Source organism: Lactuca serriola, chromosome 9, assembly GCF_051521515.1.
Source record: "Lactuca serriola cultivar US96UC23 chromosome 9, Lser_US96UC23_V15, whole genome shotgun sequence".
Taxonomy (NCBI): Eukaryota; Viridiplantae; Streptophyta; class Magnoliopsida; order Asterales; family Asteraceae; genus Lactuca; species Lactuca serriola.
In genome coordinates, this window is record NC_136416.1 from 216278014 (window position 1) to 216350102 (window position 72089).

General features: G+C 36.2%; 4 protein-coding genes, 1 non-coding gene and 1 pseudogene across 8 annotated transcripts; 4 read left to right on the forward strand and 2 right to left on the reverse strand.

Moving 5' to 3' along the window:
* Positions 1–10032: 10032 nt before the first annotated feature.
* LOC145076562 (uncharacterized) lies at positions 10033–10848 on the reverse strand. The gene has a single exon (XM_079022392.1). The coding sequence runs from the start codon at positions 10846–10848 to the stop codon at positions 10033–10035; it is 816 nt and encodes a 271-aa protein (XP_078878518.1).
* An 863-nt stretch (positions 10849–11711) lies between these two features.
* On the forward strand, positions 11712–11818 carry LOC145077488 (small nucleolar RNA R71). The gene has a single exon (XR_013693230.1). It is a non-coding gene; the product is annotated as a small nucleolar RNA R71 (small nucleolar RNA).
* Positions 11819–28714: 16896 nt separating this feature from the next.
* Positions 28715–30789, forward strand: LOC145072941 (putative protein phosphatase 2C 59). Its single transcript, XM_079019457.1, has 3 exons — positions 28715–28852; positions 28942–28989; positions 29655–30789. The coding sequence occupies exon 3, from the start codon at positions 29677–29679 to the stop codon at positions 30568–30570; it is 894 nt and encodes a 297-aa protein (XP_078875583.1). The 5' UTR covers positions 28715–28852; positions 28942–28989; positions 29655–29676; the 3' UTR covers positions 30571–30789.
* Positions 30790–31236: 447 nt separating this feature from the next.
* Positions 31237–33389, forward strand: LOC145075212 (pentatricopeptide repeat-containing protein At3g62890 pseudogene; annotated as a pseudogene).
* A 13714-nt stretch (positions 33390–47103) lies between these two features.
* Positions 47104–51921, forward strand: LOC145073759 (zinc ion binding / DNA binding protein). The gene is made up of 10 exons (XM_079020256.1): positions 47104–47515; positions 47814–47884; positions 47972–48162; positions 48261–49164; positions 49632–49735; positions 49870–49929; positions 50237–50287; positions 50493–50563; positions 50879–51081; positions 51369–51921. The coding sequence occupies exons 1-10, from the start codon at positions 47415–47417 to the stop codon at positions 51728–51730; spliced, it is 2118 nt and encodes a 705-aa protein (XP_078876382.1). The 5' UTR covers positions 47104–47414; the 3' UTR covers positions 51731–51921.
* A 1964-nt stretch (positions 51922–53885) lies between these two features.
* Positions 53886–56557, reverse strand: LOC145075218 (Cytochrome c oxidase biogenesis protein Cmc1-like protein). 4 transcript variants are annotated; one of them, XM_079021519.1, is made up of 5 exons: positions 56455–56557; positions 56207–56322; positions 54678–54752; positions 54270–54374; positions 53886–54076 (listed from the first exon to the last, which is right to left on the reverse strand). In XM_079021519.1, exons 3-5 carry the CDS (start codon positions 54720–54722, stop codon positions 53975–53977), a joined length of 252 nt encoding a protein of 83 aa, XP_078877645.1. In that variant the 5' UTR covers positions 54723–54752; positions 56207–56322; positions 56455–56557; the 3' UTR covers positions 53886–53974. The 4 variants fall into 4 exon arrangements, with proteins under 4 accessions (XP_078877645.1, XP_078877648.1, XP_078877646.1 ...); XM_079021522.1 differs by lacking the exon at positions 56207–56322 and having other exon boundaries at positions 56455–56502; XM_079021520.1 differs by lacking the exon at positions 56455–56557 and having other exon boundaries at positions 56207–56430.
* Positions 56558–72089: the final 15532 nt, after the last annotated feature.

A 72089-nucleotide genomic window follows, 5' to 3' on the forward strand; every position in this document is an offset into this window, starting at 1 on the left:
CCCAACTCCAAATCATGTGTCGGGTAGTTAGCCTCGTGAGGCTTCAACTGTCTCAAGGCATAAGCTATCGCATGCCCTTGCTGCATCAATATTGCTCCCGTACCTATGATCGAAGCATCACAGTAGACTACCAAGTCATTTACTCCCTTTCGTAGGGTAAGAATCTGTGCCTCGCACAGTCGCTGACTGAGCGTCTCAAAGGCTGCCTGCTGCTCAGGACCCCAACGAAACACCACCGACTTCTTGGTCAGTCGGGTCAGCGGAACTGCTATCTTGGAAAAATCATGGATGAATCTCTTGTAATACCCTGCCAAACCCAGGAAGCTCCGAATCTCGGATGGAGACTTCGAAACTTCCCACTACATCACGGCCTCTATCTTGGCCGGATCCACTAATATACCCTTCTAGTTGACAAGGTGACCCAGAAACTGCAACTCATGCAACCAAAACTCGCACTTGGAGAACTTTGTGAAAATTCTCTCCCTCCTCAAGGTCTCTAGAACCTCTCTCAGGTGCTCCTCATGCTGCTCCTGAGTGTTGGAATAAACCAAGATGTCGTCAATGAATACCATCACAGACCGATCCAGCATCGGTTTGCATACGTGGTTCATGAGGTCCATGAACGCGGCTGGAGCATTGGTGAGCCCAAATGGCATCACCACAAACTCATAATGACCATAGCGGGTCCTGAAAGCAGTCTTCTGCACATCATCATCTCTGACACGCATCTGGTGATATCTGGACCATAAATCAATCTTGGAAAACCAAGATGCTCCTTGAATTTGGTCGAACAAATCATCTATCCTCGGGAGTGGGTAACGGTTCTTCACCGTTACCTTATTTAGCTCCCGGTAATCTATGCACATACGGTGCGACCCGTCCTTCTTCTTCACAAACAGGATCAGGGCTTCCCATGGTGAACTGCTCGGCCTGATAAAACCCTTGTCTAACAGCTCTTGCAGCTGCGTAGACAACTCCTGCATCTCGGGAGGAGCCAACCGATATGGTGCCATGGCGATCGGAGCCGCACCAGGGACCAGGTCAACCCGGAACTCAACCTGTCTCTCCGGAGGTATCCCAGGCAAATCCTCCAGGAATACATCCGGATACTCTTGTACCACCGGTACATCATCGACTGTTGCCTTACCCTTATCCCGGGTATCCATGAGATACCTGACATATCCCGCACAACCCTGCTGAATGTGACGTCTCGCTCTCACTGCAGAATAGAAAACTGGTCCATGTTGTGGCCTCTCACCCTGAATCACTAACTCTCCCCCACTGGGAGTGCGAACTCTAACCAACTGCTGCTCACATTCTATCACTGCCCCATTGGGGCTCAACCAGTCCATACCTACTATAACATTATTCCCTCGCAGGGGAATAGGAACCAAATCTACTGAGAACTGCTCATCAAATAACCACAATGTACATCCTTTATGAACTCTCGTGACCCTGACAGTCCTGTTATCAGCTATCTCAACGTCGAGTGGGCAATCCCTGGAACTCTGCTATATCGTTTGCTAAGTGCAAGCGACACAAATGATCGGGTAGCCCCTGAATCAAACAATACCATAGTTGAAACGTTGTTCACTAAGAACGACTGATGTGTGTGAAACGAACTAGTTTTAAACCTACTTTTAATTATAAAATAAACAGACAAAGGCAGTGAACCTATCAATTGTGGTAAAGATAAGCAAGTAGGGTATCGAACACAGGGAACGGTAAATTAAAACTAAAAACTAATTTTATCTAAACTTAAATAATAAGAGGGGTTTTCTCTAGTTTTTCAAGACTAGAAACTTACTACTATTACTTAGACTAAAAACTAGAAAAGCAAAGATTCAACTAAATTCAATGACGAAGGGAACTTCTATTTAGTTCAACTCAATTGATCCTATGGTTGGTATTATGGTAATAGTGCAATGGATTAATTCTTCTATTGGCTACCGATTCAAGTGATTAGATTCACGTTCGCTGCACTAATCCTTAGAGAACAAACTAAATCAAACAGTGGCCAGTTGTCTAATTTAATTTAATTCACTAGATTATTTATTCGGGTTAATTTAGACTTGTAATAGCTAACTAATTTGGTCCTTTAGTTAACCTCTTGTTGATGGTCATCACACAAGCTCACACATGAATTTACCTATTTTTCTATTAATTCTAGTTTCACAGTCACTAATCCTAGTCATATAATAAAGTGGTCACATAAATTATATGAGGTAGCAATTAAGAGATGTTCATGCAGCTTAATTATCTTCCTATTAACAGAAAATTAGTTATCATTCACACATAAGGTTCTTTAACAAGCTAGAATCAACAAAATCACCAATATTAAATTAATCCTACCATAAATCACACCATAGTATCAATATTGTCTCCCCGAACAGAAGTTTAAAGGTTTTAGCTCATGATTGAGGTAATTAACAGCACAAAAATGAAATCTAAAAGTCTAAACATGATGAAGAGCAATAGATTAAAGTAAGAATGATGTAAATTTTCCTCAAATCTCCTTCGGAATTGGTTTTATGGTTGTATCTTCGTTCTCCAGATCTCTCCTGACTCTGATTCGCAGCTTGCTCCTCCCCAAGGGTTCCAGAATACCTTGTGTCGATCTGGACAACTGTTTTTATAGATTCGAACCGACTCGCCGAGTCCATGACCGACTCGTCGAGTCCATCCCTTAATTCTCGTACACGATAAGTCACGGAGTCTTTATCTTCTCAAATCTTCGATGAGACTCGCCGAGTAGTCGACCCTACTCGCCGAGTACCTTGTATTTTTAGCATTTTTCTTCTTTGTTCAACTCCCGAGCTCCCAACCACTTCTCCTGCTTCCTTTTACTCCCGAGCTTCGCTTTTGGACTGAAAACACAATTCAAACACTTTTAAGTATCTTTTGTCCATGATATGCAACTAAATTAGCTAAAAATGATAAAAATCTATACTTAATATAAGGCTAAATATGCAACTATCAAAATACCCCACACTTGACTTTTGCTTGCCCCCAAGCAAAACTGAATTTAAGCACATTAGAATCACATAGGACAACTCCAATCCAACCCAGCCATTATGCCAAGACCGCAACGCATGCATTTGTGTCTAAAATTTTCCTAAAACCCCCCAATATTCCAAATACTTACAATCCTAATAAACATTCACCCACTTATCCCGAACAATGCTCATTTTATGCATCCCTCCGATTCCATCCGCAGAAAACCTCCTATCCTCAAGGTATTTTTGGTTGAGCAACCCAAGCATACATAATCTAGAATTACAATTTATGATACCACTATGGAGCTCTTTTGAATTCTTCACTTCCTTGATAATTTGATCTTGATTTCTTTGAATTCACCACCTTGTTTGATTTGATCTTCGGTATCTTCAATTTTTGAACTCTTGGAATTTTGATCTTTTGATCTTCACTTTAGTTGCTCCAAAATTCTTACAACTTTTCTTGTAATTCCCTCTTTTTTTTACATGTACCTCACTTTTTCTCACTCAAAACCCTACATGCTTAAGCAGGGGCGCTCAACTTCAACCTTTATTGGCTAAAATAATAATTTTCCTGGATACATTTATGGTACATGATGCTAAACATATTGCATCCTTCGGGCTAAGCGAGGTCGTGTTTTTGTCCCATGATTTCACTGGAATAATGTGACATCCCCATTTTCACGGCCAGAAAAGACCGATTTTGTTTATGCTTTATAAAAGTCAGAGTACTTCTTTTCATAAAAATGTTGCGGAATTTGTTCCCAGAAAAACACGATAAATACGTTATTAAAACATTTTCGAAGAAACGTATTTTATTCATTTTAAAACATTTGGGATGTCATTGTCAATATAGAAACATAAGCATAAACATAACTTACATTTATTTACACTAGTGATCTACATCTCTTTAATCTCTCAGTGTAATGTGACTTCATATCAACACATGTGATATAAATAAACTGAGTGGGTCAGGTTGGGAAACCTGGTGAGTACATAGGGTTTTCAACCCACAATAATATAATTATTATGTTTAAACAATCAAGCAATTAAACCCAATTACGCATCCCCATTATCTTCTTTACTCTTAAGGATCTACCCTAAGAATCAGCTATTTCTCGTTCATTCATTCCCAAGGATTATCCTAAGGAATCGGCACGAAGTCCATCGTTACCAAAGCTTATAGATTACAACTGGTGAACACGTAGTCCAAAACATCTGGTAAACACTTAGTTCAAAAGTAACTAGTGAACACACTTAGTTCAAAATACCTAGTGAACACACTCAGTTCAAATATACGTAGTGAACACACTCAGTTCAAAATACCTAATGAGCACCTAGTTGAAAAACACCTACAGGTTACGAGCTTACTAGCGTTCCACCGGACCGTCTAGTATCGCCCATGGTCATCATCTATACTCCACTAGGTGACTGGATCACTGACAACATTGATGTATCCCATCGTGTTATCACAAAACAACTATTTCATCTACCCATGTTTTACCTAACACATTTTGGAGATATAAAATACATATACAGTTTAAATCATTTAAAACATGTATAAAAATCTTTCACCCAACATAGACAGCAAATATTCAGACAATATGCACACATAACACGTAATTTATATTAAAATACTTCATGTCTATGCGTAAGATGAAAGGGACTATGCACTCACCTAAGAAGGTGGTGACTCGGTACTCGGACAGTGCTTCGTTTACTTTAAAATAATTTCCTTCGACGAAACCTAGTATTATTACCACTAGATTTTAGTCTAATATTTACCGTGACTAATTATTAGTCTTATTATTATTATTATATAAGCGTTTAAACAATACTTTCCAACCACTATGTACAGACAGGGGCCAGACATAAAACACCGGAGGGCAGGACCATTTTGGCATATAGCACTTCTGAAATCCAACAACCCTATGCGACCCTTTAAACCAGATTTCCCGTACCGCGAGTAGTTAAAAAGATATTATAACGACACTTATATAAGTCATAATAATAGCTCAAATATTTATTATAAATTTATAATAACAATACTAATTTTAAATATAAACTATATTTAAAGTAGGGTAAACATAACTTACTTACAAGGGAATTTTAGCTAAGAGTACGGCTCTGTAGAGGCAGAACTTCGTCGCTGAATCTTTCTAAGAAAGATTCGTGCAGCGCTTCAGCGCTCACCTTACTATACTAAAACTACAGAAAGATAAGTCGAATCACGAGGGACCGAAATGCTCGGGGGATAAGGAGAGAAAGACTCTTGAATCAAGAGAATGGTGCAAGAAATATGAGAGCCCAAACCTCTTATTTATAGTAATTGAATTTACAAAAACTACCCTCCATAATTACTTAATGACCTTATAGTTATATAAACAACTAAACACCCCTTTATAATACTATTTTAAATAGATTTAACAATATTTGCACTAAACTAATGTCGAAAGAACTCAACATTAGTCTTATAATGACCGCATCGTCGATACCTTTCTAATGATATATACATATGTATATATGTGTGTACGTATATATGATTTATACTTTATTTTAATACGTAAATATGCTATTATAATTTGTAACTAGTTCATACGAACTCCGTTTTTGACGTTCTTTATATCCACGCGTAGGTGGAGACGTACTCTACAACTTTCGTTTAGACTCTGTTGACTAATTTTGACTTTATTTTTAAAGTTATATTTTTAACAGGCCAGGACAGGATTGGTCCGTTAAATCCTCATAACTTCTTCATCCGACGTCCGTTTTCGCCCATCTTTTTCTCTTTATGCTACTCTTAACGAGATATTCGATTCTTGTTCAGGTCGTGTCGGCTAAAAATCGCTCGATCTAATATTCGAATTTCGGGTTGTACACTGCTAATCCGAAACTTCGAAAAATCATAACTTCTTCATACGAAGTCAGATTTTGGCGTTCTTTTTATTAAAGTTCTTAGTTTAACATATTCTACGAGTTTCATTTAGAGTGCCAAGGCTAAATCTTGCTCTATCGTAAATTCACTATTTACGCCTCCCGGTATCGAGCCGGTTCCGTCGCGAAACTTCGACGGGTCATAACTTCTTCGTTATAACTTGGATTTCGGCGTTCTTTATATGTACGGAAACCTAGTGACATATAATACAAATTGGTTCAAATTATTTATAAGCTTCTGTCGAAAAGTCCTTTTCGACACTTATTGCCTCTAATTTGACTAGCCCGGATCAGCGGACGTTACAAATAAGGAACCCACAAATGCACTAGAACGTATATAGGATCAACTAAACATTTGAGTTTTCATGCAATCATCAACATAATTCTAACATGAACCCTAATTACTTTTTACCAAAATTTTCTAAATTAAGTCCTAAGCAACATTTTTGGTATGCAAAAATTTCAAATTAACTAAAATTTCAAGATTTTCGAAATTTGACTAAAATTTTAACTAATTTACAAACCCCCTACCCCACACTTAATTTATGCAATGTCCCCGTTGCATATATTGCATGAAAAGAAAAACAAAACAAATATAGAGGGAATTGAAACAAACTCCCCTGGGATAGAAGTTGATAGGTTGATCATCTTCTATTAAGCTCTTACTTCAATCGACTTTAGACATGTGAACAGCTCATCCATGTCTTGGGCATCAAATCGCATGTGGGTAGCTCAAAATGTGCAGGAAAAATACTGTAAAATCTTCAGGAATTGATTGCAAAGAATAAGTAGTCAAGTGGTGTAGCTATCAACATCAAATCAGCAGGCCTTGTGGTTGATAAATGAAGGACTCGGCGAGTCATAAAAACGACTCGTCGAGTAATAGCGCGAAATTATTGAAATCGTGAAAATGTATTGCGACTCGCCGAGTAGGTTAACTACACTCGGCAAGTCATCGCTGGGTGAAAAATAATTAACTCTCTCCTGAATCCAGCTTCTAGTGGACTTCAAAACTTCCCATATCTTCAGTAAACGTTCACTCATAAACCCTTTCGGACCGGACTCGACACTTAGACTCAATATGTCGACCTTTCTTGACTCGTTTCCATTAGACTCCTTATGCAAGCATTTCCTAAACCAAATTCTAAAATAAACCAAGGCAAACAGAACATCAAGCACATAAGAGTTTAAGTCCTAATTAATAATTTAAAACACACCAAACAAAATAAAAAAACAAATAAAAATTGTTCAATAAGACATAAAAGAAACTAATCATCATCTTCTTCCTCATCATGGCCATGCACAGCCCCGCTCCCACCAGCTCCACTCTGCCTTGCGTTAATGATCTCATCACAAGAAGGAATGTAGGGGAAGTTACCCCCATCAATGTATGGAATATGAAAATGGTCAAAAAGTCGCACGTGGGATTCCTTGCTAAAATTAATACCCCTCGCCATTTGGTCTTGGAGCCTCCTTATCTCGACATTGTACCAATCCATTGGTACTTCGTCATTGCCCACCGGAATCACCGGCGGTTCCTCCTCCACTTCCCGCTCACGTCTCGATCGAACCCTCCGTCCCGGTGCCTCGGGCCCAATTACCGGATCGTCATGTAGGATAGCATAATGACCTCCTCCATAATCTTCAATAATGCGTGCCCTGTGAAACAAAATAGGATTAAAGGGATATTTCGGGTCTCCGTCAGCAAGTTCCAAGCACCACTAGCCATTAACCCGTAAGAATGGGCTAAACGTGTCACGAACATGCCACCATTAATTTTTGAAGTTTTACGGTCCTTGACCGCTCCCTCCGCCAAGTATGAAGCCATGCACCATGGAATGTTGCAAAAAGTATTGGGTGTAATGATGCTCCAAAGAAATAAAACATCAAGGTTAGAAACCTTGTCATCATCTTTCCTTTGGTTAATGGTGTTTGAAATCGGCTGGTGAATAAGGCGGTGTGTAGGTGATCGTATGCTCCCTTCTTGAGCCGACTTTGGAATGTAAACTTTATTAGCAATGGTGTTCCACCCACTTGAACTTGTGATCCCATCCGGAAATGCTTCATGGCAATGCTCCAAAAATGTACGAAATGCATCTGTGTTGATCACTTGGTGGTCATATATCCCTAATCTCCAAGCTAGTTCGACCATAGAACAATAACGAAGCTCACCCCCAAGACAAAAAGTAATACTTCCAGGGTTATAATAATCATCCACGTCCTGGAAGTGTATTGTGGAAAAGAACTCCAGGCACTGCTCATGATAAATCGGCTCTTGAATACGGAAGACACGACTCCATCCATCACATGTAATGGATACTCCATTGTGCACAAATGTCTTGACTATATAAGGGGCCAACTCTTCTTCATAACGAACTCTCCCCAACCATTCCCAATCAATTGTATTGGGAGCACATATCTCCTTTTTCTGGAGCTCCACAAGCTTCTTCTTCCACTTGGTTCTTGTTGAATTTGAGTTGATTTGTGGAAAATGCAACCAAGGAAAATCTCCTTGACTTCCTCGAGAGATTTGTCCTCTTGAAAACATGGTTCCTGTAAAACAATTAACAAACAATCCAAAAGAAACATAAACACATTAAAACAAAATCTTTCTGGGCTCCCGACTGGACTCGTCGAGTCCATGAACGACTCGGCGAGTCTGATGAACTGTGCAAGTCAGTCGACGGGTCAGTTCCAATTCACCCATAAAAACTCAAAATTTTTCCAAGGGTTTGTCCAGGGATGTCCATAAGGTGTATTAGAGCAAGAATATGCATCCAAATTACCACAATTAATCCAAAATCAAAAACCCTAAAAATTCACTAAACTTCAAAAATGGGTTTTCTATAAAATTGATACTTTATAACTTCTAAAAATCATGACTTTAACAGAATTATTGAAGAAATTAAGTACCTTGGTTGATGGAATTCAAGAATTTTGAAGAAAAAGTGAAGAACTTGATGAGTGATTGAGAGAGAATAAGAGTGGGCGCACGGCGAGTATGAATGGAATATGAGCACATTAGGGTAAAAATCCTAGTTTTACCAGATGTAAAAATATAATTATTAATTTTTTTCTGTAAATAAAATCGACTCGTCGAGTCAGGTTCAGACTCGGCGAGTCTAGTCGCGAATTGAAACTCATCTGGATTCTGAATAGACTCATCGAGTCAGGGTCAGATTCGGCGAGTCACTTGCAAACATTTCAAAAATTATATCATTTTGTCATGTATTCATTAAAAAAATATTCAATCCACCCCACACTCAGACCATGCGTACTCTCAAGCAGTCATGTTTGATGGTTTAGAAGATGAAAACAGAAAAAGAAAATCCTAAAAACGAAAATCAAACAAAAACTAAAACGAGAAAGATAAAAGAAAGCAAACTCTCATAACGGGTTACCTCCCGTCAAGCGCTTCTTTTTAAAAAGTCGTTAGCTGGACTCCTTCCCATCTACGTTTCTTCATTTTCCTGCATCGGAAATGCATGCCTGATCTTTTGCGGTTTATACTTCGTCTTATAGGCATGTATCTTCCTCTTGTTTTCCCGTCTCAATTTTTCTCTCTTTTTCCTTGTGCCATCTTCTTCAATTGCATGCATGTTCTTTTTCCCCACCTTCTTCTTCTTCACCCCATTCTTTTGAACCCTATTTTGTACTTCTCCTTCTTTAAACTTAATTACTTCATAATTGGTAAAAACTCGGGCTCGAGGTTTGGTTATACGTGACTCAATGAATGGGTTATCAACATCATCTCTCCTAACCGTTGCATTCTCCTCTTCTCCAAAACTTGCCTCCTTGTCGAGTCGAATGTCTTCATCTTCTTGCATCATTGTATCGAGGCAAGCTACTTGAACGTGTTGGAAGTCACCATACGCTTTAACAATTCCGCCTTCTGCTGCTCGATCTTCTAAAGAATTAGGAAAAATTTTCATGTCCAAATCAGGCAAGGGACTGGTGACAAGAAGGTCAAGATAATCCAAATTGCTGAAATCTTCGACTGGACTCGTCGAGTCTGTCGACTCGACTCGGCGAGTTGGTGCGAATTCCTCACATTCCATTGTGTTTTCTGAATCAGTTCCTTTCAGGAGCTTCTCTATCTCCTCTAGGTCTTTTTCAACATCATCATTTCCTCCAGAAGATAGTAGAAATTTACTTGGATCTTTTTCTTGTAAGAGTGAAAGTTCTTTTTGGAGTATTTCATCTCAATGAAGGAAACTTCTTCTTTTCTTGTTTCTTCTTTCCTAATCTCTGGTATAGCTTCAAACACGGCTGACTCATCTCCTACCCTCAATGTTAGTGTGGACTCGCATACATCTATCAATACGCATGCGGTATTCAAAAATGGTCTCCCCAAAATAATTGGAATTTCGAGGTCTTCTTCCATGTCAAGCACTACAAAGTCCACGGGGAATACAAATTTGTCCACTTTTATGAGAAGATCTTCACAAACACCTCTTGGACGAATGATTGTCTTGTTCGCCAAATGGATCTTCATATTAATAAACCTCGGCTCCGGTAAATTCAGCTTCTTGAAGAAAGAAAAAGGCATTAAGTTAATACTTGCACTTGAATCGGTCAATGCTTGAGTAGCAAGTATATTTCCAAATTGGCAAGGAATCGAGATGCTTCCCGAATCGCCCTTCTTTTCTGGTAGTTCATTTAATACTAATTCTGCGACTTCTGCCATATCTTTTCTAGCAGCAAAGAGACCCTTAAGCAAATTTAAGTATTTGGGTGTTTGAAGCATCGTTTCAACAAATGGAATGTTGACTTGAAGGGCTTTAACATGTTCCATGAAAGCTCTGTATGCTTTGACCTTTTCATCAGGTATGGCTCGAATTGGAAATGGAAAAGGAGGCCTGTAAGGCTTTAAGGAAACAGCAGATCTGTCATCAGGGCATGGACTCGTCGAGTCCATTAGAGGGACTCAGCGAGTCGGGTCGGGTTTAGCTGACTCTTCTGTCTTTTCTGCTTGCACCTTAGTTGAGACCTTCTGTGCAGGGGTTAGAGGAGTGAAAATTTCCCCATAACTAGATCTTATAGAATTCACATTCTCCATTCTCGGATTATTCTCGGTTTTACTTGGAAGTTCACCCGGTCTTCTCTCGTTCACTTGATGTGCTAGTTGCCCAAGCTGTTTCTCAATGTTGAGTATAGATGCTTGCTGATTCCTGAGTATAGTCCTGGTCTCTTGTATTGCAGCATCATGATCATTGTGCCTCTTCTCGGACGCGGCTATAAATCTTGTGAACATTTCTTCTAAATCGAATCTTTTTTCCATAACTGGTTCTTCCTTTTGATAGAAACCCCTCTCTTTTTGCTTGTATTTCTCTTCCTTTGCCTTTTTGTATTCTTCATACGGGAGCCATTCCTTCTTGGGTTTCTGCCAATTCTCATCGTATCTGTCGCCACTTGAATAGAAAACTTGCGCTTTTTTTTTCCATTCTCATCCAAGTCACACTCTTTAGTTAAGTGAGGTCCCCTACAATTTTCACATCCCACCCGGATAGCATGGATTGTTTGATCCATCTTCGTCATTCTTCTATCTAAACTGTCTAGTTTAGCCATCATCGTCGCCATGCCATCGTTGACCGTGTTCACTACCCGCTACTTACTTCATTTCGTGGGTTGTGGTATTCTCTAGAATGCTTAGAGAACTCTTCAATTAATTCTTTGATCACCGAGGGTGCCTTCTTTGTGAGCAGGCCTTGCGAGTCAAGTAACTGCCTTGTTGTGACATTGACTCCGTCATAGAAGATGGAGACTTCTTGTTGACTATTAAGGTCATGGTGTGGGCAATTCCTTAGCAGACTCTTGTACCTCTCCCAAGCTTCATATAGGGACTCCCCAGCTTGTTGTTCAAAGTTAGCAATGGCCTTCTTCAATTTGGCTATTTTAGAAGGTGGGCAAAAGTGGTCAATAAATTCTTCTTTCATCTTAGCCCATGTGGTGACCGACCCGGGAGGGAGTGACTTGAGCCAATCTTTTGCAGCACCCTTCAATGTAACTGGAAGCATGCGAAGTAGCTTGGTCTCGCGAGGCACATTTGGAACATTAAAGTAATCAGCTACATCATTGACTTCATCCAAGTGCTTGTAAGCATCTTCGTGGTCTTTTCCATAAAAGGGAATCTCTTTTAGTTGAGCGAGTATGTGGCCCTTTAGCTCGAAAGTAGCAGTAGCGGGAATTGTGGGTTGCACAAGTCCCGGGCCGATATCGTCACGCATCCTTTTCTTCCACTCCCCCATGGGGACTTCATCGATGTTAGCCATGATAATGGCTAATTCGTCGTCAAAGTTGGATTCGTGCCCGAAAGTGGGGTCTTCTTCTCCTTCGGTTTCGTACTCGGTGTCCTCTTTGATCGGATCTTCTATTGCTATAGAGGCGCTGGAAGCTCTTGATTTGCTGCTTTTCTTCTTGCTGAAAACGGACTTTAGATTCTTTAGTGGCGAGTTCTTTGAAGAAACGGATTCTCCAATGGATTTTCCTTTGCTCTTCCTTAGGGCGGACTCCGGGTCTTCTAGTGGAGGGATAAAGGTTTCTCAGATCCTCGGGTCATGAAACAACTGCAAATAAAACAAGAGAAAAAACGCATAAAAAGAACAAAAATAAAATAAAAACTAAAACTGTGAACAGCGATGGACTCGCCGAGTTGCTTCGAGTGCACTCGGCGAGTTCAAGGCAAAAACAGATAAGTTTGACAGATTTAAAATGAAAACCAATAAATATTAAAACCTAACTTACTTACTAAATTACCTAAAAATTAACTTTGTGTAAGATAAATCTCACACAAAGGATCGATAAAAATTGAAATTAATGTTAATTTAGAATCTTTCCCCGGCAACGGCGCCAAAAACTTGATGTGTGTGAAATGAACTAGTTTTAAACCTACTTTTAATTATAAAATAAACACACAAAGGCAGTGGACCTATCAATTGTGGTAAAACTAAGCAAGTAGGGTATCGAACACAGGGAACGGTAAATTAAAACTAAAAACTAATTTTATCTAAACTTAAATAATAAAAGGGGTTTTCTCAAGTTTTACAAGACTAGAAACTTACTACTATTACTTAGACTAAAAACTAGAAAAGCAAATATTCAACTAAATTCAATGACGAAGGGAACTTCTATTTAGTTCAACTCAATTGATTCTATGGTTGATATTATGGTAATAGTGCAATGGATTAATTCTTCTATTGGCTACCGATTCAAGTAATTAGATTCACGTTCGCTGCACTAATCCTTAGAGAACAAACTAACTCAAATAGCGGCCAGTTGTCTAATTTAATTTAATTCACTAGATTATTTATTCGGGTTAATTTAGACTTGTAATAGCTAACTAATTTGGTCCTTTAGTTAACCTCTTGTTGATAGTCATCACACAAGCTCACACATGAATTTACCTATTTTTCTATTAATTCTATTTTCACAGTCACTAATCCTAGTCATATAATAAAGTGGTCACATAAATTATATGAGGTAGCAATTAAGAGATGTTCATGCAGCTTAATTATCTTCCTGTTAACAGAAAATTAGTTATCATTCACACATAAGGTTCTTTAACAAGCAAGAATCAACAAAATCACCAATATTAAATTAATCCTACCATAAATCACACCATAGTATCAATATTGTCTCCCCAAACAGAAGTTTAAAGGTTTTAGCTCATGATTGAGGTAATTAACAGCACAAAAACGAAATCTAAAAGTCTAAACATGATGAAGAGCAATAGATTAAAGTAAGAATGATGTAAATTTTCCTCAAATCTCCTTCGGAATTGGTTTTATGGTTGTATATTCGTTCTCCAGATCTCTCCTGACTCTGATTCGCAGCTTGCTCCTCCCCAATGGTTCCAGAATACCTTGTGTCGATCTGGACAGCTGTTTTTATAGATTCGAACCGACTCGTCGAGTCCATCCCATAATTCCCATACACGGTAAGTCACGAAGTCTTTATCTTCTAGAATCTTCGATGAAACTCGCCGAGTAGTAGACCCTACTCGCCGAGTACCTTGTATTTTTAGCATTTTTCTTCTTTCTTTAACTCCTGAGCTCCCAACCGCTTCTCATGCTTCCTCTTACTCTCGAGCTTCGCTTTTGGACTGAAAACACAATTCAAACACTTTTAAGTATCTTTTGTCCATGACATGCAACTAAATTAGCTAAAAATGATAAAAATCTATACTTAATATAAGGCTAAATATGCAACTATCAACGACCCTATACACAAACACATAAACATGAGAAACAAACAATATCAAATACAGAGATAAGAGGAAAATACATACCTATCACCACGTCAGGAGCTGCTTGTGCCTACTTTGCAGTAAGCTGAAAAGCCCTGCTCTATGTCGTAGGCGCATCAGCCCGACCCTGACGGCCATTTGTTCTCCTCAAGGTGACAGGAGAAGGTGCTACCACCTTCCCTGTTGCTGCTAAGCTCGGGCTCTGGGATCGCTTGTGTCCCCCTCTGATTGCACTGAAAGCAAATCAGGTCTGATGCTGGTGTGGCGGTGGTAGTAGCTGTGCAATCTCGGTTCATGTGACCAGTTCGGTCGCACTTGTAGCAGCTTGAATTCCCTGCCTTACACGCTCCCTCGTGCATCCTGCCGCATTTGCCACAACGAATGTGGCTCTGCGGGCTCCGAGATCTGTGATCTGGTACCTTGGGCTTCTTGCCTGAACCTCCTGACTGAACCCCCTCTGGCTTCCTCTTCCTCTCCATCTCTAAATCCAACTCTCTCTCTCTCTCTCTCTCTCTCTCTCGCCCTCGCTATCATATCCTTCAGCGTCTTGCAGCTAGACCGGCTCACAAACTAGCGGATATCACTCCACAACATCTCATGATATCGGTCCTTTTTCATCTCCTCGTCCGGAGCATACTGGGGAACAAAAAGGGCCCTCTCCCTAAACTTGGCGGTAATCTCCGCCACAGTCTTCGTCATCTGCTGGAGGTCCTGAAACTCCCTAGCAAGCTGTTACACCTCAATAACAGGTGCGAACTCGGCTTTGAACCTGGTCGTGAAATCACTCCAAGTCATAGCATCCAACACAGTGTCATCTCCAATGGCTTTCCCGACCTCCTCCCACCAGTCACGTGCCCTGCCCTTCAGAAGATAGGATGCGAGCCTAACCTCATCCCCTTCGGGACACCTGCTGGTACGGAATGCGTTGGCTATGTCTACCAACCATCTAGTACTAGGAATGGGGTCTCGACCCCCTAGTAATCAGGAGCTCCACATGCCCTGAACTCTTTGAACGTGAGCGTGCGCGACCCAATCATGGCCAACACCTCAGTGCGAAATGCACTCAATCTCTCATCCATAAGCTCTAGAATACCCTCCTTGATTGAACCGAAGATCAAAGGAGTCTTCTCAGGTATGGTGCGCGTGATCTTTGAGGATATGAACTCTCTAGTATGCTCATCCAAGTGCTCGACACTAGAGCCTGAACCTGGTCCCTTTCCGACACCTGAACTGCCGACTGCTGGCCTAGGGCGCAAAACCACCATTCTAAAAACACATAATGACAAATGTCAGAATACTAATATAACTCGAGGGATCACATTTGCTACAAGTTCCTGGTCTTGTCTCAGCCTTCCTTGATTCGAGTACGGATCCTCTGCTTTCAGTAGTACGGGCCCATTCTACCTTCCACATCTATCCGTACTTTCCTCAAGAACTGCCTTGACTCCACCAAGTCCCTTCTACTGCTATTTCTCTTTGCTACTCTCATCCTAGGCTTGCCGTAGGCTAATCACTATCCTACTCTCTGCCATCAGTTGTGTAGCACCTGGTTCTTGGTACGTATTCTTTTACTTAATTCTTTGTGCATTTTGCATCTTGGCCTTGGACTCGGCGAGTCAAAGGATCGACTCGCCGAGTAGAAGCGGGAAAGGGCACGGGTTTTAAGTTGTGGACTAGCCGAGACGGGTCCTGGACTCGGCGAGTAAGCTGTTGTATGGACAAAAACCCTAATCCAGGAGTGTGCACCATATTTAAACACTCTAAAGCGGCCTCCCTTGCCCCTAACACTTCCAGAAGAGTTGTAGAGCGAAACCCTAGCCCCCATATTGTTCTTGTGAGTGATTTTGGATTTGTGAAGGAAGTTTGGAGCTTAGAAGAAGAAGGATAAGGTTGAAGGGTGCAAAGAGGGGAAGTAGATCCGAAATCTACTCTGTGAAAGGCTTCCATTCAGGTAGAAAAGTTCCTACCTTGATCTCTAGTTCATTAGATCCCCCTTTTGTCCCTAATTTATGGGTTTTAAGCCCGAAAACCTCAAACTCTATGTGTTTATGCTCTATGTTCTGAAAGGGCTTCAGATCTGGGCCTTATGGACATCTTAGAAGTGTAAAGTTTATGTGGTTGAAGTGATTTAGGTCCCTATTAAGTGTTTGACCTCATAAAGAGCTTGGATTTGCCTTTTTGAGCTCATAGGGCCATGCATGCACGTAAAGTTTGCAACTTTATGTGATAAGCATGCCCTAGGAGCTTAGATCTATGGTTTGTAAATGTTTCATGTCTCAGATTTGGCCTATATGGGAGGAGAGTTGAATGGACTCGGCGAGTGCCAAAGTGCACTCGGCGAGTTCTATGAAGACGGTCTTAGACTCGACGAGTTGGATGAACCACTCGGCGAGTCCTATGAAGATTTCCTGGAACTCGACAAGTTGTTCTTCAGACTCGGCGAGTCATATGAACAGTTACTGAGTTAAGAGGGGTTTAAGTGTAGAAGGTCCAACCCTTCGTCACTGCTTGCGAAATTAGCAATTTATCGATTAGCAATAGCCGCAGAAACCCAAATTCTCAATATGGATGCTCCGGTGAGGATTGGGAAGCGAGTAGGGGATCTACTCGTGGGACTTGGCGAGTTGTTCCCGGACTCGGCGAGTCGGATGAGTTTCCTTGTGGCTTTTGAATGGGAGAAGAACTCGTCGAGTTGTCGGCCCAACTCAACGAGTAGGTCGCAGATGGGGACGAGTAGAGAGTGATGGACTCGGCGAGTTGATGGCCCAACTCGGCGAGTCGGGTCAACTAGATGTTGACTTTGACTTTGACTTGACTTGGTTGAGGGTAAAATGGTCGTTTAACCTAAGTATAGAGATCAGTTTCTAACTAAGTGTTTGTGGGGTTTGTAGCTGGAGGATTTCCGGAGCAACAGCGGACGGAGGTTTCCCACACTGATTATCAGCAGCTACTTGTATGAGGTGAGTTACCTTCCAGTAGGGGTGGGTCCAAGGCCACAATGCCGGCCCACCAATGAGGAGTATCTAGAAGATAATTGTCTTTGTGATAATTTATCTTGGTTTGGTATGTGATTGCTTATGAGTTATATCTGTATGATATGGTACATGATAGGGATAGTTTCCCTGATAGTGGTCCTTAGGACCAAGGGGTAGTTCAGTACCCGGATATGCCTGAATGTGTGCTTATATCTTGCTATTGTATGCTAGTGATAGGGGGTAGAATAGTCCCCAGTTACCGGTTGAAAGATACCAATGACGATTACCGGTTGAAAGATACCGATGGTATTGTATGGTATGTGGTATGATGGGGGAACTCACTAAGCTTTGTGCTTACGGTTTCAGTTTTTGGTTTCAGGTACCTCTTCATCTAAGGGGAAGGAGCCGGCGGCGTAGCATGGCATCACACACACATTTGATTTTCCGCACGGTGTTTTCTAGGATTGTACTCTAATATGTTATTTACTTATGTCGTGGGTTTGAAACATGATACTTGATTTTATGAGATGACGTGTTGATTCAATATTTTCTAGTGAATGTTTTATGAACAATTTAATTAAAAATGAAATTTTTGGACTTGAATTTTGGGACGTTACAAGTTGCATAAGTGTTGGAATAGTGTCCAAGGTCATTAACAATTGGTAATATTTCTAATAATAGCATGGTCCTTTTGGGTTGCCCTCAAGACCCAAATTGAGTAGAATAAATAAAAAAGAAATTAGTTTATTAATTATTATGGTTAATAATTAATCAGAAACTAATTGGAAATATATTGTGGAAATTAATTAACAGTTTAATTAATTAAAGAGATGAATGTTCATTAATCGATATTTGGTTAATCGTGAATGTTCCAAAATCTTATGGAATTAGGGTTGGATGAAAATCACTCCATCCCACATGGGAAAGGAGTGAAATTTCGTGGTTATGCCTCCATCCCACATGGGAAGGAGTACTAAACCTAAGGAGGCATCCAAGACTATAAATAGGGCCTTAGGGATTTCATTCCTCCTTGCACCTTGGCTTGAAGTGTTCGCCAACCCTTCTTCCTCCCCCTCTTAGGGATGATTTCTGTAACATCCGGATTCCCAGGTATATTTTTTTTATTCATTTATTTTGGAATTTGTGGAGGGACTCGACGAGTTGGTGCTTAGACTCGCCGAGTAGGGTCGAGAATTCTCATCCGGATTAATGACCGGACTCGGCGAGTCCGCACTGTTTAATGAAACCCTAATTCCCGAGTTTTGGAGCCTATTTAAGGGCACTCATAGCCTCCTATTTTGACTACCAGTCCCATGAGAGAAACCCTAAGTGAGCTAAATCGTTTGTGAGGAGGAGAGGCCATATTTGATCTTTCTATCATTGGTTTAACAAGAAGAAGGTGATCAAGATCAAGAGGAGGCTGAAGGAGGTGCTATTTGGAGGAATTCTGAGCTCAGGAGTGCTTATTTGAGGTATAATCTCGATCCATCTTCTGTTTTGGTGATTGTTTATAGAGTTAGGGTTTTCTAGACCCTTTGGTAGATGGTTTTGATTGAGTATATGGTTCCTTTTCGTATTATGGTCTGAATCTGGATCCATAGAGGTCCAGAGACCTTACTCCTTTGAGCTTTATGTGGATTGATGGTGAATATGAACTTAGGATGCCATATTAGAGGTCATTTCTTCAAATAGAACCTTGGAGCCTTTGCATGGGCATTAAGCTTCGAACTTTATGTGATTATTGGGACTAGAAAGGATAGATCTATTGAGTAGAGCATCAGATCTGACCTCAGGAAGCCATTGGAAGTGAGCATGGTTTGGACTCGCCGAGTCCATGAACAGACTCGACGAGTCGAGTCGAGTTGTCCCGACACTGTGAATCTAGAGAGTGACCCGCCGAGTTAAGTGAGTGACTCGGTGAGTCAAAAGAGAATCAGAGGAGTAGAGTTCACGTGTAGACTCGCCGAGTCGCCCAAGTGCACTCGACGAGTCAGGTCAAAGTTTGACTATTGACTTTTAGGGATTGGTCAACAATGGGGTCTTTGAGTCAAGAGAGGGGTAAAATGGTATTTTACCTATCTGAGGATGCTAAGAGAGGGTGGGGTCTAGTCTCGAGAGTTATATTTATGAGCGTATCTTACTTTATGTGATTAGGCGGAGGCTAGACTATACTGCTACCTAGTCAAGGATTTACCGAGACATCTGAGGTGAGTATTCTCACTATACTTTACCTTGAGTGGTAATTAGATTTATGTGACAGAGTTATTGTATGCTATTTATGTGATGTGCTACACTGCATTATTTCTATGTGATTTATGCCATGTGTATATTAGAGTATATTAGAGTTAGAACCGGAAGGTTCACAGACCTAGGACCAGAGGGTCCACAGAGTTTGGGGCCCAAGGGCCCACAAAGTTATAGCCTCGAGTGGCTAGTATGTGTTATGTGTGGTATTTTGGGGAACTCACTAAGCTTCGTGCTTACAGTGTTTTGTGTTATGTGTTACAGGTACTAGTGAGGAGCGTGGGAAGGCGTCGACATGATTCGTACACACCCATCGGAGTTTATTATGATATGATCTTGGGATTTTGTATTAAGATAATATTGATACATTGTTTATGAAAGTAATTATGAATGAATTATTATGTTTTTGAAAAGTGAAAAAATTGGTTGAATTTTTTTCGGTGCTACAATTTCTAAACCCTTTGGGTTTGTGAAATTGACCATTCTCCTAGTTATTTGTATTCCACTCTTTGGTGTCATTGGGTGTGATACCATTAGAGAGATTCTAGTTTGGATCCTTTCATCCAAGCAACTTCATGGAGGTTCAAGATCTCAAGCATGGAGATCAAGGGCTACATAAGAGGTATGTTTTCTTACTTATGTTTTAGTTTTATAGGGTTGATGTAATTAGCATGAAGCCATAGATCCATAGGATGCATGTACACTTAGGTATATCGTTGTTTCGATTTTTCCGCTACCTAGTTTTAGAGTGTATTTGATGCGTAGAAAACCCAAAAGTGGTATCATAGCCATTGGTTCATGGTTACTTTCACCCTAGATCCATGTTTTTTTCTGTAAAAACTTGTTTGAAACTGAATGGAAGAAGAATAATTGAAAATTTCGTAATTCATAATACCTTAGTCGCAGCTCACGACATGAGCTCAGCAAAATTAGGGTTTCGGATTTTTTGCAATTTTTCGAATATGAAGCTTTATCAAACATGGATAAATACCTAATTTATATTGTTTTTGAATTTGTAAAATTGATAAATATTATTTAAATATGTTTATTTGAATTTGAATATTTATTTGATAATGGATAAATATTATTTAAATTTGTTTATTTGAATTTGAATATTTATTTGATAATTTATATATATTATTTAAATGTGTTTATTTGAATTTGAATATTTATCTGTTATTTCAATAGTAAATTTAAATATTTAATATTATTTATAATAGAGATTTATAGATTTGAATATTACACCCTTATGATTTATTAATTGTTACATTACGTCCTCGCAATTAATTAGAATTAATAATAGACAACTAAATTTAAAGTGTTTTAAATTTACCTTTGTATTTATATATATTAGAATTATGTCACTATATGTATAAGAAAGTTACAACATGCGTCCTTGCGTGTTTAAACATTGACATTGTCAGTCTTACCTCGACTAGGCTCACCCGTTCTAATGTAAGGGTTTAAGGAGGTCTCTTTGATTCCTAATGAGGTCGCTTTTTAATATGTTTTGCGCTTACCACCCTCACTGCCCTATTGCATTTTGAGAATGGAGTTACCGAAAGGGTTTGATAGTGATAATGGTCAATCTAAAACTATTCTAAATACAAGTATAAAACAAAAATCCCGTTTTATTAATAGAATGTGATTTTTAATAGGCCTCTTTATATTTTGTTGGTGGAGCTCGTGTGGTTAACCAGCACATCAATCTAGAATATATTCGAGAAAGATATGGAACTCGAGAATCTCAAGCGTAACTTGGTCTGGGGACCATGCAATTTTTGGATTAGTGTCTAAGCTTGTAACCATATTTGGTAAGTACTTGACCTAGTTGTGCATGGTCCTTTTGGGTTGCCTTCACCAAAGCAACTTGACTGGAGAAATAATGGAAAAAGAGGTTATTATGGTTTATTAATATATTATATGAATAATATATTAAAGGAGAGATCATATTTATTTAGTTAACATTGGTCAAGAATTAATTTTGTGATTAAAAGAAGTTAACTAAACTAGGGGGCTTAACTGTAATTATGTGATAGTTGTAAAATAGGGCAATGTATGCCCTATGGGATAGGGTGGACGAATTCAAGGGGATAAGGCCTTAGAATTCGTCCATGATAAGGTTTCTAGGGTTATCCTTTGGATTGCTTGGTGGGCAAGTAATAAGATAAGGATAAGGACTGAAACCCTAATCCTTGCACCTATATAAACACCCCTTGGCATATGAAATTCGTCCATGACTTGATCCCTAGGGTTCCTAGAGCCGAATTTCATACCTCCCCTCTCTCTCTTGCCTCTTCATTTTCTCTTGGTGTTTGTGAGCCATTACAGGTACTACACTTGTGGTACTTGCTTTCAAAGACAAGAAGATTCAAGATTCAAGTTGTTATTACAATATAACAACAAGAGGTATGTATTTCATCCTTCTTTGTGATTTTCGAAATTGCTAGAAGCATACTAGGTTTCTTTATGTGTTCATAATGTTGTATAACTAATAATGATAACATAGATCCAACTCTAGGGTTGCATGCACACATAGGATTGTTTGTATAAAACTCATCAACAATTTTGCAAGGTTATTTCTCAATCTATTTAATGTGAATCTTATGTTATCCATAAAAGTTGCACATTCTCTTTATAACTTGTTGATGGAGCTCGCATGTTTAACCGGCACGTCAGTTTGAGAGTATATGTAGAGAATGATGTGGAACTCGCGAATCTCAAGCGTAACTTGAGCCGGGGACCATGCGATTTTGTATGGTCGATTCACCATCTGTTCAGTGATCCGTGGCGACCCCGTCATTGAATTTGAGATGAACATAATCCGAGATTAACATGCCATTGATAATCAATGAATCTCAAAGATCTAGGAGTTTCGTAGTGATCGAAATTGGCAAAGGGATTTGCCTACCTAAATAACTTTATGGTGTGTTTACGGCTTCCCTTTACACATCATGGAGCCAAATATGGATCCTAGCCTTCTAAAATAATTTAGGGTGATTATTTTCTAAGGATAAGTAAAACAAACTAAAATGGAATTTGTCATTGAATGATGTCGAAAACCTTATACACTAAAATCTACTGCTATAAAACCTTTGAAAGGATTAGCTATGAGGATGATCAGTCTTGTCAATTTCGTAGTTTGGGAATAGTTCTCATAAATGAAAGGAAAGATCACGCCTTTGTTAAAGCGCTTCCTAGGTTACTTCAAACATTACATTCTAAATTGTTAGAAAGAGCATTTATAAAATGTACGTTGTAAATTGACATATTGAAGTAAAATGGTATTTCCTTGAGTTAGGAGTTGACTATGGTTATTCGGCTAGCTAACATGTACATATGATCAGTTCATTCTGATTTTGATATGAACAACTTGGAATGTCCATTAAGGAGTTATGTAGCATGTTGAGGTTTCCTTTTGGAACTAGCATGGCCAAACATAGAAACGCATACTTCAAAACACTCCCATATTTTACTATCATGAATAGAAGTGTCAAGAAGAAGAAATCCAATTGCCCATGGTTTAAAAGGCGATTTGTATACCTAATCTAGGCCCTAATACCTAGGACAAAGGAAGGCTCATTCTAAGACATGTTCTGATAGCTGCTTGTTTCCATAACAAGCAAAGGACTAAGAAATCAAACTTGCCTAAATGTATATTTGAGGTGAAAGGACTGGAACATGAAGAAGTTAAATTTGATCATGGATCACGAGCCCGTGCTACTTTCCATTGGATCAAAAGATAACTAGTTCTCCCATGTTTGGTGTTCAATCAAGTATATGGATTTATAATGCCATCAAAACATTACTTTTAAACCTTGAGTGTTTTGCTAAGGATTAGTGTTGACATTTGCAAGAATGCGCAGTCACTAAAATGAAGTAAGAAGACTAAAACATGGAGAAGATAATTTGATCATGAATGCCAAGCCCTTGCTACATTCATAGGATCAAAAGACAACTTTTTTCAAAATGTTTAACTATGGTATTATAATTAAAATTGTTTATACTATGATTCATGAGATAGTTCTGACTTATTTAAATGTGGAGCATTCTAACATGTTAAAAGAAAGTCATGAAATCTATGAAGCTGGTATAGTAGCAATAGCTCAAAATTGATTCAAACATTTGAATAAGGTGTATTATTGTGAATATAAGTTGATGTTAGTTAAACTAATGGATCGTTCAGATTGACCATAATAAGTACTTATTCAAATTCATCCAAATGTTTGGGTGAAATGTATTTGTGGAATCATAGTATTAGATACATAAATGAGAAATGCATTATCAAGTATCCAGTTGGATCAGATTTTGGATATCATTAGACCTCGAGTCTTATGATAAATGCAAATCTTGTTTATCAAGATAGATGATGAATGCGTCACTAGGTGATGTGAGTATCTGTTGGAATTAGTTCACACTAATGGACCGTTCAGATTAACCACGATACATAGTGAGACCAACTTCGTATGAATGTGATCCTGGAACCTCTCAGGTGTTCAGAGCTCTCATATAGCGAAGTTAAGAATCAATTGGGCAATAGGATGAGACACTCATAGTGAGAATCTCAGTCCAAACTTTATCAATCATCTAAGTGATCGTGAAAGAGTTTCATGATCTATCTCGGCCCAAAACACTACCACTAGGAAGTGTTAGTTGGATAGAGAAACAAATCGTTCATTGATTTTGTACTAGATGAGTTGCACTGTGTTTGCTAACAATTCGTGGATTATACCATGAATAGTGTTACTACCATGAATAGTGTTACAAGAAGTCCTTTGGTCTTGTGCCAACTAAGTAGGTTCCTGAAACACTCTATGATATGTGAAGTGGGATTCTATCCTCATTGCCATATATATAAGTCTACGATTATGAGGCTTACGCTTGTCGTGAAGTGCTCGACAATCTAGGACTTTGATTAAAGATGTGTTATCTCGTTGGAGAGCCCATCAAGCATTTTGGATACTTGTTTAACAACCTTCTGAGAACAAAGTGTATGTTACTCAAAGGGTAGTCTTCCAAGAGAGGGAGTTGATTTCCAAAGGGCTAGTGGGAGCCACATTGATCTTGATAAGATTCAAAAGTCAACCAACGCAGAGCCTAAAGTTGGACATAGCATTCAATTTGGAATACTTTTCATTATAATTAGGTAAATGGACCTTAAAAAATAATAAAAGAACCTTACAAAAGCTATTGTGAACTTAATTTCCGATTGACACATTGATACAAATTTTATATGCTTGTTTTCAATTTATATAACCTACCAAATCTAAATCAGCTTAAAACACAATTAGGCGTGTACCTAGTCATGAAATAATATAATTTTCGGTCAGAACGGTTTTTCGAGCATTTGGGAAACGAGAATGATTTCAGATTAAAAAGATTTACTAAAAGTCACCTAGTTAAGAAAATAAGAAAAAGTGGGGTGTTGTTATGATTTTGCAAGTTCAGAAAACTTAATAATAGTCAACTTTTGAATACCACAGTAATACCGTACCAACAAATTCATTATATATATATATATATATATATATATAATGAATTTGTTGGTACGGTATTACTGTGGTATTCAAAAGTTGACTATTATTAAGTTTTCTGAACTTGCAAAATCATAACAACACCCCACTTTTTCTTATTTTCTGAACTTGCAAAATCATATATTTCAATTGTCAATTGTGTTTAGTGTTTACAGTTTTAAGAACATGATATATATATATATATATATATATATATATATATATATATATATAATTTAGCCGAATTAGTCAATAGTTACTACCAAGTTAAATTAAAAAAAAACGTTACTTTAATGTTATTTCTATAGAATTATTTAGTAAATTAAAGAACAACGTAATAAATTCATTTACTAAATGCCAGAATCACTTGATACATGTATTTGCTTGTCTTTAAATCTTACAATAGAAAATTAAAGGAAATTGGTATATACCATTATCAAATTGTACCAATCAAACTCATTGGTAGCCAAACATGTTGGTACCAATAAGCCCCTGGGATTTTAGAGGCCTTGTGGAAAAATTAAATCAAGGCATCATACATTTCTTGTAAAATTAAGAAAATTTCTTACAACTAAAGACAGAAAGAGTCCACTACTTGATCACAAATCAAAATTCTATCAAAAAATGATAACACATTCATTACATTTTTTTTAAAGATTGAACATTATCATTATCGAATTTTATAGTATTATTTTCAAATACATTTTACTCCACTCAACGGACTCTTCGTTATGATGACATTTTGGTGCTTTTTTCTATAATTTGACTATTGTTGCATCCCTCAAAACTAAAATCGTGATCCTTTTTATATACTTAAATTGACATTATAGCCAAATATACTTTCAAATTTTGAGTTAGTAATATAATATTAATGAAATTTCTCAATCGGATGCCCCATAAGATTGGAGGTCTCGTACGACGGCACCACCCTAGGGCCGCCACTGGGTACCAATTATATTTGGTATGTATTTGTAGGAAAAAATTTGTACTAATTATAGTTAGTACGGTATACTGTTTAGAAAAAAAATAGCATCGTACTATGTCCATCCCAGTAGATTACAAGTGATTATAACAAAGATCCTCAGCTTTAAAAAGGTGTGTTGAATACTTAACAGACAATGTACTTTTATTTATATGTTTATTAAAATTTATTAAAATATAAGATTTTGAAAAAATATATTAAATTATAGCAATATAATAAACATATAAAAAAGTGACTAATTTAAATTATAATGTCATAACAGATAAAAAAAGCAGAAAAATACATTGATTATGGTAAAAAAGAAATTAAAATGTATCATAAGGGAAGAAATATATTTTATTGTTACAGAAAAAATGAAAATAAAATGTATAATACACAAATAAGTTAAAACTAAAAACAATTTTTATCTTTTTGTTAGACATGACAAAATTTGACACGATACGATAACTCAGTTAGCAGGTTTGAGTAAGATTTTTCAATACGTTTAAGTAACGGGTTAACACGATACAATACGTAAATTAAATTGGTTGAATTAAGGTCAAAACATTCAACTCAAATATGACCGGTTTAATTATATTTCATTTTTTTATAAATTTTTTATTTTTATAAATATTTTTTATATCAAACTTAAAAATTATAGTTTAAACTTTCAAAGTGATTTAATTTTATTCCTCATCACATATTACTTTTGCTCTCCATCTCTAACATTTTTCATTTTGTCTTCCAAACTTATTATGAATTTTGTTATTCCACCTCCCAACGCCAGTGTTTTACTTTTTTTCTTTTCTATTTCTCGTTTCCTACTTTTCAACCTTTAAAATGCTTCAACTCAACACGACATAATATATTTACAACTTTACAAGGTCTAAACCTTAACCCAAAACCCGATACAAAATCAATACGAAAATTAATAGGTTGAAACGATACGATAACTAAACGGGTGATAAACCTTATCAACCCATTTAATGTCTTTACAGTGACACATTTGCCTGATGTATATATTCCTAAAAAGAGTAAGGGACGAAATCTACATGTAGTTATGTAGTTACTAGTTGGAAGATCATTTCTATAATTTAGTCTACCAAAACAAATCCCCTTAAAAGTCAGTCCTGATAGCGTCTTCCTGGAACTTGCCGGGAGGAGTGCAAGCGTAAAGGACGATAAAAAATTGGTAGAATAAAGTTTGTTAGGAAAATGACTAATAAAACCCAAAAGTATTTACATATTGTCAAATTTAATCCAGAAGTTCAATGGTTGGGGTTTTGGACCTTGAACTACCAACTCATGTCAGAGGTTTACCATTCGTTAAAAAGTGTCAAGCATCACCCTCTTTCGTTTCTATTTAATGTCTAAGTTTAGTTCATGGTACAGTGACTAGGACTGCCGAATTCAAAGAGTTATTATAATACATAAGATATGATTTACCGTTCAAAATGTGCATTTTTGTGAAACACTTCATATTCAAAAATAGACTATAATATAATTGTTTCTTTGAATATTTATTTGTGAAAAGCAATCATATATGACGTGATTCAATTGCCATAAAGTCAAAAGGTTATAACAATTTAAGGCAACGGAAAATTGTAACCATATTGAGAGGCCTACATAAAGAAAAAATATATCACAAGAATCTTTTTTCGAGAAAACCTAAAAGATAGTAATTACCTTTTTTCTTAAAAAAAAAGATAAAACGTTTAAAATGCATATTTATAGGGCATGTTGACTTGTCATTGTACGAGCAAACCATGAATCATCATGTTGTTGCGAATCTCGGTTACACTTCACCCATCAAACCTTTATGAATTTACTAATATATCCGTTTGATTTTTTACAAAGTGTATTTTAAAACTACTAACCATTTCTAGCAACTCTCGTTCCTAATTCTTACATTTATTGTAGTTGGAGTTTGGATGCCATAAAAGCATTTCGAGAGGTTGGTTAGTGTATAACTCAAATTGTTTAGAACAATCATTTGAATTGTAGCATGTACATGTGAATTGCTTTCCACAACATTCTACAACGTCTACATGGTTGATGAGATATGATTACACAAGAAAGTTACAATTTTAAATCATATTTACCAAAACAATCTTATTTGATATGTTAAAATAGCTAAGTATTAATTGTAGACCATATTGGCTCTTTTTTTATCCTAAACACTTGAACCGATCTCATTTCATCTTGTTACCATTTAGTGCTTTATTGAAACATTTCAACAACTTATATTATTTTAATTCCTACATTTTAAATGGGTTAAAAGCGTTACATAAATGAAGATTTTTAAGAATTCTAAAAAGAACATAAAATTCTTTCAGATGTTTATTAAGTAAAAACAAAGATATATAAACGGAGTCTCAAACTTCTCAAGATTAAAGTCTCTATAGTGTAAGTTATCAATAGAATTAATTTTTTATTGTAAAACCTAACGAGATTGATATTTCTTATCTTCTCATGTTGTTAAACCTGAAAAACAATACTATTAAACTATAAAAGACAAAACAAATTTTTATGTCCCAATATACAACCAACGATGGTTTGATCATGAAAATCATATTATTCAATTGTTAGACTTAACAAATCTAGCCATCAAGACCTCTAGGATTTTTGCCGAATACTGGCAAGATGCTTCAAGAAATGTTTTTATAGTTCGGTAAACTTCCATGCACACAATTAAATAGTAATGATGAAAAGAAAACCCAGTCATTATGCTTATTTAAAATTTATGAAAACTACAAGGTCTAATCAAAACAATTGTTGAAGATGAAGGGGGCAAATGTTCATTTGAGAGTATATAGTGGATCTTGGATTGGTGCCCCGTTTATGAGAAGACGAGCAAATGCAAAAGTCAAAATGTCAACTTTTTGACCTAGCTCCAGAGATATTTCTTGGATCTTCTTGAATCTAATCAATCATCTTCACTTCGATTGTTAGGATCAGATCTCAACCGCGTTTGGTGCTACCAGGTGAGAAATTTCTATCTATATATACATATATTGTTCTTATTGTTTTTGATTCTGATCTTATAAATTTCCGATCTTTTTTTTTTTTTCAGATTCACTCTTGATTAATCAACGAACGAAGTTGCGTGATCTCAGAATTGGTAATTTCTGAAGTTTTATCCGTAATCTTAAGCTCGTTCGTTGAATTTGCATACTAAGTCGGTTTATAGAAACAAAATCTGTCGTATCGTTGTCGATATGTTGTTACGAGGAGCTTTAATTATCTTGAATACATCCAAAAACCTAATTTTGACCAAGAGTCAAAATTTTGATCCAAATCGTGTTTATCATTTTCATGTTTCATCATCAATCTTAGATACTCCTCTTTTTCAAAGTATAAAAATTAATCATAAGATGCCCTTTGGTTGACTTATGATTTCATATCCTGTTCTTCCAGAAATGCAAACATAACACGCGATTTGATCTTAACATCTTTTTGGTTTATATTCTTAGCGTTTGATCAAATTTCAAGGTCAAAATTTAGATCATTCGATGTAGAATTCATTTTCTTTCGGTTGTTCCTATTGAATTCACTACCCATTTGGGGATCGGAAATACTTGCAGAAATAGTCAATTTTTATAGTGTATGAGTTTCAGTTTCAATGTGGATTGAGCTTTCTCTGGACACTTTACTTGTATTTGATTTATATCTAACACGATGCTTTTATGACAGTGTAGACTAGTCTCGGGGTTGCTGAAAGAATAAACAGTTTGCAGCAACTACATAAATGTATTAACTCGATTTTATTTTGCATCTCTTTTATAGGAAATTTGATTTGAAACTCAACATGGGATACCTCAATTCATCCGTATCATCCGCCATCGCGGGTCAACCCAACGGTGAGTCACCGGTGAGTGGTGGCGGTCTAAGCCAAGACTCAAAATTCAGCTACGGATTCGCCAGCTCACCCGGAAAGCGCTCATCAATGGAAGATTTCTACGAGGCAAGAATCGACGGTGTTGACGGTGAAACCGTCGGTCTCTTCGGCGTCTTCGACGGCCATGGCGGCGCACGGGCGGCAGAATACGTGAAACAACACCTCTTCACCAACCTAATCAAACACCCGAAATTCATCTCCGACACCAAAGCCGCCATAGCAGAAGCCTACTCCCACACGGATACCGAGTTTCTCAAATCCGAAAACAACCAGAACCGTGACGCAGGGTCCACCGCGTCCACGGCCATCCTCGTTGGCGACCGGTTACTGGTCGCCAACGTGGGCGATTCCCGTGCGGTTATTTCCCGTGGCGGGAAGGCGTTCGCGGTTTCTCGGGACCACAAGCCCGACCAAACCGACGAACGCCAGCGCATCGAGGATGCGGGCGGGTTCGTTATGTGGGCGGGGACATGGCGGGTGGGTGGGGTGCTCGCAGTGTCGCGGGCGTTTGGTGATAAACTTTTAAAACAATACGTGGTGGCGGATCCGGAGATTCAAGAGGAGAAAGTTGACAATTCGCTTGAGTTTTTGATTTTGGCGAGTGATGGACTTTGGGATGTTGTGACAAATGATGAAGCTGTGGCTATGGTGAAACCGATTGAGAGCCCTGAAGAGGCAGCGAATAGGTTGATGATGGAGGCTTCACAGAGGGGTAGTGCTGATAATATTACGATAGTTGTGGTTCGTTTTTTGGATAATAATAATAATAATCATGGTGGGTGTTCGACTTCTGAGAGAACATAGAAAGAGAGATGGATAGATCTCTTTGGGTTTAATTTATAGATTTGGTGTTTTATGTTTCTTAGTGTTTGAACTTTCGACTGTGTTTTGTGTTGTTTTAAGTTCTTTTTTTCTTCTTTTCTTTAAGGTGTGCGTTGGAAAAGTAATAAATGTATAAGTACTGTTTATTTTCTATGTCTATTTATGTAATTTCAAAGTGTGCAAAGTACCTTTTGACTCTAATTTGTGTACTGTTGAATGCACGACTATATTTATGAAATTTGAAATATTTAATCTTTATGAATAATACGTTGTGATGTTTCAATTATTGATGATCGATGATTGCATACTCAGACAAATGATATTATATTATTACTTGTTGGCTTTCAGTTACTTTATTTTAGTTCATTAAAAGAGCCTTATTTATTAAATGTGACGTTTATTTATTTATTTATAGAGGAGTTTGGTGAGTCGGCAAGTTGGTTGGTGGCTATAGATAAAAATTTGTTTTCTAATTTTATTTAATACATTAGCTGTCTATAAACGAAAAAAAGATGTCAATAGTTTAATAGTTCTGATTGATTAAAATTTGATTGAGTATCAAACATAGTCTTAATCTACTGAAAGTCAACGTCTGACTACATCAAACATAGCCTTTAATCTAATCGATATAACCGAGACATATGAACAACCCATAACCCAATATAATAAGAGAAATAAAAAAATGTCTGCACTACTTCTTCTAGGGAGAAATCTGTTTCAAGTTTCTGTTCTTTAATGTCCACTGGCATACTAAAATCGCCGATTTCCCTCTTCAAACAATTTCCAACGCCTATAACTTCTACTTTCCAATATTTATCACTCCCAACTAACCCTTCCCTCCACCAAATTAAACAACTCCATGCCCGCCTCATCGCCGCCGGGTATGACGGCGACAGCCATTTCACAGGCCAACTCCTTGCCGCTTTAGCTCAGTCGCAATCAACCCCATTTCAGTATTCTCTTTCGATTCTCAATTCAACTCAAAACCCGTCTCTTTTTGCTATCAATAACCTAATCCGATGCTTCGCCAAGAGCGAATCCCCTCACCAAGCTCTCTCCCTCTACTCCTTCATGTGTAAAAATGCGCATTTTCAGCCTAACAACTATACCTTTCCCTTTTTATTTCAAGCTTGTAGTAAGTTTATGGGAATTATCGAAGGGACTCAGATCCAAGCTCATGTCATAAAGCTTGGGTTTTTTGTTAACGTGTATATTAGAAACGCACTGAGTCATTTGTATTTTACTTCTCATGAGACTAAACACGCTAAAGATTTGTTTGATGAGAGCCCAGCCTGTCGAGATCTTGTTACATGGAATGTAATGATAGCAGGGTATGCAAAGGCTGGACAGATAGACAATGTAGAGAAGATGTTCGATGAAATGCCTGAGAGAGACGTTATATCATGGAGTTCATTGATAACAGGTTACGTGCAGAATGGATACCTAGAACAAGCATTAGACTCTTTCAAAAGAATGATGGATCTTCAATTGTCACCTAACGAATCCATTCTAGTGATGGTTCTTTCAGCATGCGCTCAATTGGGATTGATTGAAAAAGGTAGAATGATTCATTCAACTATAGATTCATTAAATTTCCCAATGACAATTCACATTCAGACTGGCCTCATTGACATGTATGCTAAATGTGGGTACATCGATAAAGCTAGAAACTTGTTCAACAAAATGCCAATAAAAGATGTTTCATCATGGAATGTCATGATATGTGGATTAGCCATACATGGACTAGCCATGGAAGCCATTGATCTTTTTGAAAAGTTTTTAACCAATGGACTTACACCTGTCAATGTGACCTTCATAGGAGTATTAAGTGCATGTAGTAAAGCAGGATTAGTCGACAAAGGTCGCCATTATTTCAAACTAATGATGGAAAAGTACAACATTGACCCTGAAATGGAGCATTACGGGTGCATGGTTGATCTTGTAAGTCGTAAAGGTTTTGTACTTGAAGCCATTGAATTAGTTGAAAAGATGTCAATCCCACCAGACCCTGTTTTGTGGGTAACAATTCTTGGAGCTTGTAGAACACATGGATTAATAAAACTTGGTGAAGAAACTGGTAAAAAGTTAATCCAATTAGACCCAAATCACTATGGAAATTACGTACAGTTATCTGGAATTTATGCAAAGTCGTATAAATGGGAAGAAGTTGTAAGAACACGAGGTATGATAAATGGTCGAAATAGTAAAAAGATTCCTGGATGGAGTTTGATAGAAGCACAAGGGAAAATCCATCAATTTGTTGCGGGAGATAGAGAACATGATATGAGTATGGAGATTTACAAAATGCTTGATAGGATAAACACTAGGGTTTTAGAGGCTGGTTATTTGCCTAATGTTGTACAAGTTTTGCATGATTTGGAAGAGGAAGAAAAGATCAATGTGATAAAAGAGCATAGTGAGAGGTTAGCAATTGCATTTGGTTTGTTGGTAATTGGGAGTGGAAAATGCATTCGGATAGTGAAGAATTTAAGGGTTTGTGGAGATTGTCATGAGATAACGAAAGTTATATCCAAAGTGTTTGAGAGGGAGATTGTGGTGAGGGATGGAAGTAGGTTTCATCATTTTAAGGGAGGTGAATGTTCTTGCCAAGATTATTGGTAGAGAGATCCTTACAACAATTTTTAGGGGACTGATTGTTGTTGACTAACTTATAATTGTATGTGTCAACTTTATTTTAGAGTGCTTCATATCAAATGATCACAAGTAACCCACCTTGAGAGTGGTTCAGTGTTTTAACATTTCTCTACTCTAATAAATAAATATTTTTGTCATATGTTAAATACTCATTCATTTTGTCATATCTCATTTTATAATTATTTTAAATTAATTTTTTTTTTCTACGTGTCATTTTATGGATTTTTTTCTATTTTATTAAATTTCATATAATACTTAAATGTAATAATAAATTAATATCAATTTCATTAATACAATTTTATTCTAATTTCAAAATTTCTAAATTGAAGCCCAATTATTTCTTTTGTTTATTTGTTTAAATTTAAATGATAAATGAGCACTTCAATTTCTATAATTCAATATATTTCTTATTTTTCTTACAAATTCAAAGTTTCTAAATATTTAGACCTTAATATTTTTTTTTAATAAACTTATATACAGATTTCACAACTGGTTAAAACATGAAGCACTTTAAATATTTCGAGTGTGTTAGGTTTTGAACCCTCAACATTCCACAAGAAATGTTGGCACCTAAACCGTTAAGCTCACAATGTGGATTGTGGTAACAACAATAAAACACGGTTATTATTTAGTAAAATTGTTTTAATAATTCTGTATTTCGGTTACTTAATGTGTCAAACAAATTGAGTTGAATCAACAAATAAAAAATACAAAATTTCATAAACTCTAACCAAAAAAAAAAAAAATACAAAGCTCTAAAATAATCAACGTTACCTTCACTGCTCAGTGCTCACTATGGTATAAACTAGAGAATCAATGTTACCACTTACCACCAACCACCTATACAACAATCTCCACCAAGACTTTTGAGCCCACCAATGGACCTCATCAAGCATATGTTCCCCCATAAACAAGACAGTTTATTTATTTATTTCATTTTTATTTCTTTGAATTTGGATTTTGGCTGGTAGCAAATACTATATTTCTCTCTCCCACTTTTAATAAATATGAGTTATGATGATGTAAAATGTTTCGTGAATTCAGTGGTGATTCCATTATTTTTCTTTTGTTGGGGGTATTTTTGCATATTTTTAAAAACATAAAGGGCAAATTTAAAATACTTTGAAATATTCATATTCATACGTAATTTTTTTTCCCATTGGGGGCATCTGCCCCCACTCTCAAAGCCTTAGATCCACCAATGCGTGAGTTTATAGGGTTGATTTTCGACAACCTCATCCATATTACCCCAAACCAAAATCTCAAGCAGTATCATGTGACAAATAAAGTGGTATTTACATTGGAAACTAACTGGTCAGCAAGAATTTCACTAGGGGTGTTATTCGTTCGATTTATTCACTCCGGTTCAACCAGTTTTGACTTCTTAAACATTAACCAAAACGAAACAAATAAAGTTCGGTTTATTTGGTTTTGCGGTTTAGTTGGTTAGGTTTTGGTTAAATCTGAATAACAAAAGTTAGGATGTAAAGTGTATATTTTATAACAAACATGGATAAAAGTGTAAAACCTAGCATTTTTATATTATTTGGTTATTAGACGGTTTTTGTAAAATTTAATTTCACGAGTGATGACAAGTTTTAATAAGTTTAAATGCTGTATATTGATGTAGTGTAAGTTATAACTAAGATGCAAGACAAAATATATAAAGTGAATGAGTGAGTAATATGTTTGATTTACTCTCATGTTAGACCTATGAGAATAAAGGTCTAGAAAAGGATACAAGAAGTTTAACAACATTAGCATGATCCAAATACAGGTGTAATAATCCTCTATTCGTATTTATTGTTACGTTTTCTTTTTACAAAACCAACCAACCAATAAAAATGTCCAATAATGTATTGGATAGAAAGCTATTAATTGGAATATGAAAACATATTTTGGGATATGAATATTGAAAGTTAGAAAGTTATATATATATATATATATATATATATATATATATATATATATATATATATATATAATGTTAGTCCGTTTATTCGGCTTAACGGAATGGTTGAAATAGCGAAAATCAAACCAAATAAGATTTCAGATATTCGGTTTAACCGAAAACCAAACCAAAAACCGAATAATCCGAACCAATTGAACCAGACATAGTTAGGTTTTGTCTAGTTATTCGGTTTCATTTATTTTCAATACCCTTAGATTCTACACCTGGGGAGTGAGACTACAACTGAATGAAACCCTAACATTGCCATTACTTGACTTGAACATAAGTGCATCATTTGTTCAAATCCAAAATACCATCGTGGTGTCTTTTAGTTGAGATTGATAGGTTTTTTTAGTTTTTTATAGCTTGTATGATTGTGGATAAAATGAAAAATAATATAATGAGTATATGTAGGTGAAGTGGAAAAAGAATGATTGTGGATAAAATGAAAAAGAATATAATGAGTATATGTAGGTGAAGTGGAAAAAGAAGATAATGAGTATAAAATTGACAAAATTACAAAAATGGTCCTTATTGTTAGCAAAATTTATTTGGTTTTGGTCCAAAAAGGTTTGTTGGTGCATTAATGGTCCATTTTTGAATATGGTGTGTGGTTCTGATCTCTATAATTGGTATCTTTTATGGTTTTGATCCAAACCCAACCTTAAATGACAAAAATACCCTTAAATAATTTCGTTTTAATATTTTAATTAGTTTTTATTATTTTCAATAAAAAAATAGAAAAAAAAATATCCCCTAGCCTACCCCACCCCACCCCTAACCCCTCTCTCTCTCTCTCTCTCCTATTATATTAATGATATTTCTTTTTCTCATTTGAAGGGGAGAACTACATTGTTTTTCTCATTTGAAGGGGAGAATTCAATTGAAGTCCAAGAAAAGAAGAGATCTAGAAGAATACTACATTATTTGGATTATTTATGTGTTTTTACCATGATTAGGGGCTAAACCCCTTATACTTTTGTTAGTGATGATAAACCCTTTGAACTATGTGTTGATTTCAATTTTATGATTAACTATTGTTGGTTTTTCTAGTGTTGATAAATCAAAACCTTACATGTTTTAGTTCTAGTCTTTTATTGCCTTGTATAAGTTTTGTGTAGTAGATGATAATTCTTTATGCATGAACTTGATTAACTTTTGGTTTATGATCATTAAATTGCTAGAGCTAGGGTTGAACAAATCTTAGATTGGGTAATTAAAGCAAATAACTTTAACAGTTTTAGAGAGCATAATTTATCCATAATTTGTGATTGGTTGCTTGACTTGATCATAGGAAAGTAACTATTAGATTTATCTTGCATAGCCAAATTCATATTTATATCAATTTCGTGTTTACTTGTGTCTGATCATAACATTGTAAGTCATAAATTGATAACAACTACGAATTTGATCATAATAACTAGTTACTTAATAATTTGGTAACCAACAATAGTAATTTAATAAGAAATCAACCATAGGGAAAATGGGGGATTCATATCTAATGAAAGTACTATTTAATATTTAATTTGAATTGTTTTATTTGCTTAGTTTAATAGTGATAATTGGTAGTTGTTTGATTTAAGCCCTTCTGATCTTGAAAAATCAATACCCCCCCCCCCCCCCCAATTTAATGTAATATCCCAAAAATAATGACCCAAAAATTTCATTTTTGAATTAAGTAAAAACAGTATTCCAAAACATTGTTCATACAACCCAATAAAATAGGTACGTCAACATCATAAAAATCAGAGTATGTCCCATAAACAGAATCCATATGGTGTGTGTGATGTAGTCAACCCGAGCTCTTCCCCTTGGAACCGGAAGTACCTGAAACATAAACTAAAAACAGTAAGCACAAAGTTTAGTAAGTTCCCCAATATACCGCATACCATACATATCATATAACGGGCCCCGCCCAATGAGATATGGGTCTCACCTACACTCGCATAACGGGGCCCGCCCACACTCACATAACGGGCTCCGCCCAATAAACATACATATAGAAGCATATACAAGTATCACACAGAAAACAAGTATATCAACATCACCAATCAAGGTTTGGATTTGCTGCCTTAGACCCACTAAACTGAGTTAGGAAACTCACCTCGAATGTTGAGTCTCACTTAAATAAATCCCTAGCTGTTGTACTAACGACTCCTCGAGCTAACAGTTCACAATACCACCCAATTAACACTTGGGTTCCATTCTATATTCAATAATCCATTCTTGGGGTAATATGACCATTTTAGCCCTGACCTAATATGATCCAAGACCAAGGCCCAAAACCACTTGTTCCTCCAACGCCCATTTATGGCCCAATTTTCCAAATTGGGCCCAAACCCTTAATATGGGCCTTACCCCTAGACCCAATAAACATCCTTAGTCCAAAGGCTCGATTTCAGATGGCCCACTAAGGCCCAAAACAACAATGTCCAAAGAAGTAGCCCAACCGAGGCCCAAAAGACGCAAAGCCCAATCACTGAGTACGCATGGCTTACTCAACTATACGCTAAGCGTACACGCTACATGGATTGTACATTGTGCGTACGAGCTTGTACGCCCAGCGTACTCACTCATTAATCCATTTCTCTAATAAGCTCTTAAATACTTAAGTCTAAGGGTTCCAATCATAGATGTGAGTCATATGCAACATCTTAAACCAAAAATTCATAAACTTGGTGGCTTTGCATGCCCCAAATGAACCCAAACCCGAAATACAACATTCTACTTCCATAAAATGAACTCAAACTCAAGCATCGATGGTTATAAGCTTCAAAGATGGAAACTTTATGACTTTATGACCAAAAGAACACCAAGAGTAGCAACTCTATGCTTCAGATATGACAATAATCCACAAGATCTCATCTATGGGACCAATAAGGGTCCAAAAACTCAAACAAAGGAGATCTAAGCTATAAAACAACAAGTTCTGAGCTTTATACCTCAAATAAGTGTCAAAAGATGATGGTAACCCGGATCTTTAAGATTAAGCTCCAACAACTCTTCTTCACCAACTTCTTATCCTTCCTTCCAAGGCACCAAACTACCAAAAATACACTCCACAAGGTCAAGAACACACCAAGATGTTATAGGGTTCAATATTAGGAGTTTTGGACAATAGAGGTTGATAAGGAGGGTAACACTTGGGACTTAATGAAATTATATAAGGCTTGAACCCTAGAAATTAGGGTTTTGAGTCTGACCATGTACGTTGCGCATACGTGCATACCTCCGCGTTCCATATGATCCATCTACGCGTAGCGTACACCAGGCTTACGCCCAATGTATGGCCTCGGCTAAGCCCACTCATAAAGGCCCAATCCACTAAGCCCAACACAACTTACATGATTTAGACAATTAAATAAATAGTTAAATTAAATAATAACTTAGAATATTGTCAACCAATAAAAAGATCCAATTTTGGACATCCGTGCACCACCAAAACTTTTTGGTCTAAAACTACAAAATTACCATAGGGACCAACTTTGTAATTTTGTCAAAACAAAAATTAGAGTAAGGACATGTCATTTGCAATTAAAGTAAAAGCTACGATTAGACATGCCTTAACAACCATTAATTCAAATGACTCTGCAACAACGTAAGTATAGTGATTTATGGGCAAAATATTCCATAAAAAGGTTAAATAATTAAACATTGGACTAAAATATTGTCAATGTTTTACGATTCAACCCCATGTGATCCGGTGTAACACCTAGTTCTAGGTAAACACTTTTTTGAATCTTTGATCGAAATCTTTAGATTTTAACCCTAGTCACGATGTGAGCACTTATGTGTCACGACATGACCACGTTGGAAGAAACATACATATCTTTAGGAGTCACGACGCGGCCACTTATGGGTCACGACATGAGATCTGTTGTGAGCCAAACCCTAGTTTTTGGGATATTTCCCATATTTAAAGGAAGTGAGGGCTAGGGTTATCCCACCCTCAGCCTCCATCACCTCCTAACACCCCCCCTGAAACCCCAATCCTCTATAGTTGATTTTGAGCTCCATTTGGGTGTTTTCTAGCAAATAAGAAGAAGAGATAGATATTTGTGCATCAACTCAGCATTCAAGCTTCACCGTCATCCATTTTCACACCTTTTAGACCCTTATGAGTTTCCAAGTAGAATGCTTTATGATTTTGTAAGCTTAGATCTAGGTTTTTATGCACCATATTTCATGTATAGGATTGATATAGTGACGGGGGTCCATAAAGTTGTCAACTTTATGGATCACCGACGTCCCTTTGATGAGATAAGTGTTGGATCTAAAGTATGGTTAGGTTTTGGGACCCTTGCATAAGATCCTAACCCATTCTTTTCTTGTTTTTCCCTAGCTTGTGTGTGGGACATGCATGCCCAAAAATCTACAATTTTTATGGTGTTCTAAGATAGAGAAAGACTTATGGAAGGTCTGAATTTAAGGGCTTAATGGATTAAGAGCTTATACCTTATTTCTTTCCAGAGTGTCGTCACGACGTAACAACTTGGGTGTCACGATGTAACAATGGAAGAAGTATAACTATTATATTTTATTAGGTCACGACATGACCAATAGATGATCACGACGTGACGACTGACTGAGTGACCTTGGAATGTTGACTTTTACCATTAACCATTGATTATTGACTTTAACTGTTGACAAAGTTTTAATTTAGGTCAAATGGAGTAATTTGAGTAATTGATTGAGGCTTGGTCCATGTTTGTTGTATAGGTGGCATGTAGATCCGGTATTTGGAGCAGTGATCAGTTCAACTATCTTCTGGACTTTGAGGTGAGTTTTCCTCACTGTACTCGTGGGTTAAAGGCACCAATGTCAGCCCACTAGGTTATGCTATGTATCTTGGTATATAGGATGTTGTTATGTTGTAGTGACCTATTACATTGGTAGATATGTTTGATTACTTGTAATTGCTGAGTATTGTTTATCTGTTGCATATGACGACATATTGGTGGTTAGGTTGAGGCGGGAGGCCAACAAAACCTGGATGGTTGGGTTGAAGTGGTATTGCTTCATGCGGTAGACCAACAAACCTAGGATGGTTGGGTTGAGGCGATATAACAACAAACCCTGGATGGTTGGGTTGAGGCGGTATGCCAACAAACCCTGGATGGTTGGATTGAGGTCATGGGTTAACAGACCATATATGCATGTATGGTAATTATTATTGTATTATTATGTGGAGTATTATGGGGAACTCGCTAAGCTTTGGCTTACAGTTATGGATTTAAATGTTTCAGGCGGGGGTGGAAAAGGTTTGAACGTTTACATCACCCTACAGATTTTCATGATTTGAGAGATGTTTTGATACTCTGATTTTTTATGATATTTTGGGAAACCAATGGTTGATTGTTACATGGTTTTATGAAAATGAATTCGAAAAAAAAAATCACTATGGTTTTTGGGATGTTACAAGTTGGTATCAGAGCCCTGGTTTGAGAGAATTAGATGAACACTCGTGTGGTTCCAGACTCAAATTGAGGATCTGCAAAATATTTTCAAATTTTAACTCTAAAATGATAAACAGAGAGGATGCAATGTGTACAATCAGCCAGAGCCAAGGAAAGTATTCCCCAAAATACGCATACTTGTTCTTTGAATTGAGGATATGATAGAATTGCATGCTAGTTGCAGGATAGGGATCTTCAGAAATTGCATGATATAATTGCTTGATTTATGATGCTTGATATCTGTCACAACTAGCAATCTTAGCTAGGGAATTCTATTCTCATGAAAACATCATATATTGTAAGGCTTATACTTTAAGTGAATATCATACCCTATGTTCAATCAACGTCGTCCATTTGAATCCAAACTCTTGAATGAATGTCAAAACCTAATACAATACATCTCATATGTTCATCTATGAGTTGAAAACCCTAGACATCCTGGCTCAAGTTCACTATGGACTAGGATTCTCTTATTGGGCCTAATGGACCAATAAACCTTCAACTTGAACTATTTTGGGCCTAAAAACCCTAATTGGGTTCTAAATGGACCCACACTCATAAAGCCCAAACTTTTGGGCCATATGGGCCTAAAATAGTTCATTTTACCCTTAATGGACCTAAAATTGACTAGTTATCTCTAACGGGCCTTATTGGGCCATAAATGAATTAATTAGCCTTAATGGACCACAAACCCATTCCTTTGTACCATCTTGGGCCGTGAACCACCTTAAGAGCCTAATGGGCCAAAGAATAATTATTGGGCCTTATAGTTTCGGATCAAGGCTACAAATGGGCCAAATTAATCTATTATCCCTTTTTCCAAACCCAATTTCGGCCCATATGAAAAAAAGGAAAGAAACTAGGGGGTAAATGAGAGTAAGCCACCTCATTTTTGTTTAGTGGTTATCCAAGCCTATTGCACATCAAATAACAAAGCATGAACTCATGTTTCCATGCATTCTTTCTTTCCCCTTTTCCTTTTTCTCCTTGGGCGAGAATCACAAACACACACACACACACACTTCATTTGAAATCCTTTCCAACACTCTCAAGAAAACTACTCTCTTTTCCTCTCAAAATTTTCGAGAATTAGAAGCTTTTCAAAGAGGTTCTTCCATAAGAATCATTATCTTTGAACCATCTAAGTTCAATATCTACTCAAGAAAGTTGCTAGGATTAAAAATCTTCTTCCACTTCTTCATCAAAACCGATCCATCACCCCAAGGTGAGTTCATACCCCATATTTTCAGTTTTTACTTGGTTTTTGGGGGAGAATACAAGTCTTATGTGTAGATCTATGTGTTTATGCATGATTATGTGTGTTTTCTTGAACCATTTGGTGAATTTGTGTTGTTTACTTCATAAAACTAAAAATATGCTAAGAACATTAAGTTTGTCCTTTGGATATTCATAAAAACCTTGAGAAAAATATGTGTTATCACATATAATAAATGTAAACTAGTAGATCTGGTATTTATACACTTTAAATAGCAAAAATGAGTGTTGTGTTCTAAGATCTATAAATTAAACTCATAAAACAACCCTTGACAGAAAAGTTTTGGTCCAATCTCGGAATGTTTTGACCCCCTTAATGATAATATTTTTCAAAATTGTTTTACATGCAAAAAGTTCAGGTTTATAACTTTAAAATGACTACTCTCAAGTTTTCATACGATTTTTCTACAATTTTTGGCGAATTTTACAAAACTGCCTATCAGATTTGAAATAATTTCGGACCAGCCCGTGAAGGTGAGCAATTTAACACTTGTTAGAAGCCATTAAAAATTATGAGAAATTTTTTGAACAAAGTAGACAAAATTTCCAAAATTCTAGAATTTACGGATCCAAATTTTGACTTACTATGATTTTTCTACAAATTTTCCAAAACATAGGTCGGAAAAGCCCAAAACCAGAAAAATGTGTATTTCCACAAAAATCAAGCCAAAAATGACATTTTTGACAAAAATGGGTTTAAAATGTTATTTTTATCACAAACTAGTCATCAACACAAGTTTTGAACAAAATGGAGACTAAAGTGTTATTCTTACGAAAATGGGGCTTTAATTGTAAATTTTTGGCTTATTGGGCCAAGAACGTCACTTTTACAAAAAGTGGGCTTTTATGCTATTTTAGTGAATACTTGAACTAAAACCAATGATAAACTAACAAACGGATTAATTTGATCATTTTCTAGGTTATTGGGCCTTAGTGACCCGTTTTTATTTGTGATAGGTTCTGTATACTATTTACATGTTTATTGGGCCTCATTGACCCATTAACATGTGCGACGAACCTTGGATACTATTTGTGTGCTGTTTGGGCCTGTAAATACCTTACATGTGAAATGGACCTTAGTTGTCCTTTCATATATATATATATATATATATATATATATATATATATATATATATATATTTCGGGCCCATGTTATATAATTTCATTCCAATTTGGGCATTTAAATGATTTACATGTTTAGCGATGCCTTAGTGGTTCACTTACATGGTTCATTGGGCCTGGAATGAGATTATACCTTTCTTCGCGTAAATTCGATTAAGGATCCAGTGAGTTTTGTCGGTTAGCACCTATTAAGTGTACGATCGTAGCCTGTAGTTATAACCAGTCTCTTGGAGGGAGAGGGGGGATTTGTGTATAGATCTATACGTTGATGACACCCCACACCTGAGTTGTTCGCTACAGTTAGACTAACCCAGTCTAGGGTGACGAAAATCTTATAATCAAAAATCAAAACCGGCGTCCAACAACGCCAAGACAGGCGAAATTTTCATTATTTAGTATGGTTATGACGACTCACTTAGAGGAATTAACGTTATGAAGTTTACAGAAGACCATTCTCTTTTCTCTTGGATTACTCGGAAACATTCTCGTACTGATACTCAACCTTGGGGGTTGGTATGACAGCTTTCTCTTTTACAGACAACATCGGGTTGTCTGGGAACATTCTCTTTACATGCTCTTTGCATTCTTTCTACATTCTCTTTACCCTTTTATTCAAATAAACAATAACATACATGCATTAATACAAGATCTGACACAAAAACACTAAACAGTTTGCAGAAAATATAGGATTTTCTGGTGGTTTTCAAAGTTATACAAATCATTTTCACAAACATGCTTATGAACTCACCAACATTTTTATGTTGACCGTTTTTCAAGATAACTTGTATTCTCAGGAAACCGTTGAAGCAGGATGAACGAAACAAACTAATGGATATTGTATTATATTTTGTTTCATCATACTCTTACTATTTTGGCATGTAATATTCAAATACAATACTCGATGTAAACAATGAATGTTGTTATATTACATGTGTGATGATGATAATGTTATGTTTTCAATTATATTCACTGTAATGATATTTCAAGATGAAGTCATGCATAAGCCCCCGGATGTATCCGCCGTCTCGTTCGGGGGTGTGACAATAGCTTAGGAGAATTTCTTGATATGCTATATAGAACTGACATTATTATTGAGGTTGTTTAGTGTATGCATCATAGTTGTACATAAATAGGATTTTATAACTTGAGAATGTTTGACTTAGCCTTATTTTTTGTTCCTTGTCTGGTTGTGGACTTAGGGTAGAGTCAAGTATTCGTTTGTCTATCGAATCCAATATTATGTATGATTAGCATACATGAGAGGTTGTAGGGCTAGTGGAAGTTTCATGAATGAACATGGTTCATAGTAGGTCAACTTGAGGAATGATTAGCTACTCTTGAGAAAGTAAGTATAGGATGTATGCGTATCCTAGTTTATTGGGTTTATGGTTGGGTGGTTCGTGAAGATCCTTCTTGGAAATTATAGGTAGGTGTGGAAGGTAGTATGAGCCCGTATTACTGGAAGCATAGGAACTGTACGACCATCAAGGAAGTCATGAAACCTGAGGGTTTAGTTATCCCGTAATGATGTAATAGTATGAATTGTGACTTTTCTTATGTATTTTGGTTTGTTTTTCAGTATGTCGATCACTAGAGGTTCTAGATCAGGAGTTGGCGACCCAAAGAGGCTAGGATTGACTGATGATGAGATTCATGAGATGATCACCAATCAGGTGACCATGGCTGTTAGGGAGGCGATATTGGAGATGTTTCATTATGTCAAGACCGCGATAACTGTGTTTTTTGATTAGATATATGTTGTTGTCACGGAGGTTGCTGCTACTGCAGCCATTGCAGTTGTTGCTGCTGCAAGACTCCAGGGGAGAGGGTTGGTTCAGTATCGGGACTTCATGTTATGAAACGATTCGAAACAGGGTGTTACATGTATGGTATGGGAGCTCTACCTTTCAATCATGCTTTCCTTCCTTGTATTGAAAATAAACTATCAAACGGTGTCATGCTGAGGAACGTATTTCAATTAATGGCTTCACTTGGAATTGGAATGCAGAACCACATGATGCCGAACCTCTTCATGAGCTGCTACAACTGTACACAAGTATTGGGAACTTGGAGAATATCCCCAAATCAAAATTCGGATTCCATTTTAATTTGAACCCTGATGGTAGCTTCTCTATCAAGCATTTCCAAGGCTTAATAGACTCAAAACTAATTCATTATAGGGATAAAGGAATATACTGGTCAAAAATGGTACCACTCAATGTTTGTTGTTGGGTATGGCGAAGAATTTCGGTGGTTTCCACTCTAAAGGCTAGGATTAAGATTAACAATTTGATTTGTCATTATGCGGAAATAATCAGGAAACAGTCGATCACCTACTCGTACAATGTGAATTCACCAAATTAGCCTGATAATCAATTTTCAAATGGATCAGGTTGACGGACATGCAGTTTAATAACGTGACGAAATTGTCGGACCACATTGCTTCATGGGGGAATTGCCCAAGGAAAAAGCAAAAACTCAACTCTATCTTCTTCTGCTTCCTTTGGAACATATGGCTAGCTCGTAATGAGACAATCTTCAAGAACATAAAGAACTCGGCTGCAAAAGTTGCTGACAAAGTAATTACCCTCTCATACTTATGGTGCAAACACATAAGTGTTAAGGGGTTGCGGTTCCTGGGCGGATTGGAGCTACGCTCCTATCCCAGTTTTATAATCTTTAAAATGAGAAAATTACAAAGATAGCAAATTTCCTTAATTTCTTTGTATAAAATAGCTAAAAAAAACCCAACACTACAAAAATAACCATCAAAATCGCAGATGGATTAAGGTCATATGTGATTTCCTCATTTGATATCCGAATGTACAAGTTGGTAAAGCACATACGTGCATTATGAGTTGTATGTTCACAAATGTTTTTTTTTTTTATAATTTTTTTCCTATAAATACACCTGACTAAAATTGCACATGAACTTAGTCAATCTGCGATTTCCTCTGAAGTTCATCTGCGACTTTGAGGTTTTTCGTTTTTTAACGAAAATACAAGTGTTTAAAGCACGGATAAAAAGATAAAGAGAAAATTACCCCATTTGAACTATTATGTATCCGTGCTTTATACACTCGTACTTTCATTAAAAAAACGAAAAACCCCAAAATCACAGATGAACTAAGTTCATCTGCGATTTTAGTCAGGTTTGAGGGTATTTATACCGGAAAATATAAAAAACTAAAAAAAAGGATCTGCAAACGTATAACTCATAATGCATGCTCATGCTTTACCGACTTGTACATTCGCAGATCAAATGGCGAAATTGTAGATGAACTTAATCCATCTGTGATTTTGATGGTTGCTTTTGTAATGTTGGATTTTTTTGACTATTTTCTATAAAGCAATTAAGAAAATTGGCTATTTTTTTAATTTTCTTCTTTAAAATTTAGTTTTGTATTTACTCATGTATTACTACTCTCTTTGTTTACTATCCTTAGCTCCTTGCAAAGTGTTTCTTTGCCTCTTTATATTTAATCTATTTTCTTTATAAAAAAAACTATAAATATCAAAAAAAGAAAATCTCAAATAAATTATACTTTCAATAGTCATATGACTATATAATAATCAAATTAAGAAAACGTGAAAGAAATTACACTTTCAAGACAATTTTGGGAAAAAAAAATGGGCATCATTTTCTATGTTATCACCCAATCCCTATACCACTGTCCCAACAACCCCACATTTATTGTCATTTTACTATATAAAGTAGATGCCCTAAAGTAAAAAATAAGTCCTGTTAAAACTATACTTTTTTCTCTTGCAAACAAATTCAATTTATTTAAAAATATACAAAAATCCTGGTTGATCAAATTTCAGTATTTCTATTTTATTAAAAGTATATATAGAATATCGTTAACATTGATTTCAGATTATAAGCTTTTTTTTACCAACAAAAGTTCGATTTAAAATTCTTATAAATTAATTAAATTATATACTTAATGTCATTTATTGGAAAACAAAACAAATATTCCCTTCAAGATATATACAAATAAGCCTTGAAATTTCGCGTACTTTTGTCAATAAATCGCACGAATTAAAACCATATAAATATCTTTCCTAAAACCCACTCACCAAAACCCTGAAAAATCTCTCTCTCTCTTGCTTTTCAGCAAAACTTTTGAGCTATGATCATCCGTTACTTTGACTAGTATTTTGTTTGATCATCACCGAATAACCCCAAATCACTCGATTTTCAGCTGGATTCACGTGCATTTTCTCCAAAACGTTTGTTATGGTAATCGTCTTTCACAAGTGATTGCATTCGAGTTGCGATTTTAGGGATAAAGAGAAGGGTTTTACAGAGCACTAGAGCAGGGTTTCTTCGAAAAAGATATCGGAACACACATTGCGTTGCAGACATGAAAAAGAAAGCGAATAAAGCTTACAAAAAGGAAGATTATTCGGAAGAATGGTGCTTCGTCTGCAAAGATGGTGGCGATTTAATTATTTGTGACCACAAGTGAGTTTCCGAATTCTATTTCAAGTGGGTTTCACACATTTGGTCCAAGAAAGTTAAATGATTTGACAGGTTTTCGTTTACAAGAAGTTGACCCTTGTTTGGATGTATATTTTCTAAACTCAAGGGTATATCGGTCTTTTAGGTTTGATAAACAGTTGAATGCTTGAAGTCCCCAAATCAATTCTTCTAGACGATGTTGATCTGTCATCAATTTCTCCATCATAATATAATTTTAGGGATTTAGTCACCTCTTTTCTGAATGAAATTCAATAAAGGAAGTTACTTTCACTTGTTTCAGGGACTGTTTGAAGTCGTATCATCCCGAATGCGCACAATCATCTGCAAATTCCAAACGTCGATTTATATGTGGTAAGCCACTCGCATTAACTTCAATTATGCATAGATTTATAAAATAATCATATCATGCTAAAATATATGTTCGGATTCTATTTTCAGATCTGCATAAATGTGATATTTGTGATAGAACTTCCGATCTAGTCCATTGTTATTGTTGTCCAAAAGGTGTATGCAGACGTTGTATCAAATCTGCTGATTTTGTTCATGTGAAAGGGAAGAAAGGATTCTGCAATCATTGCTTGAAGCTTGCACTACTTGTAGAAGAAAAGAAGGATGTTGACTCTGATGGGGTATGAATATGATCACAAGTTTAAACCTTTTCATACAAAATTTTTAAAAACCTTTCTAAATTCTTTCTTTAAATCGATGTTTGTGGTGTGTTTTTCAGGAAACTATCGACTTCAATAATCGTAACACTTATGAGACTTTGTATAAGGAATATTGGGAGATTATTAATAATACCGAAAAGTTAACTCTTGATGTTCTAATAGCTGCAAAAGGGCAGTTAAAATCCGGAAAGAATTATGATTCAGATAAGTATGATGATCATAGTGATGACAACCAATGTTCGGATTATGAAGAAAAAGGTGATGACATGGAATTACATGAATCAGCTAAAAAAACAAAAAGATCAAAGCCCGAATCATCATCCAAAACAAAAGGGAAGTCAAAAGCGAAAGAGAAAGAGAAAATGAAACCAAACAAGGAAGAATTCATGGGATGGGGATCAACACGTTTAATCCAGTTTCTTGAAAACATAGGGAAAGATACAACGAATGCTTTATCACAAAGGGAGCTTGAAAAGATTGTAAAGGGATATGGTAAGGAGAAAGACCTTATTCAGAAAAACAAGATAATTGAATGTGATGTATGGTTACGTTCTATTTTCAAGAGGAAAACAATCAAACTCAACCGAATTTATGATTCTTTGGAAACCCATTTGGCGGAAAATCAAGTGTCATCAGACGACGACGATGATGATGAATTAGGGTTTGATGATGATGATATGGATTGTAAGGAAGAGGAAGTGGTGGCAAGTAAAAGGAAGAAAAAGAACAATGGAGATAAGTTAATAGAGAAGGAAGAGCCAGTGGTTGATATTACATGTTTTCGTTTTGCATCTATTGTTCCTGAAAACATTAGGCTTGTGTATTTGAGAAGAAGTTTAGTGCAGAAACTTGAAAAAGAACCTGAGAGCTTTGAAAGTAAGGTAATAGGTAGTTTTGTGAGAGTTAAAGAAGATGCGAATGGTTTCTTTCTAAGGAATGCTTATCGTCTTATGCAAGTAACCGGTAGGTTTGTCCTTTTAAATACATGATATCACATATTTGTATGTATCATGCGCCCTATGCATACTTGTATGTGTGCCATTAGGCGCCATTTGTATGACTGTATGCGGCCAAGCGCCTGAAACATATGTATGCGGTCATGCATATTTGTATGTGTGTCGATCAGGCGCCTAACGCATACTTCTAGTATGTAATTAGGTGTGATAAATATTTATCACACTTGATATCTACCGGTTGATAGATATATCAACCGGTAGATCAGGCGCCTGGTGCATACATATGTGTATGTATTAAGCACCTGGTGCATCCATACTTGTATAGTTGTATGCATTGGATGCCTGATATGCAACGTATATAACATGCACATTGTGCCTGATGACAAATGCATCATATTGTGTTGTGAGTTTATTTATTGATTTTTACTTGCGTATTTATTTACAAGATTTATGTTTGCTTTAATGTATATGCAGGCGTAAAAAAATGTTTGGTTGGTGAAAGTGAGCAGACTTTTATGCTGCAATCTTTAGAAACGGATATATGCATTAATTTGCTGTCAGATGATGAGTTCACTGAGGTAAGGGAGTAGATAATTTCTCTATGTACATGATCATTTTAATATGTTATTTCTGAAAGCCATTAATAATCAACTAACAAATATAAATTGCAATCCAACTAAAATTCAACGGTTTTGGACTTTACTAATTTCAGGAGGAATGTCAAGATTTGAAAAACAAAGTGAAATCCGGCTTACTGAAAAAGCTTGAAGTGGTAAGCTTACGCATTAACTCAATCGAGTGTTGTTTTATTGTTTATCTTATTTATTTCATTACCTATTATTAATCTTTCGTAGGTCATTTACTCATGATTGAAAAAAAAAATCTTTTAAATGTTATAATAAATAAGTATATGAAGTATGAGAGAGGGTAGTAAATGCGCTTCTAATTTACTATTGTTGCCAATAAAATAGCTAAAAGAAGTAAGGATATATATAATTAAATACTTTCGTACATGCTAAATATTATTGAGACCTACTTTCAGGAGATAAAAAATTTAACCAAATTTACTTATATGACAGGTTGAAGTTGAAGAGAAGGCTAGGAGTCTTCACAAGGACATTGTAACACATGTAAGTCTTGAAACACGCATTTTTATTTTACAATTCGCTACATAACTACTTGATAATATAAAATATAATGCACCATATATTATTTCTTGTTTAATAAATGGTGCTTAATTAGGCAATACAAAGATTTCAAACATGGATTCTCCTTATTGTTTTTAGTTTATTAATGCATAATATCAACATCTAATGATGATTGCTATAATCATAGTGGATTCCCCGAGAGCTGGCTTTATTGAAACACCGTATTGATCAAGCAAATGAAAAAGGATGGAGAAAAGAATATCCTTTTTTAGTAGTCAATAATTAATTTCTGTATATGTTCCCATTTGAATGATATATTTAAGGGCTAAATGCAAGAAATAGCAACGTGTTTCCATTTATATCTATATTTTTATAACCTCTTACTTTCATTTTTTTAATCTTGTTAGGAAATTATACTTTCAAAAATATTTGCATTTTGATGACAATGCTATAATTGAAAATGAAAGTGTGATGTTATAAATTATAATAAACATATCAATGAAAGTAGATTGTTATTTAACCCTATGTGACTATTCTACACTATTTGGTCCTTAACCTATGTGAGTATTTTACGCTGCATGAGTATTTGGAAAGAAGGCAATTCCTACAAACTCCAGAAAATCAGACAAAATTACTTGAAAAGATCCCCACTGTGATTCCAGATATTGAAGAAGCTGAACCTCTTGAAGATGATAAGAAAGATAACAAAGACTCACCAAAATCTATTCTAATACATTCATCATCTGGAAAATTTAAAGACATTGGCATTACTTCAGGTATGATAAATATTTTCTTCTCAAGTAATTTACATTTTTGGTCCCTTCACTATAGTTGTTTTTTCAATTTTGCTCCTTATTTAAAAATGACTACTTTTGGTCAATGAGTATAGCTTCTTTTTTCAATTTTTGCCCCAAATAGTCATATTAACCTGGAACACCTTACAAAAATGTTATGAAAACCTCAAATAAACTTTTTGGGACCAACCAGAATTGCAGGTTTTGCTGTAAGAATAATCTTTTCTTTTTTGTTTTCAAAAAATTGATTTACAATTTAAATTTTGCAGAAGATAGTAAACAAGAAATGCCAGCATCTGAAAAATACGCAATGGCAATAAAACTCCAAAAGTTTTTTGAAAACAAGCCAAAAAAACCATTTATTGTCAAAAAACCTACTCAATTGTTTGACTCAAGTGATGAAAAGTCAACCGTTGATATACGCAAGGAGGATCTTGAAGACATTAAAAGCTCACAATGGTATGTTATGAGCCCATGTGGCGATAAGGTGGGGCCCGTCTCGTTGTCAGTGCTTAAAAACTGGAGTCAAACCCGAGTTGCATTGGAGTCAAAGATTTACAACTCAAGTCAAACTGAAGAACAGGCGAAACCGTTGACCGATGTGCTTCATCTTGCTTTTGATGGAAAATAATGTTTTTAAGGATTCTTTTGAAACTTGTTATTTGGGTATTTTAGTAGTCTAATTCGTATATGCAGTTTATAAGTAAGTCTATTAGTGGTTTACTATTGAAGGCCTCAAAGGACCAGAGGTTTTGGGACATGGGTGTTTATAAGGGTTTGACTGGTTTTTTAATATGTTTAAACTAATGCTGTTTATGTTAACTGAGTGTGCTTTTAAGTATAGCCTTTTGGTCTTTGGGTTCTTTCCATTATACTAAAATGGGATATGCTAAGAAAGAAAATATATAACGTATAAAAAACATTTTCAACATGTCAAAAGATCATTTTATCGTATGCATCACTAGCTTAGGAGCTATTTCTTTTTTGCAATAAGAATAAAATGGTCGTTTAGGAGTTATTTGTTTTTTGTCTGCAAATTTGTGTGATTACTTTTGTCTGCGCAGCGCAGACATAAGTCCTTGTAGAGTGTTTTTTTTGAAGTGCGCAGACTTAAAAACATCTGCACAGGCCTTCTTGGCGCAGCCATAATGTTTTAAAAACCGGTTTTTTAGTTGAACCGGTATGGTTTCCGGTTTAACCGGTTCAACCGCCAAGTGAACCGGTTTTTATATTTTTCATGTTTTTTCCTATTTTTCTACACATACATATATATAAATCATTAATTTGATGTTTAACCGTTCAAACATTAAAAATACATATAAAAATAAGTTGTAGATAAATCCAAATACATTAAAATAACACATAACCATAAGTTTTAGTGTTTTACATCAATCCATATACATCAAAAAGAAAATAAAGTTTAATACCGAAACTAAATATGGTTTTGGATGAATAAAAACATATCAAAAAACTTTATAACATCTACCAAATATTTTTATTTTGAGAACTAAATAGATAGAAAAAAAATCACCAACGTTTATTATGTAAATATTTATTTTTCATGTTTTTTATTAACCGATTTATTTAGACCGGTTCAACCGGGTTTTTCTAAAAACCGACCGGTTCAATCTGGTTTAGAAATCAATGTAAAACCGGTGATAGTTAAACCGCTCCCTTCCCGATTCCCGGTTCAACCGGTTCGACTGACCGATTCAAACCGGTTTTTAAAACATTGCAAAGACATTGACTGTTGTCTAGTCTTCACAACTTATTATGTTCCCTCCAAATCTTTTTATATTTTCAATTCTCTAGTCTATACAAATTTAATACGATACACTTATTTCAAAGAACCAAACATGTCTTTTTTCCCTTTTAATTTTATGTGAATAAGTTCATTTAAAGTAATATTTTATAACCGTCGTTGATTTAATAATCTTATTTAATATAAAAACATCATAAATATGCATCATCGTAATTATAGTCATAACAATGTAATTTGTTTTTTAAATTATTATAACAATATGTGGAAAATTTACCAAGTAATATAGAGATGTTATATTTTTATTTATGTTTTTATTAATATATTTAAAATAAATTTTTTTATTTTTAATTTTATACTGTTTATTTTAATTGAATAGAAAATCATGATGAAAGATATAAAAATCAAAACATATCTCTCTACAAATGTGTTCATCAAAATTAGTTGTTTGTATATGATTGTTTTAAAAAATAGTTTGAGAACTTTTGAAATGTATAAAATTGACTAAAACAACATTTGTATAGATATTAAAATTAAAATATAATAATGAAAAGACAAATTGACTAAATTATAATTTTAAAATTTCTATATATTCTACAATTATTTTAATTTGTTTAGAGGCTGGTTTGGTATTATTTTTATGTATAGTGATATAGAAATATTGGTTCCTCATACTGATTTTATTTTATATAAAAGAAACAATCTTTTAGTGTTGAAAAACTATTTTAAGTTTGTAAAATCAGTTTATTTAAATTTTAAGTTTATCGTTAAAATAACAGAGTTTTTATTACAGATTGCAAATGTTTGATTCACTTGTTCTGTTGCAGAGGATTGCAGATATGATTTGCAGACTACATACGTTTTGGCTTCGAAAACACAAACAACACCTTAGTCTCCTTAAAACGGTTGGTTTATTTATTTTATTTAGAAAAGAAACATATACCTTATGCTGTTATTACATTCTCACAAAATCCATAGAAACAAGCTACAAATTCTAGTTATATATGATTTGCAACATCTCAAAAAATATATGAAAATCAATTTTGTTATTTAATGAATTGTATTTGTATCATTCCATGCTCCACTTTTGAAAAATTTATCTAGGGTTTTATCTAATTACATGATGTTCTCAGTTCCAGCAGCTTCTTTCCTATAAGCTTGTAGCCTCTCTTTCAGTTTCTTACTCTCTTCAAAATTTGCCTTCCTCTTCACAGCTTTCTGTCACCATGAAAACAAAAGAAATGAGAAACAAATACACAGCTTACACCAGATTACGACATGTCCTCATTTTAACAAAGTTTTGAGTCTGTTTTAACTGATTTTCCCATGTTTGTAAGGTTGTTGATTTCAAGTATTAAAAAAAGGAAAAAGAAAAAAATAAGATAACACCGAGTTATCAAAGAAAGCTTACTTCCTGTCTGAAACACTTGTCGAGCTTTATCTTGAGATCTGTGCACTCACCAAAGAATTTTGCATAAGGGTGGTCCAGGTGGCACTTCTGAAACTGTTCAATTATCTACACAAGACCAATGCCATTTAACATTTAACATAATCAATAAATGTATGAACAATAAATATGAGCAAAATGACTTAATAGGTTAAGCCAAAAAACTTGGCCCCACCTCTCAACTCCTCTGAGACATTATATTGAATATTGTGAACTTTGTCTTTCGGAATATAAAGATAATGTCTCAATATTCATAAATCACTCGATTGTCTTAACTTTGAGTAAGAGCTATGGAATTTAAATTCAGATCTAATGTGTAAAAGCATTGTTATGATTATATGATTGTGTAACATAGAAGAACAGAAAACTTACTTCAGCACACATTGGGTGCCTATGTAACGTCAAAGGAGGGTGCATTTTGTGTCTTCCAAACAAATATTCTGAAAACTGCACAAAATAAAACATTTCATGAATTTAATTTCATATTATCATAAAATATATAAGTTTCGATCAATTTTTATTTTCTAATAACCTACCATTAAAATTGATAAGTTCATATAGGATGTTTAGCCACTTTAATTACCACAGCAGATCAACAAAAAAAAGTTTAGCAACTCGAATTATGTTCTGATTGTTCTCAGTAGCATAATAGCTCAAATGATGAAACAACTATAGATACAGCATCAAACTTTCAGAAAATCGACATACACACAGTGTGATTGAAATATTAAAAAAAAAACAAAAATTATCAGACAAACAAAGTACTCAATCATCAACAAAATACTCAATCAGTCTTCATACAAAAGAAAGCTACATATACTTCTGAAATCACATATTTTATGCTCATATATAGAGCCAGAAAAAATTGAATCAAAATCCATTTGATTCAAAATCAAATTCTTTTTCTACCAAATGAACTCATACGTCTAACAACACCTAAACCCTTGGTTGTTCATCATTGCCGTTTTATTCCTAATATTACCAGCATATGAAATAAATAAATAAAAAAAACCTAGATCAAATATGACGAAAAGTACAAGAACCCAGATGGGGATTGAAGCAAAAAAGGTAAATTAAGTACCTTTATAACGTGGAAAATAAACCCTAATTTCTTGGAAGAAGTAAAGTGCGATTTGGTATAACGGTTGTTCTTTGAGAAGGAAACAAGAGCAGATCCTGAAAATGAAAGCTATCTATCGTGGTGGTGTTCAACTCTAAAGAGAAAGGAAGACTATGGTGGAGGCGTCGAGGTTCAAGGAAGAAAATCGCCGGCGCTTGCGGTTGTTAATGGGAGGAGATCAACGGAGGCAAGGAGGAGGACGGCGGTGGGAGACGTCGAGGTTGAAGGCAGCGACGGTAGTGGACTGGAGAAGCAAGGAGAAGAAAAAAAATGGGAGCTTGTAATGGTTGTGATGCGAGAATGCGATGGAAGGGTATTTGGGTAAAAGGGCAATGTTATCAAAATTTCCATTCAGAGTCGTTCAGACTTACCCTCGTATCTTGACCAGATGATCCCCACTCCATTAAGAGGTGCGAAAAAATGGTGAACCAAAGGCTCCTAATCAGACCGATTCAGAACCTTCTCTTAATCCAGTAATCCATCAAACAGATTAAAATTTCCAGATACCTATGTGAAGATCTTAGAGAGGGTGTGGAGAGGAACCTAATCTACCGCAGAAACCTAATAATTTAATCTTGTTTGAACTTAGAGTAAATATATCCTTTGAATTAAATCCTCCAAGCTCCATATAGCAAAGCATTAAAAAATTCAACTGATTGGAAGCATATATAAAAACAGAGAGGGAGATGAGATCTTGCCTCAAATGGGATCCGGAAGAAGCAGAAGGATTTACCAAAAAAAAAAAAAAAACTTGCAAACTGAATCGGCCGCAGTGATTTACCTGGAGTGAGGGACCAGTAGGCTGACGAGGCAGAGGTGCCGATCAGCAGGGCAGACGACGGACGGCGGAGTCTAAATCAGATTGAGTATTTTCTCAAAGAAGTAAAGCGCTCCTGCCTAAAATAACAGAAATGTAGAACTTAAGTAAAACCCGTCATCAGGTTCATCACAATTCAACTCATAGAACCCTAATTTTATAGAGAACAACCAAATAGATGAAGAAACAGTATACAGGGGAAGAAAAGGAACCTTAACGGACCAACAATGAAAGATGAAGCTGATTAGACTGTTGAGCGAAATAATCAAACGAGCATACGTATCCTACTCGAGTGCCATTTAGACCTGGTCTATGCCATGTTTGGAAAACCGGATCGGACCGGCCGCTTCCACCGGTTCAACCGGTCCCGGATCCGGTTCATAAAGGTCAAAAAACCGGTATTTGTTTGAACCGGTAAAAACCGGTCCGGTTGAAACGGTAAAATCGGTCAAAATTGGAAATTTTAAAAAATATTTATTTTTTTTCATTTTTTGTATTTTTTTATATAATTAAATATAATTATGACATCATCCGGTTTTTTCGGTTTTTTAAACCGGTCCAACTGGTTGGACCACTTGAACCATCGAACCAGTAAAACGACCGGTTCGGTCTCCGGTCCGGTTTTCAAAACCTTGGATGTATGTGTACATGGACTTAGAGATGCACAACTAAACAAGATTCACTTTTTGGATCCTATACAATCCTAAACCGGATTCTGTCGAAACCGGTTTTGACCGAAACGGATCTGATTTAATCCGGTGACCGGATTCAAATTGGTTTAGCGTTTTGGACTATCGGATTTACCCCTGGATCAAAAAACGGTTTCTCGTTAAAATTTATTTTTTTCTTGACCGTTAAATAATGTGGATGTCTCTAATGGTTCACACCAAAAACCCTAGAACCCTTAGGATTGAAATACAGGATGTCTCTAATGGTTCACACTAAAAACCCTAGAACCCTTACACCTCGTTTCCGAGTTCAACTTAACGAGAGAAAGGAAAGGAAATTGGGGGAAATGAGAAGAAAATAGAAGAAATTGGTGTTCCTGAGTTTCATTAAAGGAGGGAAGTGGAAGGAAGTGAAGGGAAATGGGAGGATCACTTTCCCTCCTAACTTTCCTTCCAATTTGGGAGGATTTGGAAAGAAAGAACAATATGATTCATTTTCCTTCCACTTCTCTCCAACTCGGGAACACAAAAGAAAATTTTGTTTTCCTTTCCTTTCTCTTCTTTTCTCTCATGACTTTCTTTTCTTTTCTCTTCTTTTCTTTTGTTAAACTCGGGAACGAGGCGTTAGGATTGAAATACATGGGAGAGAGGAAGGGAGGAAAACAAACTTCCCTATGTGTATATGTAGGGATTGATTTCTGCTAGGGATATGGGATATCTTTATAGCGGCTAGAAACCATGATTTGAATATTAAAATAGTAGTATTTTAATCTAATTCAAATATGTTTCCTTATCAGCTACACAAGGTTCCAAGAACCTTTACGGTTCCTTGTCAAAACCGTCCAAGGCATGGAGGTTTTAGAACTGCATCATTTGCTCAACTTTTGAACAATTATAATTCAACCTGTGTACCTTCAATTAATTATAATTAATTTTCAATTAGTTCCGATTAATTCTTAATTAAATATTAACTATTTCTAATTAATATATTAATCATATAATATAGTATCAAAATATATATCTCTCTCCTAATATCAATTCTAGCTATTTCTGACCTAAAAATGAGACTATGAATCGATAAAGATCTCAGCCACACTGTACAATAGTAATAACGTTGGAGAATCTGCTTTGAGCTATGGTACCAACTTAACAAAATATAAACTTAAATTTTCAATGTTAATACTTTTACTGAGGAAATATGTAACATTCCAAAATTAATGACCAAAAATTTCATTTTTAATTAAGTAATTTATAAAAACGATATTCTGAAAACATCGACAATGTCATCCCATATCATAATCAAAACCAATATGTCAAATATCCCAAAACATGTCATAGAAAATTAATATCAGAGTACAACTCCCAAAGATCTCATGTGCGGAAAAACCATAGCGTGATGCGTTGCGATCATGCTGACTCCTTTCCTTTCGAAGAAGAAGTACCTGAAACCAAAATTGAAAACTGTAAGCACGAAGCTTAGTGATTTCCCTCATCATACCACATACCATACAACAAATACACTGCCCATCATATCTGGGTGTTGGCCTCCCCTTTGGTCTGTTTCAACCGAATATTGTCGAGCATATCTGGGTGCTGGCCTCCCCTTCGGTCTATTCCAACCGGATACTGCCGAGCATATCTGGGTGTTGGCCTCTCATTCGGTCTATTTCAACCGGATACTGTCGAGCATATCTGGGTGCTAGCCTCCCCTTCGGTCTATTCCATCCAGATACTGTCGAGCATATATGGGTGTTGGCCTCCCCTTCGGTCTATTTCAACCAGATACTGGGTCTATCCCACTGTTACCATTACCACATAATAATATAACAAATAAGCACATAAATCATAACAGATAGTGGCATACCAGACAATTATCACAAACACAATCATCTCTACTATAAACAATTACTAGTGGACCGACATTGGTGCCTTCGACCCACTCATATAGGGAATGTAACTCACCTCGATCCGCTGCAATCTGATAACACTCGGCTGCCAAACTGGAAATCCCACACTAACAACAAATAAATCCCAATTAATAATCATGCCATAACCCATTAATCGCGGCCTCAACTCATAAGTCCCGACTCCTAGGGTAAAAGTCCATTTTACCCTTTCCTTAATGGGTCCAACCTAGGGGTGACAATTTATGACACGACACGACAAAAATACACAACACAACACGAAATTGGGACGAAATTGAAATTTGAATTCGTGTCGTGTTCGTGTTAACTATAAAAAACACGATGTCGTGTCGTGTCGTGTTCGTGTTCAAAATTCGACACGAAATTAACACGATTTAGCAGTTCTTTATCGTGTTTGTCATGTTATATTTGATACAATATTCAATAAATAAACTAGTTTTTAGTATATGTTATATTTTTCGTGTCGTGTCGTGTTTGTCGTTTTTTAATTCGTTCGTTTTCGTGTTAGTTAAAAAAACACGACATCGTGTCGTGTCGTGTTTGTGTTACATAAAACTTTATCGTGTCGTGTCGTGTCAGACAGAAACACGAAACGATAGCACGATTTTCCACCCCTAGTCCAACCCAAACTTAGCCCAAGGCCCACTAATGGCCCAACAACACAACTCGAGGCCCAGACCAAACCTAAGGCCCATACAAATTCCTGAGAGCCAACGACAACCCGAACAGATAATTCATTGCCCAAATAAACAAGCCTGAACCCCAAGACAAGTCCATGACCAAAATCCCATAAAGCCCACTGATGAACCGAACGTGCTCCCTGGTGGAGCATAGGGCGTTCGTTGCCAGACCACCGATCGGGACCCTTTGCCTGAACGCGTCACATTCCCGAGATGAACGCACGACGTTCCCGACCATTGTCCAAAATTACCCTAAACGTCTTAATACCTTAAGTCCAATGTTCAAATCCTCAAAATAGTTTCATATCAGTGACTTAATCCATAAAGTTGTCAACTTGGAACCTTTGCATGGTCCAAAAGGACCCAATCATTATTTTAAGCCTTCTAACTACATAAAGAGGCCAAGATGCAAGCTTTTACCCATGGGCGTCTCAACCAGTTTGTGGGCTCTAAGCGAACCAAAAATTTGGGGCACTTTGGCCTTTACTGTACCTAATGTTATAAACTCTCATTTTATCCGGACTTGAGATCAACAAACATAATCTTCAGAAAGATTAACCAAAATAAATTCCAAGATATGATTTTTTTTGAAACGACAAATCTAACGTACCCCTAAACTACACCTTAAGTCCACATATGTCCACGACGGGACTTAAACCCTCAACCTCAGGAAGAGATGACAACACCAGATACCGCTGAGCTATAAGCCCTTTGGTTCCAAGATATGATTTAACATAACCAAATCATTAATACGTCTAAAAATATGCAATTTATCATCAACCATTCATCTTGATTTAACGTATTTCTCATACACCAAGAGTAACCATTCTTTTTGTTGAATATTTAAATGTACAAAATTAGGCACTAGATCAACACAAAGCAGCCAGTTCATTTTAAATATAATAAAATTTAGATACGTGTTTTCATCTACTTGGAGGACATTATGATCCAAATCTCTATTCTAATCTTTATTCTAATAAAAGAGTAGCTCTTTTGCCATGTGTCACCATGTTAGAAATTGTAATTAATATCATGACACTTGTCAATCTATTGACACTTGTAATTAATATCATAACACTTGTCAATCTATTAATTCTTTATTTTCAAATTTCAAATTTCAAAATTTAAATCACATTTTAATTACATTAAATTAATAATATTAAAATTAAAATAAAATAAAATTTATACAAATTATAAGATGATATATTTTACGTATTTATATGAATTAACGATTATAATTTTATATATAACTAAAAAAATATATTTTATTTAATAAGTTAACTAAATTATTAATTAATAGTTTTGAGTTTTTACTTAGAAAGTTTAATTAATTTTGTAACTGTGGTTCCAACGGGTTATAAACTAGTAAAAGAATAGTTTTATTCTCCTTTTAACATGTGTCATCATATTAGGTCTCCTAATTAATGCATATTTTATTCTCCTTTTGTCATGTGTCACCTTATTATATCTCTTAATTAATATATGCCACTTGTCAACTCCATTTCAAATTTCAAATTTTATAATTTTCACTTTAGTTAAATTAAATTAATACCATTAGAATAAAAATAAAAATAAAAATAATACAAATGATATAATTTCACATATTTATTTAAATCAATGATTAAAATTTATATAACTAAAAAAAACTCTTAATTAATAATTTATTTAAAATAATTAATTAATAATTTTGAGTTTTTACTATAAAAATTTAATTAGTTTTGTAACCGTGGTTCTCACGGGTTATAAACTAGTATAATATATATTCAGTTATTAGTTATATGTTTCAAATATCATTTATTGGCATCTTTGTAAATAACTATGAATTTTTTTATGGCATTTTGAATCCCTTTCGCCATGTTACACCTGGTTCGACAATCTTCACATTACATACTCACACTAGTATATGAGAACTGTTTCAGTAGTATTAATATGTGGATATATATATATATATATATATATATATTGATAAGAACTAGTCATCTCTTAGAAAAAATTAAATTTTTGATAACTAAACTATATATAAGAATTGTTTCAGTAGCAGACTTTTGGGATGAAACTGTAGTGCCAATATATGTTTTAAGTTTGTAACGTTACTTTATATAATGGAAGAGAAGCATTAATTAATTGTATTTTGGCTTATCACTCTCCCTACATAGAGTACCATTAAATTTTAATTTAAACAACTTCATATCATTTTTTTCATTATCTGGTATTCCAAGAGAGTGATCATTGCACATTTCTAGCCTAGTGTAGATACAAAAGTTCTTGCCCGTTGGTGTAAATACTAACTACAACTTTTTTTTTGTCAATATTCCTACCATCTTCTTGCATACCTTAAAAAGAAAGTCTATTGAGTATTGAATGAATTTTTAAAGGCAGTTAACAGACGCCTTGAAGTCACACTAACTAATCTACAAAATACATGGAATTTTAAAATCCAAAGGCGCCATATACAGAGCAGTAAAAAAATATCAGAAATAATATGTAGAGACAAAATTATTGATTATTTGATTAACAATACCAATCACCATGACTAGAAGATAATGGAAAACTCAAAAACTGGAAAAATGAAAACACACACTGTTTCAATTGAGCTTGAGACGCCGCCCTTGATTTGAACAATCGAGAGATGAAAGAATAAAAGAAGGAAGAAAAATAGAAGGTTGCGTTGTTTTTTCGAAATCAAATCGCCGTTGTTTTGTGGAATTGTTGATTGTGGCATGTGTTTTCTATACCAAAAATCTAGCATTGGGGCCCTTTGGAATTGGAGGCCCTAAGCCCTTGCTTAGTTTGGCACAAGGTAAGGTCGGACCTGCTTTTACCTTAAGACCTTAGTCCAAACTTCCAGATCTGATTCAAATGGACTTCTCAAGTCATAAAGTTTCCAACTTTTTGACTTAGCATAACTCAATGGGACCCAAATCAAAACCCTAAGTCCCCAAACTTCATCAAATAACTACCAAATCATGCATGGAAGATCTACACCCATTAAGATCCAAACTTTATGACTCCATAATCTCAACAAGGACCAAATATGAAGCTCAAAGGTTCTGGAGTAACTTCTACTCACAAGAATCACCTCAAAGGGACCAAAACTATAACAAAATACCACTTAGCTAGATCTACATGAAAGAGTTGTTAAGGTTGAGACTTTATACCTCCAGAAGATAGATATAGGTGCACAAAGTCTGGATCCAAAAGCTCCAACTCAAGCAATGACTCTTTAAGAAGTTCCTTCTTCCTCCTCAAGCACCAAAATACCCATAAATAACTTTAATGCTCAAAATACTCAAATAGAGCCTAGGGTTTCGTTCTTAGGATTAGAGAGGATGGAGGTTGAAGAATGGAAGAGGTTTGGGTCCATAATGATGCTTAGAAAGGGACCAAACCCTAAAAACGATCTTTTGAATCTACCCAACAAATGCACTACGTTCCTTCCCAGACCCGCGACCATTTTCCTTGAATGCCATGCGTTCCCATCGGGTACGCTCCGCGTACCTGGTTCGGCCTAAAACCCTTCTAACTTTAAATGGTCATAAATTTTGCGTCCTTTATCCGTTTTTGGCGTTCTTTATATCCACTATAAGGTAACGAGAAGCCCTACACTTCTATCAACTTTATTTAGCCTGAAAACCAATCGAACTTTAATCTAAAATTCAAAAAAGGCCCGAACCAACGCCTTTACTGATACCTTTGTGCTCCAAAACACAAACCAAATACCCAGATCATCCAAAATACATTATCCACATACAAATGAGCCTAAAATCAATTCTTCAAGGGTTCTATGTTTGCTAATACCCACTCCTTGCTCACCACCCCACAATGGGAACGATTTGAAACAGGGTGCTACAAAATATCTCACTACAAACACACTTACAACACTCAAACATGTGAATTCTAAGATTTAGTACAAACAAACTCACAAATTACGAAAAACAAACCTTAAAGAAGGAAAAACCTATAATTTGGATACAAACAGAGAGAAAATAAGAGATATCACTTGTGTGTGTATGTGTGAAAAATATATGTTATGAGAAATAACATTGATATGAACATATTTATTATACCACCCTGTTTTGGATCATTTTATGATTTAGGACTCGTGGGCCGTAAATCGATTATCTGAAGACTTTGGGGCTTTGAGAAAGTAAAGTTTAGGCCTTATTGAATGTTAACAAGTTTGATTATGAGACCTAAGCCCTTTAATCGGGAGTGGGAACCAAGGGTGAACTGGGGAATGATAGGTATCAGATTGCTTGCAAGGGTTATGATTTTGAGTTCGACTTGTTTTAAGCCAAATTTGACAAGATAGGGTTGTAAAGCTCTTCAAGACCTTTTTGTGGGTATAAAAAATGCCAGAATCAGAGTTGGAAGAAGTTATGGTCATTTGAAGTTTAGATGGGAATGAGAAATTAGTAGTACGCTGGGCGTACATGGGAAGTACGCATGGTGTACTTCATTAAATGAAACATGAGACTTTACCCATTATGCTGGGCGTAATTATACAGGGTGCAAACCCTAATTTTTAGGGTTTAAGCCTTATTTAAGCAACTTAACTTCTGGAAAATCTCTCCAAACTCATCCTCCAGCTCTCCAAAGCATCATCTCAAAATCCTAGCCCTATTTGTGAAGATTTTGAGCCTCTTGAGTGTTTATGGTTATTTTTGGTACATCTTGAAGAAGAAGAAGTCCACCATTGAAGCTTGGTGAAGCTCAAGCTCTTGGATATTGAACTCATTTTTCATTACTCAACCTTAGAAGGTATAAAGCTTGAATCTTTATCACTCATTTCACTAGAACTACAATTAGCTCATGTTTTGGTCCCATTACTTGCATCTTGTGAGTAGAAGTTACTCTAGAACCTTTGAGCATCATTTTTGGTCATCTTGAGGCTATTAAGTCATAAAAATCAGATCTTGGGGGTTGTAGTTCACCCATGCATGAGTTGTTGACCTTTTTATGAAGTTATGGACCCAGGGCTTAGTTTTGGGCTCCATTAAGCCATGCAAAAGCTTAAAGTTGTCAACTTTGTCAATTAAGACCTTTTTAGGAGTTCGATCTGAGTTTTGGATGAATTTTATTAAAGGATTAAGCACTCAAAAGTGGAGATTGGACATCAGTGAGTTACGCGGGGCATACCATCTTGGTATGCAACACATAATGGGATTGCCCCGAATTCCTTTTCTGTTGAGGCTGCGTGCACGGGGCGTAATTGGTGGGGTACACATGATGTACTCACCAGAAAGCCTTTTGGGCCATTTTGGTATAGGCCATGGTTAGATGGCTCAAGTAAAGGAATGGTAAAATAGTCTTCTACCCCTTAGCATGATGGAATATGATTGGACCTTGGATTATGGGTGATTACCCTAAATATTGATTAGGATGGTTTTGGTTATGTTTAGTGTGAGGAGCCCTATAGCAGCAATGCATGTGTGTTTCAGTTATCTTCATATTGAGGTGAGTCTCTTCACTGTACTCATGGATCGAAGGCACCAACGTCGTCCATTGGATTATATTTGTAGGATGATGGTTGTCTTTGTGACACTTGTTGATATGCCTGTATGTGCTTGTTGTCTTTATGACTCATGTGTATATGTCTATATGCTTATGTATGTGGAGTAAAACAGACCCGAGGGTTGATACGAACCCGACAAATCTACAAGCTGTTATATAGAGTCATTATGGACTCAGGGTTGATACAGAATCAGGGGTTGATATAGACCCAACATAACTACAAGTTGTTACATAGAGTCATTATGGACTTAGGGTTGATACAGACCCGACATAGCCACATGTTATTATATTTGTGTACATGTTATATGTGGTATTTTAGGGAACTCATTAATTTTTGTGCTTACAGTTTTATGGTTATTGTTTTCAGGTACTTCTAGTTCGAAAGCAAATGGGTCGGCGTGACTGCATAACATCCCCCAAAGGTTTTGTTATGTAGTAGCTGTTTATGACTTTTTCTCTGATGTTTAAATACAATTTTTCACCTTGAATGATTTTGGGAACAAATTGTTGTATGGATTAATGTTTAAAAAAATGAAAAATTTTCCATGGATTTTTGGAACGTTTCAAATTGGTATTAGAGCCTTGGTTTGAGGGATTTGGGCACACTCTCGGGTGTAACTGAACCCAAACTGAGGAATTGGTAATCTTCTAAAAGAAACAAATTTCTAAAAAGATTTTATAAAGGAAAAAGGGGGTGTGATGTGTGCAATCAACCGAGCTCAAGTAATGGATTTCTAGAATACCCATACATGTTGATATGTTATATGATATGAATGCTTGGATGCTAGAATAAGGCTAAGGATACCTTTAGGAATTACATGATAGATTGGCATGATATGTGATGCCTTGTAGCCTAGAAGGTTTGGATGTTATGCAAGATTTGGAATCTATATTGGTAGAAGTGATTACTAAGTGTATGCTTTAAAAATTATATACGATTAGGATCATATAGCTCTAGAATGACTGGTTTAGCCTTATTTCCTGCTCCTCGTATGGTTGTGGTTTTAGAGTAGAGTTATTTATCTGACAGTCTATCTGATCATGTATTGTGTATAATTTGCATGCATAAGGCAACCGACCGTGAGAGTAGAAGTTCCAACATGGTAGTAGCAAGTGTGCTTGGAATGTCCTATGATTGGTAATGGCTTGGAGTGTTACTGCTCGAATGTTGTTTGCTTTGTGCTTTGTGGGGCTCTTGTTGATGAGAGTTAATCATTAAGTGAATACATTAAGTGACATGCTTTAAAGGTTGAATAATCTCAGAGTGATGGAGTTAGCGCTATTGTGTAACTCTTTTCTAAGTCCAACCGTAGTAGGATTGAGTTTATTAGTCAAAATATTATTTGATCTTTGTTTCATGTAATTGTATTCATGAAGTGGCTAACTGACATAAGTGAGATTCTTTCAGCAGCTGACGGCAGGGTGAGGTCGGAAACCTAAGAGAACCTAGGAATTGCTTAGTGGGTTTGGTTACGCTGTTTAGTGAGTATTTAGGATACACGTTTGAGAAGGTGACTTAGAGGATTCAAGATAATTCTTGAGGAAAGTATGGATAGGTGTGGAAGGTAGTATTGGGCCCGTACTATTGTAAGAATAAGATCCATACTTGAATCAAAGAGTGTCACGAAGATTCTAGGATGCCTGTAGGATAAGGAATTTCATGAGTATGATCTGATTTTTGTATGGTTGCTTTTCAGAATGGTGATGAGAAATTGTGGCAGAGGATCTGGTTAAGGATTACGTGCTGGCACTAAGCCAATAGATGAGCGGATGTGGGAGTTCATCCCGTCGGAGATCACCCACGACATTTTGGAACAAACTCTTGTGATCTTCAGTACGATTAAGGTGGGGATCATGGAGATTATGGAGGAGCGTCAGGATGCATACCGCTCTAGGATTATGGGGATTTTAGATGAGAAACACGGGGTTTTTCGAAGTGAGAACATCAGGACAGTTGGAAGCGCAAACTCCCTCCTTTTGGGAGTTCAAGGCCTGTGGCGCTCTGGAGTTCTTTGGGTTAAGGGCCCCATTGCTAGTCGTCGATGGATCGCTAACATGGAGAATGCTCAACGAACGAGCTTCTTCCCTGAGGGGGCGAAGGTGGGATTTGCATCATGTCTTTTGATGGACCAAGCCCTTGTTTGGTGGGAGGAGGTTGAAGGTGCATTAGGATATGTGGTTGTAGTGGCCATGACCTGGGAGGAGTTTGTCATGAGATTCCAGGATGAGTTTGCACCAACGATTGAGGTGCAACTATTGGAGAGGGAGTTTCAGGACCCTCGTCAAACTACTAAGACTGTTGCAGAGATCACTGCCAAGTTTCGAGAGAGGGGTTTGTTGGTTCCATGTTATGCAGCAGACGAGGATATGAAGAAGGTGAGGTATCATGATATGTTGAGGGATGACATCAGGGAGTTTGTGAGCTTGTCAGGGTTCAAGACCCTGAATGATATGATTGCTAGAGCCCACAAGTAGGAGATTTATTTGGAGCACCTCAGGAAGAGGAAGTCAGAGCAGATTTAGATCGCAGTGATCCAGGAGAAGAGTTACAGGACTCAGGATTCACGTTTCAAGGCCATCAGGTTCGGGGGCCGTTGTGTCAAGTGTGGGAGGACCCACGATAGAAGTTGTCGTGAGAAGGGAATGAGTTGCTTTAGTTGTTGTCAGACTGGTCATTTTAGTAGGGAGTGTCCTCGAGGCACGATTCTGATGTGTTTTCACTACATTTAGGTGGGCCACAAGAAGGCAAAATGCCCGAGGTTACTAGGTGGAGCGGAGAGTGCACCTGATCCAGTTACTTTGTGGGTCACTAATGGTCGTCAAGGCATGTAACTTCCTGTTTCCTGCCATTTCCGAGCCATGGATCGGAAGTCGATTGTGTAAGGTTTTGGGCCTTAAGGAGGCAAAGTTTAGTCCTTGTGGAAGGAGGTAATGATAGTTGAGATATTTTACCCTTGAATTGTGTTCTGGGCTGAAGGATAGAAAGTGAAAAGTCATAGGTTGGATCATTGGTATGCTGTAGTGATCTGTTAAATTTGTATCCTGGTATATGAGATGTTGTTATGATGTAGTGATCTGTTAGATCTGTATCCTGGTATATAGTATGTTGCTATTTTGTAGTGATCTGTTAGATCTGTATCCTGGTATATGGGATTTTATGTTGTAGTGATCTGTTAGATCTGTATGACTGCCTGTATCTACTAGCTATTTACTGTTATGGTGTATGTTGACATGTTATGGTTGGTTGGGTTGAAGCGGTCCTGCTTTGTGTGGAAGGCCAAGATACCCGAGGAGGTCTGTATAGACTGTAGGCCCTGCGAGGTGGTCCAGTCCCGCCGAATGCCCGACGAGCAGTCTGGATAGGCCGTAGGCCCTGCGAGGTAGTCCAGTCAAGTCGAAGGCTTCGGAATGGTCCAAATAGGTTGTAGGCCCTATGAGGTGGTCCTGTCAGGCTGAAGGCTCATTCATGCATGTTGCTGTTTGTTATGTTATGTAGGGGTACTTTGGGGGAAACTCACTAAGCTTTGGCTTACAGTTTTAGTTTATTGTGTCAAGTACTCCAAAGGATTATGGGAAAACGAAGGCGTGATCGTGCACATCTTCCTATTTTTATGACATTGGATCTTGAGAAACTCTGATTTTAAATAATGTTTTGGAAACAATGGTTTTGTAAACACTTTTTTTAGTAAATGGATTGTTTCGAAAAGTTTAAATTTGTTGTGATTTTTGAGATGTTACAAGTTGGTATCAGAGCCTTGGTTTGAGAGAATTGGATGAGCATTCATATGAATCCAGATTTAAACTAGGGAACTGCAAAAGTTTTTAAACTATTTTTCAAAACTGTTTTCAAAAACAACCAAGGAGGGATGCGATGTTTACGATCATTCGGAGAAAGAAAGTATACCCCAAGTTACCCACACCGTTATTGATATTATGTTTATGTTAGAACAACATGCTAGTTGTAGGGTAGGGATCTTCAGGAATTACATAACAGATGTTCCTGATACATGATGTCGTATTTCCTATAGAGTTTTCTTGATGATTGTTGTATGACTCTTTTGGGCGTGTACTAACTATTAATTGAGTACGTTAAGTCACATGCTGCATGGGTTAAATAATTTTAGGGTAAAGGATTTGGTCATACTACGCAACTCTTGTCTGAGTCCAACCGTTTTAGGGTTGTATCTTTTAATCTAAGATTATTTAAGTTATGTTGCATGTGATTGTACCCATGCAGTAGTTAACTAGCACTAATGGGGGTCATTTGGAAGTTGAAGGTAGGGTGAGGTGTGGATCCTAGAAGATCCTAGGAAGTATTTTAGTGCGGTTGCTACACTGTTGAGCAGGTATTGGGAGTATTATTATGAGAGGTGTTGGGTCAAAAATTTGGTTTATACTTTTCTTTTCTAAGAATTTATTGTTTTTATTGTTTGGGCCGAAAATAGTATTGGATTATTTGTAACTTGGACCGAAAACCCATGTGTTTTCGGTCTAGCATTGGGTTTGCGTCTTGAGTTTGCAGCCCATATATATATATATATATATATATATATATATATATAAGAAGAGTGTGTGAGAGAATATTATGTGTATGGAGCATCACTCATATCTTTGAATACATCATAGATTTAAGTTATTCTTCTTCTCCTTCTCTTCTATTTTGATCTGGCATCATCCATTTGATTGGGATTCCTCACTATCAAACGGATCTGATTAATACACAAGCAAATTTGGGGACTTACAAGAGGTGACTTAGAGGTCCTTGGATGATTCTTGAGGAGAGTATGGATAGGCGTGGAAGGTCGTCTTGAACCCGTACTACTGGAAGCACAGGATCTATAATCGAATCGAGAATATTTTTGGGGATTCTAAGGAGCTAGTTGAGGGCAGATAGCCTCGTGGAAGTGTTTCTGTATCTGTCAATCTTTTGGTTATGGTTTTTCAGGCCGAGGATTAGTCTGGTGATTGTTGTGATTTAGTGGTCATGTCAGTTTCGGGTTTGAATGGTGCAGACCTAAGTGAGTTAGTTGATTTTGAGGTCTCAGGAGCCGTGCTCTAGTAGTGCCAGTTGGGTCGCTGGATTCAAGAAGAAGGCGGTTGTCAGGAGCGGATCGAGAATTCGGCTGGAGTATAAGTGATTGGCAGATGGATTGGAATGTCACTATCTATGGCGAAGGATATGTCCTTCCAGTTTTCCAAGTTTGGATAAAGCATGGGCATGCTTGTGACTTTCAGAGTTGGGATGTAATGTGACATCCCCATTTTAACGGCCAGAAAAGACCGATTTTGTTTATGCTTTATGAAAATCAGAGTACCTCTTTTAATAAAAATGTTGCGGAATTTATTCCCAAAAAAACACGATAAATACGTTATCAAAGCATTTCCGAAGAAACTTATTTTATTCATTTTAAAACATTTGGGATGTCATCGTCAATACAGAAACATAAGCATAAACATAACTTACATTCATTTACATTAGTGATCTATATCTCCTTAATCTCTCAATGTAATGTCACTTCATATCGACACCTGTGATATAAATAAACTGAGTGGGTCAGGTTGGGAAACCTGGTGAGTACATAAGGTTTTCAACCCACAATTATATACTTATTATGTTTAAACAATCAAACAATCAACCTAATTACCCATCCCCATTATCTTCTTTAGTCTTAAGGATCTACCTTAAGAATCAACTATTCCTCGTTCATTCATTCCTAAGGATCATCCTAAGGAATCGGCACGAAGTCCATTGTTGCCACGGTTTACACAACGGGCACTAAGTCTGCATAGTCGCCAGGGTTTATGCATTAAGTCTACATAGTCACCAGGGTTTAAGCATCAAGTCTGCATGATCACCAAGGTTTAGGTATCAAGTCTGCAAGATCACCAAGGTTTAGGCATCAAGTCTGCATGATCACCAAGGTTTAGGCACCAAGTCTGCATGGACGCCAGGGTTTAGAGTACACCCGGTGAACACATCGTTCACAACACCTACAGGTTGCGAGTCTGCTAGTGTTCCACTGGACTATCTAGAATAGTCAGTGGTTGTCATCCATACTCTGCTGAATGATGGGGCCATCATTTGGAAAAGGCTTCTCACATCGTCCACCTCTCACCCTCACCTCGTGGTCTATAACACCTCTCAACTCATCATCCAACTCATATTCCATCTATTACATCTACCCATGTTTTACCCCAACATTATCGTAGATATAAAATACATATATAGCTTAAATCATTTAAAACATGTATAAAATCGTTCATCTAGCATAGACAACAAGTACTCAGATAATATGCACACATAGCACGTAATTTATATAAAATACTTCATATCTATGTGTAAGATGAAAGTAACTATGCACTCACTTGTTAATGTGATGATTCCAAACTCGGACAACATTTCGCTTCTTAACAATATAATTTCCTCCGACGAAACCTAGTATTATTACCACTAGATTTTAGTCTAATATTTACCGTGACTAATTATTAGTCTTAGCATTATTATTATTATTATTATTATTATTATTATTATTATTATTATTATATAAGCGTTTAAACAATATTTTCCAACTACTATGTACAGACAGGGGCCAAACATAAAACACCGGACGGCAGGACCATTTTGGCATATAGCACTTCTGAAATCCAACAACCCTATGCGGCCCTTTAAACCAGATTCCCCATACCGCGAGTAGTTAAAAAGATATTATAACGACACTTATACAAGTCATAATAATAACTCAAATATTTATTATAAGTTCATAATAACAATATTAATTTTAAATATAAACTATATTTAAAATAGGGTAAGCATAACTTACTTACAAGGGGGTTTTAGCTAGGAGTCGGGCTCTGCAGGGGCATAACTTCGTGGCTGAATCTTTCTAAGAAAGATTCGTGCAACGCTTCAACGCTCACCTTACTATACTAAAACTACAGAAAGAGAAGTCGAATCACGAGGGACCGAAATGCTCGGGGGATAAGAAGAGAAAGACTCTTGAATCAAGAGAATGGTGTAAGAAATATGAGAGCCCAAGGCTCTTATTTATAGTTATTTAAT

Bases quoted from the DNA above. Each gene is read 5' to 3' on its own strand.
- LOC145076562 (XM_079022392.1), bottom strand. From the start codon at position 10,848: ATGGACTCGACGAGTCCATGCCCTGATGACAGATCTGCTGTTTCCTTA.
- LOC145072941 (XM_079019457.1), top strand. From the start codon at position 29,677: ATGGGATACCTCAATTCATCCGTATCATCCGCCATCGCGGGTCAACCC.
- LOC145073759 (XM_079020256.1), top strand. From the start codon at position 47,415: ATGAAAAAGAAAGCGAATAAAGCTTACAAAAAGGAAGATTATTCGGAA. The intron at 47,885-47,971 runs GTAAGCCACTCG...TTCTATTTTCAG, and splicing joins CAAACGTCGATTTATATGTG to ATCTGCATAAATGTGATATT. The intron at 49,930-50,236 runs GTAAGCTTACGC...CTTATATGACAG, and splicing joins TACTGAAAAAGCTTGAAGTG to GTTGAAGTTGAAGAGAAGGC.
- LOC145075218 (XM_079021519.1), bottom strand. From the start codon at position 54,722: ATGCACCCTCCTTTGACGTTACATAGGCACCCAATGTGTGCTGAA. The intron at 54,375-54,677 runs GTAAGTTTTCTG...GGTCTTGTGTAG, and splicing joins GGCACCCAATGTGTGCTGAA to ATAATTGAACAGTTTCAGAA. The intron at 54,077-54,269 runs GTAAGCTTTCTT...TCATGGTGACAG, and splicing joins ACAAGTGTTTCAGACAGGAA to AAAGCTGTGAAGAGGAAGGC.